This window comes from Lytechinus variegatus, chromosome 10, assembly GCF_018143015.1.
Source record: "Lytechinus variegatus isolate NC3 chromosome 10, Lvar_3.0, whole genome shotgun sequence".
NCBI classification, from domain to species: Eukaryota; Metazoa; Echinodermata; class Echinoidea; order Temnopleuroida; family Toxopneustidae; genus Lytechinus; species Lytechinus variegatus.
This window is the reverse complement of record NC_054749.1, coordinates 32,707,855-32,779,943: the sequence shown is the minus strand read 5'-3', so window position 1 is coordinate 32,779,943 and position 72,089 is coordinate 32,707,855. Positions and strand designations below refer to the sequence as shown.

General features: G+C 34.9%; 1 protein-coding gene and 1 long non-coding RNA gene across 2 annotated transcripts; both read left to right on the top strand.

Moving 5' to 3' along the window:
* The first annotated feature begins 47,556 nt into the window (after positions 1-47,556).
* Positions 47,557-51,552, top strand: LOC121422228. The gene is made up of 3 exons (XR_005971134.1): positions 47,557-47,702; positions 50,699-50,776; positions 51,468-51,552. It is a non-coding gene; the product is annotated as an uncharacterized LOC121422228 (long non-coding RNA).
* A 160-nt stretch (positions 51,553-51,712) lies between these two features.
* On the top strand, positions 51,713-61,097 carry LOC121423209. The gene is made up of 6 exons (XM_041618529.1): positions 51,713-51,722; positions 52,028-52,273; positions 52,694-52,978; positions 56,163-56,341; positions 60,309-60,402; positions 60,717-61,097. The coding sequence occupies exons 1-6, from the start codon at positions 51,713-51,715 to the stop codon at positions 61,031-61,033; spliced, it is 1,131 nt and encodes a 376-aa protein (XP_041474463.1). The 3' UTR covers positions 61,034-61,097.
* Positions 61,098-72,089: the final 10,992 nt, after the last annotated feature.

The window sequence follows — 72,089 nt, the reverse complement described above, 5'->3', positions numbered from 1 at the left end:
ATTTTGATAGACTTCAAATCTGTCCCGTTTTTTGTTGTTGTTGATACGCACTGTACAGCTCGATTGTCTGCCTTACCCTATTCAGAAATAACAAAATTCCTTGGCCTTTATATAGGCAGAGGCCTGCATAACAAAAGCTTTTACAAAGACATTCTGGAATGGTCTGTATCATTCTATGCTATGAATATCCTTAAAGAGAAAATAACTATATAAATGAATGTAATTGCTCTTACAATTCTACCTATACAGTGCGTATCAAAAAAGTTTACACTTTGAAAAAGCTCTGGGAATTAAAAAATATACAACATGTGGGTAATTTTTTGACATATAATCTTGGGTTTGGGTCTCATCTATCAAATGAAAGTAAAAGTTTTGACAGAATGTTACACTTGAGTGAGCACTGTCCATTTTTGTAAAGCTCGCAGAAATCTGTTTGCGCAGAAATGCTCGTTTTCACGCTGTGTCAAGGGGAAAGGGCGAAATCAAACTTACCCTGCGAAACATTTCTCATACATTTCCCTTGCACTTTCAGTCAATTGAAATAAAACGGATACATTCAAGCATTTTGTAACAATTTTCCACCCAAATTGAAATTTTAACACTTAGTAAGCACAACCTTCACAATTTTTGTGCCAGCTGGATCTGAGAACATAACTGAATCTGAACAAAAGTTTATATCATACATCTCCATCACTTTTTCACTAAGTTTTTATCATTTAAAGTGGGTTTACATTTCATTTTTCATTTAATACTTTTTTCTCCACACTTTTCCCAAGCTTGAAAATGATTAACACAATGAAAATCAAGCCGAAATTATTTCATGTAATTCATAGCTCAGTGTAAAGCAAATATCGTCACAATGGCCTCGGTGTGTGGGGAGTGGGGTGGGGAGGAATGGACTCTTCGAAGGGTTTTGGGAAAGGAAAAAACTTTAAAAAAGTTAAAGAGATCTTCAAATAAATTTTACTAGTTAAATTCCACGTGTTCTTCATGATTAAGGTCTACTTTATTTTGCATAACTATTTCAAAGTTCTGCGCAAATCATTTTTCACCAGCTTTTCAAAAGTAAGTAATGCTCACTCAAGCGGAAATATTTTTCGACAGTTATGTCGTCATTTGATTAAATAGATCTGTACCAATGTTGAAATGTGGAAAAATCTTCAGGATATTACAAATGTATAATTTTACAGGATTTTTTTCTAAGTGTAAATTTTTTTTGATACGCACTGTATAATCAATACTGCTAATGTTAGTTTAACCTATAAACGTGAGACAATTAAAAGAAACATATTGCCAGATATATTCCAGCCCCGGGGGCCACTTATATTGACGAGTGGATACCATGCGCGACCAAAAAGACACGTAAAAGGTGTCAAAAACCCAAAGATAATGAAAAAAGGAAAATGACGTGTTTAGGGTCGAATTTGCGGGGATGATAAAACAAAATTAATTTTTTTTTTATAAAGGATGTCCTTTTTGCCCCTATACTTCGTGTTTAGTGTCCGATTTGCGCGAGGTTTAGAAGGGGGGGGGGTCGTACTAAACCAAATAAGGTAAATCCGACGACCGAAACAATAAACATTCCTGTACTTGTTTAGGGGTTCATTTCAGGTAACATTTGCCAAGAGTATCGTTTTATTTCCAATACTTGTTAAGGGTAGGGTTTCACACGCCAATACTTGTTAAGGGGTGCATTTTCAGAATATGGAAATTACGTGTTTGGTGCTTTTCGAGACCCCATGGTCGCGCATGGTAGTGGCCCCCCGGATTCCAGCCATTTGTGAAATAACTTTAAACCAGATCTGAGTAACCCTAACAGACCAAAAATATTTATGTCAAGGGTAAAAACCTCACTTCTTTGATCGATATTCGTTCCTGCTTGGTAGACCATTGTCAGCTGACCAAATAATGCCACTCGATAAAACAGGTAGTATAAGCCAAGAATATGATCTTGATATGCGTTCGACAGTGATAGCCTTTTGAATTGTAATAACCCACGATTTGTAATGTCTCAACTATGGCAGATTCTCTTGGGACCATTGAATATCGACATAGAGCTAATACACTTCAAGAACATCCCCATCCGGAAGCACAAAAGTTTGGTATGTAAAAATTCAGTGGCAAAACTTACGCCACATAATGGGCGGAAATCACAAGGGGACGTGTCCCCCTTCCCAAAATAGTAGGGGGGACAAACAACATTAAATGTCCCTCTACTATTTCCGGTCTTTTAAGATGGAAAGAAAGAAATTGAAATAAAACATGTATTTTGGACGAGATTGGGTGATTACCATTTTTTTTTGCTTGTCAAATTTTCACACCCCTTGGTCCCTATACCTTTGGAGACAGATTTCCGCCCTTGCATATAGGACGATGCATTCGAAAGGTATAAATCTAGCAATCATAATGGAATCACGTTGAGAAGAAAGTAAAAATGAGTAATCTTGAATTCCTTTTCGTAGTCTATAAACTTCCCTTCTTCCTCCACCACCACCTTCCTTCTTAATTTCTTGCGTATATAAACTCCCGTCTACACATGACCAAGGTATGAAACGTTACTGTGCTCCTCGTTGTATTGAACAAATGAAAAGTGTAAAATAATTGTATGAATTTATTCACTAGTAGTTTATTTTCAATTTTATTGATTTTTTTTTAGATACTTGGCATATCGGATGAGGTTTATATGCTACATGCTATATGATAATGAATAAGAATATCATTATGAGTGTAGGACTTCTAAATGTAGTGATCGAAAATCATTGCTAACCTTTCTTTCTTACTAGATCATGAGAGTCTGTTTGATGATGATATAGTTCAATTAGCGAAATATGTCAAATATCTTCCGCGGGGGAAAATAATGGAGTTTTGTCGAAGAATTAAATGTGATTACAATGAGGGTGGATCCTATGACAAGAGCTGTTTAGTGGAGAAACTAAAGGAATTCAGAGACACCATCTTGAAAACTAGGACAAAGAACGAGGCACTTCAAGAATTTATCTCTCTTCGGCAGGAAATTATTAACAGCACGATGTACAGTGGTAAGTACTCACAACTGAGTCCAGTATTTTGCTATTGATATGAAACATTAAAGAGAGACCACCCCTTCAATGAAATAAAAAAAGTAACAAACCTTTTAGATTTCCGATATTCACCATAAATCCATGTAGTATATATTTTGTCTTTTCGCAATGTGCACAAAGCCCACGACAATGCAAATACATTTTTGTTTAAATGTAGAGATTGATTAAACATTCATAAAAATGCATTGGTGAGCTCTTATATATCCCTTAAACAGTACAAGAAAGACCATTCCCTAAACAAAAATAAAAGGAGATAAATATTTGGAATATCTTCTTTATCTGTTTCTGTACAACCTGATCATAAATATCACACATAATTATGTTGATCATTAGACTTTTCAATAGAATTAGTGTTTATTTGTGGATTAATTTTATTTACAGAGAATTTTGTGACGGATGAGGAAACAGAGGATATTATCAAACTCGTTAGTGCGACAGCCAATGTCAAAGAATTCCTCCACAAGCTAGACTCTGGGATCGATGTTAGGCAAGAACAGGTTAATCGATTGCTGAAAGCCTGGAGGAATACTAACACCATGAATATCACATTCTCTGGCTTGATGAAGAATGATGTTCGTGATACGCTACGAAATGCCCTCAAAGAAATTTCCTTTGGTGGTAAGCTGATTTTTTTAGGGGGGCAGGTAGGGTTGTATCTGGCAAAATTTTGTAAGAATTTACAGACTAGCGAAGTGAGCAAGGGTGATTCCATACGTGTCGTACGGGACATTTAGAGAACATTTGACAGTTTTTGACAAGAAAAAACAAAAAATATTCCAGTAACTATAGGTGATCATCAAGTACTAGCAGAGTGTTAGAAAAAACCAAGACTTAACATGACTTGAATTTGATTTGATTTGATTTGATTCATTTATTTATTGACGGTAAAAGCCCTGTTCAGCTACTAGGCTGGTTTACAAAGGGGCCGTGCAAAATAACAAATACATAAAACATGCATGACAATAGAGATACATATTATACAGAACTCAATGAAAATAGGAATTACCGATGACACAATGATAAAGGAAAAATGAAAAGTAAAATCAAATTGTGTATATGTAAAATGAAAACGTACAATTATAAATTTCGTTAAGCTACAAAATTGCAACGTATTTAAGATTATCTAAGGAAATATGAATAAATAAAAAGCATAGAACTATAATTTATGTCATGAATAAAATAAATATATAAAGCTTACTTAAATATGCCTAATACCATGATAACATGTAAGTTATAAAAACAAATTAATGCAGTAAAGTGAGATGCACAAACTTATTAAATTATTAAAATAGAGGAGGTATAATACGGACTAAAATGTATGAAAAACTCAAAAATAATATAACACAAAATTGCAAGTAATGTAAAACAGAATAAAAGAATTCTTATAAAAAATAACAAAAACAGACGGTTTGACTGATGAACGTATATATGAGATGAATAAATAATACGAATAAATAGAAAGTAATGTTAAATAGAATAAAATAAATCTTTATGAAATAACAAAAACAAAAGATTCGACTGGTGAAAATATATATGAGAGGAAAAATATAATATTATAAGGATATTAAATATTTTTAATGAATAGTAAATAGTAAATAGTAAAAAGTTAGTGCACATATTCCATCCCATTCTCACAATACACAGAGTTGTTGTTTTCATCTGAATTACAATCAATAGAATGTTCAATGTTATCTGAAAGGCCATTCAAATGATTTTACTGCAACAAAATGCCACCATATCATTTTTATTTAAACAGTTTCATAAACTTTCTTTGACATGATTCAGTTCAAAACATATTCTATATTACTAATTAGCTAATTTAGACTTGAAAATACCAATGCTTGAAGACTTCTGAGTATCCTCAGTAAGTGAATTCCATATCTGAGCACCTCTATACAAAAACCTACGTTTACCAGATTCAGTTTTGGGGCGAGGCACATCAACACACATGTTACTTTGTCTCGTGTTGTAAATAGTTGTTCGAAATTTAAACTTTTCACTGATGTACGGAGGCACTTGTTTTGTCATAACTTTATACATAATTATTGCAGTATCATTTTCTAACTTTTTAACAATAGGTTCCCAGTTAAGTAGGTCAAGGTTCTCCTTTCCTGATGAAAACCAAGGAGTGTTGTTTATTAAGCGGGCACCTCGGTTTTGAATTCTTTGTAAGATGTTTAACAGCGTTTTTCCACAGTTTGCCCATATTACGTTACAGTAGTTTAGGTGAGAAAATACCAATGCATTGTAAACCATTTTTAGTGACTCTTTGTCTACTATATTTCTTATACTTCTTAACATATGTAATCCTGAATTAGTTTTTTTCTGCAATAGTTCAATATGACCTCGCCATGTGAGATTTTCGTCAATTATAACTCCGAGATGTTTACATGATTGCACTCGTTTCAAAGAATTTCCACTTATATTGATATCAATATTCTCATCTTCAATTTTTTGTAATCTTTGTCTTGTACCGAGTACAATATATTCGGTTTTGTTTACATTTAAACTTAATTTATTAAGGACGAGCCATTGCCTTACATATTCCAGATCTTTATTAATTTGATTTATCATGACAGAAACATTACTACCAGACAGATACAAGACGGTATCGTCAGCATACATGCTCACCTTACAATATCTGAGTCCTTCGGGTAGGCTGTTAATATAAAGTACAAACATTAGGGGGCCTAGTATTGACCCTTGAGGGATACCGCATTTTAAAGCTGAAAACTCAGATACTTTGCCATTTATACACGTTGCTTGTGATCTATTTTCCAGATAACTGGCAAACCATCGTAGAGGGCGATCTTGAATGCCATAGTTTTTCAGTTTTTGAAGGAGGAGATCGTGATCTACTGTGTCGAAAGCTTTTCTAAAATCTAGCATTACAGCAATCACGATATGTCCATCTTCGATGCTTTTAAGCCAGTCATCAGTTACATTTAAAAGTGCCGTGGTTGTAGAGTGAAGAGGCCTAAAGCCTGATTGATACTTGTTAATTATTCCATTACTATTTAGATATTCATAAAGTTGATTAAATACTATTTTTTCTAAAACCTTTGATAGAATTGGAAGGATTGAGATTGGCCTATAATTACATGCTTCCTTCGTTCCACCTTTATGCAATGCCACCACCCGAGCAACTTTCCAATTTTCTGGAACGATCCCAGAAGTTGTGGACAAGTTTATTATATGCGTAAGTGGTTCTTTTATGTATGGCATTGCTAGTTTTATCAATCTAATCGGTAGAAAGTCGTTTCCCATGGCCTTGTCGTTAGACAAATTACCTATCTGCTTTGAAATAGTATTAGTTGCGACAGGAGTAAAATCAAAGGAGCAACTGAACACGGGTTTGTCTATGTACAAGCATGAGTGAATATCAAAATCCCGTATAATCTGATTCGCTAAGTTTGGTCCTATACTGACGAAATATTCGTTTAGTTCATGAGCGATTAGTTGAGCATCATTGATTTCTCCCGAGTCTGTCATTAAAGATGTAATCTTATTACCCTTCTTTTTACGAGGGATTAAAAGATTAAGATTTTTCCACGTTTGGCCTACATTGCCACATGAAGTTTTTATTTTTTCTTGAAACTTTTGTCTTTTTTTAGATCTTATTCTTGTATTTACATAATTTTTCATTTTCTTGAAAGTTTCCCAGTCTTCTTTCTTTTTCGTTTTTATGGCACATTTTTTAAGATAATCTCGCTCATGGATTAAATTCAATATTTCGACATCAATCCAGGGTGACTTGTTATTTCGTACTCTATTTGTTCTGACAGGCGCATGCACATTGCACACAAAAGAAAACAAACATTCAAATGCAAGTAGTGACAGGTTTACATCTTGTGGGTAATAAACTGTATTCCAGTCAATCTCACTCAATGCATAGCAGAAATCATTTTCATCAAAATTCTTATAACTTCTGTAGGTTCTGTAAACGTGTTTGGCTATCGAATGTCTGGTTTTCCCCCAGACGATATAAACTAATGAATGGTCACTAGTACCGATATGCATAACATCACTTTCAACAATTTTTGCTTCATTACTCGTGAAAATTAGGTCGATCATCGTAGATGTATCAGAAGTGATTCTTGTAGGTTTTTCAACGACCTGTGTTAAAGGAAAATAGTCACATATTACTCTTAATCTATTCGTGTAACAATTATTAGAGTCTGTTGCAAGGTAATCGCAGTTGAAATCTCCTAAGAATATTATGTCTTTATTTTCGTCATCAGCTTTCATTAAGATCACTTCAATAGAGTCAAATAACCTAATATTAGAACCAGGCGGTCTGTACCAGGCAATTACTAATTCACATCCTGTATAATACAGATTTAAAATAGTAATGTGTCGTACGGACGCAGAAAAGGTGGCTCTTTTTAGAAACCTCAAGTTTGTACCCAAAAGTCTGTGAGTTGGGCAGATAAATTTCATAGAAACTGAACTCAAATTGACAATTACCCAAGAACAAACACATTTATTAAAGAAACCAAAATAAACATTCATGAATAAATAAAGCAAATTATAATTTTCGAGAACATTGTGGCGTACGGGATATTCAAAATGTGTCGTACGGGACATCTCTAAATTGAAGCCAAACTTTCTTACTTTATGTCACTTTGACTTCTTCAATCACATTATTTGGCTGATGATAATGATAATCCTATCAAACTAAGACATTCATTAGGTTAGAAACCGATATTAGCTGAATATTTATGTCAAAATTTCATAAATAAAATAATGTGTCGTACGGGACAATTGTGTGTCGTACAGGCAGGCGCGGATCCAGGATTTCGTAGGGAGGGGGGCCCAAATTCGACCTGATTTTGGCGCCCCTGTGTACTTTTCGGAAAAATGGCGGCCCCTCCCTCCCCCAGGCAATCATAAGTGCCTTAAATGCATGTTAAATTATCTTATTTCATAGGCACATGAATCAGGGGCGGATCCAGCCTTCTGAATTTTTTTCAGCCATATTTTCCCCGATCGGCCGCTCGAAGATGTTTTTTTTTCGTTTGTTTCTTTGAAGGGGGTAGTCCTATAAGTCACTTCTTAGCTTTATTCTTTAAATCAACATAAATGTATAATATCATAATCCTTATTTTATAATGCCTGCGCGAAGCGCGAGCAATTTTTTTTGAAATTGTATTTATTTTTTCTTAAAATTTGAACATTCTGAAAAAAGATGTGCCTGCAATAATTACTGCGAACGCGAAGCGCGAGTAGAAATTTTTGATAAACGTTTTGAACTGATCGGAAAGCTAGGCCTAACAGTCCTGTTAAAGATTGCATACAGTTAGCCATGAAGACGTTATATATTTCAACAATAAAATAATGCGAGCGCGAAGCGCGAGCTGAAAAATTTTGACATTTCTACATAAAGAATGGAAAACTTTAATCAGTTTTTGTAATCATGAACAGGATAGCTATACAGTATAACTAAACAATTTTATGCGAGCGCAAAGTGCGAGCGGAAAAATTCTAGATTTAGACCTAGAACGGGACACTCTATTCATGTTTCCTAAATCATGAAAAAGAGGGGATCTTCCCACATTAATAATGCGAGCGCAAAGCGCGAACAGAAAATGTTTGTATACGTTTTAACTGATCGAAAAGTGCCTTTTAAGGACTGCTTGCATTTAGCCATGAAGACATGACATATTTCATCAATCAAATAATGCGAGCGCGAAGCGCGAGCTGAAATTTTTTGACATTTCTACATAAAGAATGGAAAACTTTAATCAGTTTTTGTAATCATGAACAGGATAGCTATACAGTATAACTAAACAATTTTATGCGAGCGCAAAGTGCGAGCGGAAAAATTCTAGATTTAGACCTAGAACGGGACACTCTATTCATGTTTCCTAAATCATGAAAAAGAGGGGATCTTCCTACATTGATAATGCGAGCGCAAAGCGCGAGCAGAAAATGTTTGTATACGTTTTGAACTGATCGAAAAGTGCCTTTTAAGGACTGCTTGCATTTAGCCATGAAGACATTACATATTTCATCAATTAAATAATGCGAGCGCGAAGCGCGAGCTGAAAATTGAATGGAAAACTTGAATACAATTTACTTAATAACAAAAAAAAACCAATTCGAATTTGTACTGATTCCCAATATTTATCACACACAAATCCATTATTCCATAAACTAAATACTCTAACAGTATTTGACATAAATACACTTCAAAGTTTACTACTTATGTTTAAGTACGTAAATAACATGCTCCCACCTACCTTCATTCCACAATTTTTATTCTCTGAATACATCTATTCATTCATACCCTACCCGTAACTCTTCAAATTTCCATTTAATCAACCCAAAACTGCTTATTGCGTAGAGATCCATAAGACACCATGGTCCAGATTTGTGGAACTCTCTACCAGCAGAGTCTGTAAAACAATCTTCGTCTCTTCACTCATTTAAGGCAAACGTTAAATCTATGTTATTATCAGAATATTTGAAGTAAAATTTATGTGTCGTATCCTTTTTATCGTGAATTTATTCCTCCTTCGATTTAGTCATTACCAATATCTTCATCATGACCACCATCATCTCCATGGCCTTCATCATCATCATAATCATCATCATCAACATCATCATATCACCGTCACCCTCAGCTTTATCATCTTCATCTTCATACTATAATATTGCATGAATTCATGTTTCGTATTTGAAAATATATGCCAATTCTGCTTTATAAATGTATTAATTCAATTAGTATAAGTTTGGGATTGTCATTTTTCAAGCAATCTGCTTATAATGACAATCCTCCTGCAAATTGTGAATATCATATAGTTAATTATTTTTGTCTGGAATTATTTTTTTAGTACTCTTTATTTATGATTCATGCCAAAAATGCTAACATATTATGTTTATTATGTTGTGAAAAATGTATTATGCGAATGTTATGGATGCAGTCATGCAGAAGAAAACAATAAATCAAATCAAATCAAATCAATTGATGCGAGCGCGAAAGTGCGAGCGGAAAAATTCTAGATTTAGAGCAAGAACGGGACACTCTATTTATGTTTCCTAAATCATGAAAAAGATGAGTAAGAGGGGATCTTCCTACATTAATAATGCGAGCGCAAAGCGCGAGCAGAAAATGTTTGTACACGTTTTGAACTGATCGAAAAGTGCCTTTTAAGGACTGCTTACATTTAGCCATGAAGACATTACATATTTCACAATCAAATAATACGAGCGCGAAGCGAGAGCTGAAAATTTTTGACATTTCTACATAAAGAATGGAAAACGATAATCAGTTTTTTGTAATCATGAAGAAGATAGCTATATAACTAAACAATTGATGCGAGCGCGAAGTGCGAGCGGAAAAATTCTAATTTTAGACCTAGAACGGGACACTCTATTCATGTTTCCTAAATCATGAAAAAGAGGGGATCTTCCTACATTGATAATGCGAGCGCAAAGCGCGAGCAGAAAATGTTTATATACGTTTTGAACTGATCGAAAAGTGCCTTTTAAGGACTGCTTGCATTTAGCCATGAAGACATTACATATTTCACAATCAAATTATGCGAGCGCGAAGCGCGAGCGTAAAAAAAATCGAGATTTCGACCTTGAACGGGATACTCTATTCATGTTTTGTAAATCATGAAAGGGATGAGAAAGGGGATCTTCCTACATTAATAATACGAGCACAAAGGGCGAGCAGAATTTTTTGATATTGTGATCTGAAACTGGATAACTGAATGAAAATGCGCGCGCGTGTTTCAGATTTAGACCTAGAATCTAGGCATTCTAAACAATCTTTTATCATGAAAATAAAAGCGAGCGCGAAGCGCGAGCTTAAAATATTTGATATTCCGATCTGATATTTCAAACACTTTGTAGGAAACTTGTAAGGTGGATATAAATCGCACTTGATAAAGAGCTGATATGTTTCATTATTACTTTAATTTTGAGACATAAGACCTTGACATCCTTAGGACATCATGTTATCATATGAATATGATGACTATTATCTTCCTATTCATCTTGCTAAGCGCGAGATAAAACAAAAGTGACAATTTAATTATTAAATTAATATATAAGTATTAATGCATAATGAGGGAATCTGATGATATTGTGGCCTGAACATTGAACATTTCAAGCACCTTTTTATTTATGAATAGGATGCATCATTAATTAGTTGATATATTTTTAACCATTAATGCGAGCGCAAATCGCGAGCCGAAATTTTTGATAAACTGTCATGAAAAGGGGATTTTAAGTAGTTTGTTATACAATCAATATTGAGACATACATAACCCGCCAATCAAAAATGCAAGCATAGCAGCGCTAGCTGATGCGTTTTGACAATCAGACCTGAAAAGGGATATTTTGAAAACTTTATGGAATACATGAAAATAATAGGTACCTGATACATCACAATTCGCGAACGCGCAGCGCAATTGGAAAATGTTAATATTCAGACCATAAAACTGACATTTTTACAGAGCACTTTTTAAAAATCAATATATAAATCACAAAAATTAATGAAAGTTCGATTTCCAAGGAGAAATATGTTTTGTATACTGACTTCCAAACTTGATATTTAAGCTCCGTGTTGAACAAGATATGTGGATCACTTAACAGGCAATGCGAGCGCTAAGCGCGAGCGAAAATTTTATATAGTGACATAAAATATTTTGTCCAAGTCTTCCTCTCATCTTATTTTATTAATTCGTCTTCCTCATTTCCTTTTTTTCTCTTTACTTTTCCTTCCTTTTTCTTTCGTTCCCACCTTTTTTTTGCTCTACCCATAGGGGGGTCCGGGCCCCTCGGGTCCCCACCTGAATCCGCCTATGCATGAAGAAGAGGCAATTGAATAATGGTTTTAAAATGATGTGTTCATGAATAAATGTAATATCACTTTAAAAAATAATCAATGCGAGCGGGAACTCGATCGATTTCTATTTTAGCCATCTGATGCTTTCAATTTCGTTTAAATTCTCATCAGAGTACGCCCTGCTAGAATTATGTTTAAAAATTGAACACTGCAGTTGGGGTTCAAAACTGTACCCCTAAATTTCAAATTTAACTCCTAGGGGTGCAATTTTGAACCCGCTGGGTGCAAAAATGAACCCCAACAGCAGGGTTCAACTTTTGAACCCCAAATCATGGGTTCAATTTTTGAACCCATAGGGTGCTGATTTTGCATCAACCTTTCGGGGTTCAATTCTGAACATTTATTTCTAAGTGTGTGCAAGTAAACTTCAAAATTTCTGTAAATAATATCTGTCAATATATCCATCAGTGTTGTAAGTCAAGGCTCTAACCTCCAAGGCCAAGGCTTTAATACCGAAGACCAAGGCTTTAATCCCCAAGGCCAAGGCCAAGGCATGGAAACCCAAGGCCTAAAAACCTCAAGGCCAAGGCATTTCAAACTTTCAATATTTGGAACAATAAGCAACAACAAGGCGGCAGTTCGAATATCAGTTCGGCGTCCCTACATGTAGGTTGATCATCAATTTGCCCCCCCCCCCCCCCTCCCGTTCGAACATCAATTCGGCCCCAGTTCGAACATCAGTTTAGCATCCCTTCGAACTCAATTTGCCTTCCCTTGTTCGAATATCATTTCGCCTCCCTAGCTCCAGTATCAATTTTTCGCCCCCAAGTTTGAACATCGATTCGGCGCCCCCTAGTTTGAGTATCAATTTGGCACCCCCTACCCCGAAAATCGGTTCGGCCCCCCTCCCTATAGTTCGAGTATCATTGTAGCGCCCCCACTTCGAACATCATTTCGGCGCCCTCCTAGTTCGAATATCAGTTTTGCGCCCCTACATGTAGGTCGATCATCAATTTGCCCCCCCCCCCCCCCCCGTTCGAACAATATTCGGCCACCAGATTGAACATCATTTTGGCATTCCTTCGAACTCAATTTGCCTTTCCTAGTTCGAATATTATTTCGCCCCCCCCCCTAGCTCGAGTATCAATTTTGCGCCCCCTAGTTTGAACATCAATTCGGCGCCCCCCTACCTCGAACATCGATTCGGCCCCCCTCCCTAGTTCGAGTATGAATTGGGCGCCCCCACTTCGAACATCATTTCGGCGCCCTCCTAGTTCGAATATGAATTCGGCGCCCCTACATGTAGGTCCAACATCAATTTGGCGCCCCTACATGTAGGTTGATCATCAATTGCCCCCCCCCCCCCGTTCGAACATAAATTCGGCCCCCAGTTCGAACATCATTTTGGCATCCCTTCGAACTCAATTTGCCTTCCCTAGTTCGAATATCATCCCCCCTAGCTCGAGTATCAATTTTGCGCCCCCCTAGCTGGGAACATCAATTCGCCCCCCCTAGTTTGAGTATCAAGTGGCGCCCCCTCCCCAGTTCTAGTATTAATTTGGCGCCCCCAGTTCGAACATCATTTCGGCGCCCTCCTAGTTCGAATATCAATTCGGCGCCCCTACATGTAGGTCTAACATAAATTTGGCGCCCCTAGTTCGAATATCAATTCGGCGCCCCTACATGTAGGTCGATCATCACTTCGCCCCCCCCCCCCCCCGTTCGAACATCAATTCGGCCCCCAGTTCAAACATCATTTTAACATCCCTTCGAACATCATTTCGGCGCCCTCCTAGTTCGAATATCAATTCGGCGCCCCTACATGTAGGTCTAACATAAATTTGGCGCCCCTAGTTCGAATATCAATTCGGCGCCCCTACATGTAGATCCAACATCAATTTGGCGCCCCTAGTTCGAATACCATTTGGCCCCCTCCCCCCTAGCTCGAGTATCAATTTGGCGCCCCTAGTTCCAACATCAATTTGGCGCCCCTACGTCGAACATCAGTTCGCCCCCCCCCCGTTCAAACATCAATTCTGCCCCCAGTTCGAACAGCATTTTGACATTCCTTCGAACATCATTTCAGCGCCCTTTTGGTTCAAACATCATTTCCATTCCTCCTCTTCCTCTTTTTTTTCTCGTCCTTCCCCTCTTCCTCTCACCTTTTCTTCTCTACTTTCCCCTTTCTCTCTTTCTTTTTTCTTCTCTTCTTTCTTCCCTCTTCCTCTTTCTCCTTTTCCCCTCTTCCTCTCTCTTTTCACCCTCTTCCTCTTTTTTTTCTCCCCCTCCCCTCCCTTTTCTTCTCTTCCTTCCCTAATTCCTCTTTTTCTCTTTCTTTCCCCTCTTCTTTTCCTCTTTTCTTTCCCCTCTCTTTTCCCCCTCTTCCTCTCTTTCCCTTTTTCTCCTTTTCCTCTCTCTTCCTCTTTTTTTCTTCTCCCCCTCCCTTTTTTTTCTCTTCCTTCCCCCTCTTCCTTTTTTCTCTTTCTTTCCCTCTTCTTCTCTCTTTTTTCTTTCCTTTCTTCTTTTCTTTCCCCTCTCTTTTTTCTTTTTTTTTCCTCCCTCTCCCTCCCCCTTTCTTTTCTTCTCTTCCTCCTTTTCTTTCCTCTTTTTCCTCTCTCTCTTTTTTCTTCTCTTCCTTTCCCCTCTTCCCCTCTCTCTCTTTTTTTCCTTTTCCTTTCCCTCTCTTTTTCCTTCTCTTTCTTTCCCCTTTTCCTCTCTCTTTTCCTTCCCTTCCTTCCCCCTCTTCCCTTTTTCTTCTTTTCTTTCCCCCTCTCCTCTCTCTTTTTCCCTCTTCCTTCCCCCTCTTCCTCTCTCTTTTCCCTCTTCTTTTCCCCCTCTCCTATCTCTCTTTTTCTTTTTTCTTTCTCCCTTTTCCTCTTTTTTTTCTACCCTTCTTCTTTTTCTTCTTTTCTTTCCCCTCTTCCCCTTTTTTCTCTTTCTTTCCCTCTCTCTTTTTTTAGCCGAAGGGGGGGGGCCAAGGCCCCCTCCATGGATCCGCGCCTGCGTACAGGACACTTGTGTGTCGTACGGGACACTTGTGTGTTGTACAGGCACTTGCGTGTTGTACTGGGCAGCCTGAATAAAAAAAGAACTTTTTATCAATCAGAAGGAGCATTGCCCTCAATTCTTCCTTTTTTATGAAAAATCTTTTAATAATTAGTCATTCAGGACAATATAATTAAGTAACCTCAATATATACATTTGGGAGCAATATGTTATAATTTTTTCATGATGGGAAATGTACAAGTGTTCACAGCATTTTACGAGCTGAAAAACTTGAGGTTTTGTGTGAAGTTATATTTTAGGGAATTAATTGATGATTTCCAAACACTATTTAAACAATGAATGAATGAAACTTTGTGTAAATTATGGGGCTAAAATGTTATAATTTTTTATATAAAATGTATATCTACATGATATATGTCACAACTGTCACTTGTAATTCCACAATTTTTTTTCTAACGAAATGCGGTTCTACCGGTTTTTCAAACCCATCTGCATTTCATGAAACCATATGGTTTGTCTTATTTTCCAGATTTTTTTTACAACTTGAAAAAAGTAAGGAGTTTCAATACTGTATATAAAAAATAGTGATCATCAAGGGAAGTCCAAATAGATGACCATGATGATTGATATGTATTTTTTGTTACATCTTATAATAATTCCACATTAGCATGCAAGAGGAAGTCATCTTCCAGGCTAGGTTGAAATAATTATAAAAGTTTTCTTTTCATGCTCAATGAAAAGAAATTAACCTGCTCTGATCAGTGAAAATCACCAGTTTAGCTGAAGGGATTCACAAAAGAATAAGCCTACATGAAATCAATTAAAATGTTTAGAATCACCTATTTCATGTTCTATGGAGATAAACAAAATTCTTTTTCAGTTCACTTTATGTTAAATCAATTAAATGAATTTAAATATGACTACTATTTATGGTTTCTGAATCCAAATCCTGCAATTAAATGCATTATTATATTGTGTGTCGTACGGGACAACTTTTAATAGGACAATAATTGAAAAATGAAGGGCAGTAATTAGATCCTTATGGGATAAATCGATCACCCATGGGTCAAACAAAGAGAAACTGATTTTATGAAATTGCATCATCAAAAATAAAATTGTAGGAAAAACTTTTGCATTGTCATGTGTCGTACGGGACATTGCCAAAAATAGGTTCGGAAAAGTCAGGGCTGCCCCTATTATGGATCATGAAAATGTTGTAGATATTATTTGGAACCATCAATGATATATTATTCTATTGACCTGCAATATTTTCAATCTTCTCTTGCTTTGCAAATAATTGTTTCAGGCTGTGTTTGTACTTGACTATTCAATTAGCAAAATTATTGAAAATTTAAAATTCCATTGTTCCCCCGAATTAAAACTATATCTGTCTTCACTTTTGGTTGAAACTCATAATTTTCATAAAATTTAGGTATCGTAGTAAAATATTGCACTACTTATGACTTATTGAAAGCATGTTGAAATTTATGATATTTTTGAAGTTCTAGTGTGGAATCGCCCGCAAGCGAAAATCTCGACATTTTCATTTCATTATAAAAATCAAATTTTTATATAGATTATGACATTCCGAAAATGATACCATATTTCACCATTCTACCTTTTCTCCTTTTTTCTTGGTGTTATTTATTTATTTATTGTTTTTGGGGGGAGGGGGCAATTAAGAGCCCACCTTCCCCAATCTGTAAGCCACTGATTCACCAAATTGCAATCCTTGCACTGATGTATCATATTTAGGGCCCGAAAGCTTTAAAAGTAAAAAAAAATCAAAGAAATGGAAAGAGTAATGATACATAGCTAATACTCGTTATAAAACTCTAATCCTTCATCTTGCAACCATCTTTATTTCAGAATGTATCGTAGGCAAGGCAGCTCAGAAATCTGTGTATCAAGTAGAATTGGCTGACGTAGCTTTCAACTTAGTAATGAAAGATGTTCTTCCTCTGATCAAAGATTTGTCGCTGAAACAAGAGAAAGTACGGAAGTACGTTAACCCGAAGCCGGCAGAAAATAAAGGAATCTTGTGTTTGGTTCTTTCGTTTGCGAAGCACCAATGTACTGGAATGGAACGGAATCGCATGTGTGAAGTACTGAAGAATGTAGGTTTAATTGATGTCGCCCGTTCACTACACTTAGGTGAGACACATGTTCATGTTGAAAATTTGTGTATATCGTAACTTAACACTTGATTTCTATTTTGTAATCAATTTGGAGTGTTCTATAACATCATAATTTGTCAAAATCTTGTTATACAATTTTTACATATTAGGTTATAACTTTTTAACAAAGGTTCTAGAAAAATATCCATACGATAACCACCATATAGCATAGGCCCCTGGAATGACCACCTATACTGTAGTATTTAAGGGGCGGATCCAGCTTTTGCCAATATTTTGCAATGACGAGCGTATGTCATCGCTTGTTTGTTCGAGTATTTTAATACTCCTGTGTGGTTAAAACTTTAAAACTAAAACAAAAATAACTTTTAAGCTAACTATTCTCCCATTATTTACATTTTTAGAAATGAACCCATAGAAAATGTAAATATTTAGATACTTAATGACTCTGACATGGAGAGAACATGTATCTAGTTTCATTGTTAAAATATCTCGTACGATAACGATAGGTCGTACAAAGAGAATAAAAAAATCCTTCCGCCTAGGACTATTGATAATGTGTATTTTCCCCATGATTTTACCTTACATTGATTATTGTTGTGCATCTTGGGGAAGCTGTGCGAAAACCAACAAAATTAAGATACAAAAGTTGCAGAATGATTTTGAATAAGGACTTAATACCCAACATGAATTATTGTTTACATTAATGACCAACAGTGGATGAACGTATCAAATATCAATATTGTGTTCTTGCTTTCAAAATACAAAGCGATTTAGCCCCAGCCTATCTGGGACCACTTATCTGCAAACGTAATCATGGTAATGTAACTTGTAAAACAAGATACTCTGAACAATGTCCCCTTCAAATACCCTGGCCAAGGACGTATTGTTACGATACTACAACAAATAACAATGAAATGTTTTTTAATTTGATTTATTTTTCTTTTATTACAGGAAATTGATTAGACATAAACAAATAAAAAATAATAATAGTCTTGCGTCTCTTGAAATTGTGATAATAATCCAAAGTAAAATCAAAGCTGGCTGGCGAAGATTCCTTAAATTAAAGTTCACAATGGTGGCGATGATGAAACTGATGTTGAAGCAAGATGAATAACAAGAGTCACTGTAATGAGTTGAAATGTCCGTGAATACGATGTTGATGATGATTAACAGTCAATATCAGCAATCCATGGGTTGAAGAGTGTTCATTAAAACAGGTTGATGATCTCGATGAGATCTGAGAATTCCTCTCTCAAAGTAACTGCAAACAGTTCACTGATGTCGTGCCAATAATTCCACAGAAGATAAATATTCCAGGTGGAAATAAAGTCTGCTCTGACATAAAGTCTGGCGTGAAACTCTGAGTTCTGGTCTGATATCATGATATCCTTGAAGAAACTGCCAGCTTATATACAAATTATTCACTATTCTGGAAGCTTCTAGCATTGTCTAAAAAAGAATATTCTGCCCATTTCTAGAGCAGTCTACATTAAGAAGACTTTTAAATGACCTCACTGAAATTAACATGTCAACAACATAGCTAAGCTATTGTTCTTTGCACTGCTAATGGGAGCTCGATTGTCTGCCTTACCCTATTCAGAAATAACAAAATTTCTTGGCCTTTAAATAGGCGAGAGACCTGCATAACAAAAGCTTTAACAAAGACATTCTGGAATGTTCTATATCATTCTATGCTATGAATATCCTTAAAGAGAAAATTACTATATAAATGAATGTAATTGCTCTTACAATTCTACCTATATATAACAGTATTATAAAAGAAAATATTTTCACGTTGCTGCCGTCTTATTCAATTCCCTTGTGATATATAAATATTCACGTACATCCATGCACATAAAAACACTGCAGATCATTCAAAATTCTGACAGTCATACATGTAATTCCAATGAATAATTTGGGGTAATGATTCCATGATCATGATGATACTTGCAGATTCACTATATATGTATATAATATATTTTGTTTTTACTTTCATACATTGAATTGCTATGATGTTGAGTTATTTGTCGACCCAAACTGCAGGGCGCCTTAGCAGCAGTTTTGCATAACTGAACAGGCCTACCCTGCGTTGTGAAATAAAGAAAACAAACAAATAAATAAGTAAATAAATGATTTTTTATATTCTATTAACTCAAATAGATAATTTTGTTGGATTTGAGTCTTCTTATTCTTATCGGAACCATTGTTCTTTTAACATTGTATAATATTATTTAGATTACGAACTCACCTTGACTGAATTAATCTACATCGTATCACAAATCGCGGATGACAAAATTGATTGCTTTCTGAAACATCTTGGGTTCATGGAGGAAGACTTGAAAGGATGTCTTGATGATAAAGGCGATATAGACCGTGTTAAGACCATGGTACTTTGGAAGCAGCATATCTACCCTGTTCCTTATCCTTACCGAAACAAACTTGCTGCTGCTCTGAGGGCTGCTGAACAAGAAGAACTCGTAAATGAAGTATTATCAGGTAATTATAAGCAAATGTAATAATTTACCAAAAATGTTGAAGACAAACTGAAATATAGCCCCGATGGATATTGGACACTGTGGTTAACAAACAAAATGATAAAAGACGAAATGATCATGAATCTTTGAGTGCTAATTCCGTCAACGCATCATTGCACCAAGACGTTAATGAAGTCGTTTTGGTTGAATTGCATTTAAGGAGTAAAGATAAGCTGTTAGTTTGTTGTTTTTATAGAAGTGACAGTGGAAGTAAAGCAAATAACATGGCATTGTTAAGCACAATAGCGAGTATTTCGAGGACGAAATATAGTCATATTCTATTAATGGGGGATTTCAATTACCCAGATATCAACTGGGATTCATGGACGACTTCCAAAAATGAAAATAGTGAAGAATTTCACTTTGTTGAATGTGTACGTGATGCCTTTTTGTATCAACATGTAACACACCCTACCCGATTCAGACATGGGTTCAAACCGAACATCCTTGACTTAATTTTCACAAATAGAGATGATCTTATTTCAACAGTTCAACACTGCAGTCCCTTGGGTTCTAGTGACCATGCTATATTGCTGTTCAATCTGAACTGTTATTATGACCAGTCCAGTAACATGAAAAAAGTATTTCTTTACGACAAAGCTAATTTTGTTGATATGAGGGAAGCCTTGGCTTCATTAGACTGGCGTACTCTCCTTGCATCTGCAGGTAATGATGTCGAAAGGCAATGGTGCATTTTCAAAGGTAAATTGAAAGCTGCTCAGGACAAGTACATTCCAGCAAGAACAATATCTAGAACACAATCGTGGGGCAAGAAAGGTGATTTCCCCATAGATAAAGATACTCTTTTACTAATAAAGAAAAAACATAGGAGTTGGGAGCGTTATCTTAGAGATAAAACAGAAAGCAAGAAGAAGACTTATAACAGGCTTCGTAATAGGGTCAAAACAGCTACTAGACGACTCCAGAAAAACTATGAAAAAAATATCGCTAAGGCAGTTAAATTGAATCCAAAGAAATTTTGGCAATATGCGCATTTCAAAACAAAAATTAGAACTGGAGTGGCATCTCTTAGGAATCCACAAACAGCTGAACTTGTTGAGGGAGATCGCGATAAAGCAGACATTTTACTAAATTATTTTTCTACAGTTTATACCACTGAGCCTCCTGGTGATATTCCTACACCTTCTCAGCATAATATAGTTGAAGATTTTGGTGAAATTGTGGTAAATGAAGATAGTGTTCTTTCTTTGCTTTCCAAACTTGATGTTTCTAAGTCTCCAGGGCCAGATGGGTTCCATCCTAGGACTTTACGTGAAGTAGCTCCAGCAATTGCTCTACCTTTGAGTATCATTTATAAGACCTCTTTACAGAAAGGTGTTGTTCCCTGTGACTGGAAATCTGCCAATGTGAGTGCTGTTTTTAAAAAAGGTGATAGATCGCTTCCATCAAATTATAGGCCCATAAGCCTCACATGTATAGCTTGTAAACTTTTGGAATCCATTTTACGCAATGAGATCCTTGATCATATGAATTCAAATGGATTTTTTAGTGATAGGCAGTATGGGTTTTGCCTGGTCGTTCTACTATGCTGCAGTTGCTTAATGTCGTTGATAAGTGGTCTAAAGCTCTTGAAGAAAGGGGTACAATTGATGTAATTTATTTAGATTTTATGAAGGCCTTTGACAAGGTACCTCACCGTCGACTGCTTGAAAAGGTCCGTAGTTTTGGTATAAATGAACATGTGGTTAGTTGGATCGAGGCATTCCTTGTTGGAAGGAGACAGAGGGTGTGTGTGAATGGCGAGTTCTCAAGTTGGGGTCATGTAGAAAGCGGAATTTCGCAAGGGAGTGTCCTTGGCCCTGTGTTATTTTTGTTATACATCAATGATCTTCCAGATGTTGTTACTGAAAGTAATGTTTATCTTTTTGCTGATGATACCAAGCTATTCAAGTTTATAAGAGATCAGAATGATTGCAATTCACTCCAGAGAGATCTTGACCATCTGAAATGCTGGTAAGAAAAATGGCTGCTGAAATTCAACCCCAAGAAATGTAGTGTACTCTCTATTGGTAACACGCAAGGCCAGCAGGAAGCTTTTCCATACACTTTAATGAATGATGCGCTTGAACATGTCACCTCCGAAAGGGACTTGGGTGTTGTAATTGATGATAAACTCAGCTTTGAAGAACACATGCAATCAAAAATAAACAAGGCCAACAGGCTTATATGGGCTTGATCAGACGAACTTTTGTTTATCTTGACAAAAATAACTTTGCTCTGTTATATAAGTCGCTTGTCCGACCACAAGTTGAGTATGCCCATGCTGTGTGGGACCCTATACTGAAGAAACATATACATGCATTAGAGAACGTACAAAGAAGGGCAACAAAATTAGTCCCTGAATTAAGGAAGCTTTCCTATCCACAACGACTTAAACGGTTAAAAATCCCAACTCTGGCGTATCGAAGAGTTAGGGTTGATATGATTGAAACATATAAACACTTTAATAGTTATGATCAATGTACAAAACTTAATATAGAAGAAAAATATAGTGAACATACCAAGGGTCACAGTAAGAAATTGTTCATATCAAGGACAAAGACCCAAAAATATAGGAATTCTTTTTATGTTAGAATACGTAAGACATGGAACAGCCTAAATAATGATGTTGTCACTGCCCCAAGTGTGCACAGTTTTGAAGCTGCCCTGGATAGATGCTGGATAAATGAGCCAATAAGATATGACTACGAAAGCCCTGTTCCCGGAAGTGAGCCAGCCATCTTGAGGAGGAAAAACCTAGAACTGAATACAGAGGCATAACATGCCTACATTCAGAAACTTCCCTAGGTATCCCTAGGTATGATAGACGAATCGGATATGAGACAAAATGGGTATAACCTACATGTGAATTAGACGAAAAATGATAATCAGACTAATGCAGTTACAGACCCAAAGGTTTAGACGAACTGTTAGAAGACAAACTTGGATTAGACCATATACGGGATGAGATCAAACGGGCAGAAGACAAAGTAATTCGATCTAGACTAATTGGCAATATACCGCAATCACATGATTTTCTTTCCATCGTGCACAGGTCGTCGTCAAAGAAAGAAACCACATCCAGTCGCTCTTTACAATATTTTTGGCAGATTGAATGATGAAATGATTTCCAAGTTAGCTGGTCTTCTTCAGGTAAGTACACCTGGAAAGCGTGACATCGATCGTTTGGTATTATTATTGATCGACTGGGTGACAGAATGGATGGACAAGTTTGATCCAAATGATACCGGATTCTTGTCAAATCCTATGAAAGAGCGTAAGAAGGTGAATGACATGCTTTTCACCAACGGATTCTACGAGCTCGCCAAGGAAATCATGTTACTAGAGAGATGCCATCAACATTCTTCTTAGTCTTATCTCTAATTCTTAGTGATGTCAAAGATTGCAGACAGACTCTAAAATCGAAATGTTAAGTTGTCTACACTTATATGTATAGTCAGACGGACTACTTCCTGTTGACGATGGCACCGTTTGTTAAGGCCCTAAACCGCAAATTGCACCTAAACCGCAAATCGCCGCCTAAGCTTGTAGAAAAAAGTTTAGTCTTGTTTGCTCAATAGCAATGCACTCTTTGTAAACTGTTACATTATCATCTTCTCCAGAACGGCTGGTCCAATCTTGACCAAACTTGGTAGGAATCATCCCTATGCGTAGGGGATGCAAAGTTGTTCAAGGGATACCTGTAGCCCCCATGGGGGTCCTGGGGGAGGGCCCCCAAGGGAGAAAACACTGTAAATTTCAAAAATCTGCTTCTCCAGATCCAGAAGTAGAACAGTCAAGTTGTTTTGTGTGTAGATACCTTAATAGGCGAAGAATAAAGTTGTTCATGCCAGTTCCTGGGGTGCCCCCCTTGGGGCCCTGTTGGGGCTTAAAAGTCGTGGGTGGGGCTCTTCAGGGAAAAAACATATGTTTTTTCTTGTTTCAAAATGGATGGTCAGATATCATTCAAACCTGGTAGGAATTATGCTTAGGTGTAGGGGACACAAAGTTGTTCAAGGGACACCTGTAGCCCTGTTACACCCACAAATGTAATAATCGCCCACAAATGTAATAACACTTTACCCACAAATGTAATAATTTCACCCACAAATGTAATAATGCACTTTACCCACAAATGTAATAATTTTTGATCGCCCACAAATGTAATAATGACTTTACCCACAAATGTAATAAATTTGAAGGGATTTTTGGCAAATCCGTTCTAAGCTAAAATCGTATAGTAATGCGTTCATTTAGCACAAAAGTGCAAAGTCTCATTTCCTGACCCGGTTAATTAACAAATTATAATATAAGTCCAAAGTCTTTATTCCAGACCCGGTTGTTTCGAAAATAATAATATGAACCCAAAGTCTTTATTCCAGACCCGGTTGTTTAAAAAATAATAATATGAGCCCAAAGTCTTTATTCCAGACCCGGTTGTTTAAAAAATTATAATATAAATCCAAAGTCTTTATTCCAGACCCGGTTGTTTCGAAAATAATAATATGAGCCCAAAGTCTTTATTCCAGACCCGGTTGTTTAAAAAATAATAATATGAGCCCAAAGTCTTTATTCCAGACCCGGTTGTTTCGAAAATAATAATATGAACCCAAAGTCTTTATTCCAGACCCGGTTGTTTTAAAAAATAATAATATGAGCCCAAAGTCTTTATTCCAGACCCGGTTGTTTCAAAAATCATAATATAAATCCAAAGTCTTTATTCCAGACCCGGTTGTTTCAAAAATAATAATATGAGCCCAAAGTCTTTATTCCAGACCCGGTTGTTTCAAAAATAATAATATGAGCCCAAAGTCTTTATTCCAGACCCGGTTGTTTCAAAACTTATAATATAAATCCAAAGTCTTTTTCCAGACCCGGTTGTTTAGAAAATAATAATATAAGTCCAAAGTCTTTATTCCAGACCCGGTTGTTTAAAAAATAATCATATGATCCAAAAGTCTTTATTCCAGACCCGATTGTTTCAAAAATGATAATATAAGTCCAAAGTCTTTTCTCCATACCCGGTTGTTTCAAAAATTATAATATAAATCCAAAGTCTTTATTCCAGACCCGGTTGTTTCAAAAATTATAATATAAATCCAAAGTCTTTATTCCAGACCCGGTTGTTTAAAAAATAATAATATAAGTCCAAAGTCTTTATTCCAGACCCGATTGTTTCAAAAATAATGATATGAATCCAAAATCTTTTTTCCAGACCCGGTTGTTTAAAAAAATCATGATATAAATCCAAAGTCTTTTCTCCATAGCTGGTTGTTTCAAAAATTATAATATAAATCCAAAGTCTTTTTCCAGACCCTGTTGTTTCAAAAATTATAATATAAATCAAAAGTCTTTATTCCAGACCCGGTTGTTTAAAAAATAATAATATAAGTCCAAAGTCTTTATTCCAGACCCTGTTGTTTCAAAAATCATGATATGAATCCAAAATCTTTTTTCCAGACCCGGTTGTTTAAAAAAATCATGATATAAATCCAAAGTCTTTTTTCCAGACCCGGTTATTTCAAAAATTATAATTTTAGTCCCAAATGAGATACATTAATGATATTCCAGTGGAATAAAAATGAGAATCGAGCTTAGTCTTTTCTCCAGACGCTAATGGTAAATTGAAAATCAAGCATAGTGTTTGCTCCAGACCCGGTAACTAAAAGCTGAAACTTTATAGTAATGTGTTTATATAGCACAAAAATGCGAAATCTTTTTTTCAGACCCGGTTAATTAAAAAATTATAATATAAGTCCAAAGTCTTTTTTCCAGACCCATTTATTTAAAAAATTATAATAATTATAAAAAAACAAAGACCCACGATCCTATTTATGTTGAATAACATGGAAATGTAGCGTAGTCTTTCTGTCAGACCCAGTTATAAAAGTCATTAAAAACACAACAACAACAACAAAACAAAGACCCAGCAACCATTAAAGGTCAAGTCCTCTTCAATAAAATGTTGATTTGAATCAATAGAGAAAAATCAGACAAGCACAATGCTGAAAATTTCATCAAAATCGGATGTAAAATAAGAAAGTTATGACATTTCAAAGTTTTGCTTATTTTTAACAAAATAGTTATATGAATGAGCCAGCTACATCCAAATAAGAGAGTCGATGATGTCACTCACTCACTATTTCTTTTGGTTTTCATTGTTTGAATTATACATTATTTCAATTTTTACGAATTTGACGATTAGGACCTCCTTGCCTAAAGCACAAAATGTTAAAATAATAAATTTCCACGTGTTGCAGGGAGGAATGAAACTTCATTTCACATGACAATGACGAGAAAATAAAAATATTTCATATTTCATTTAAGAAAATACAAAAGAAATAGTGAGTGAGTGATGTCATCAGTTCCTCATTTCATACCGACCGAGATGTGCATATAACTGTTTTGTGAAATGAAGCGAAACATTAAAATGCCATAACTTTCTTATTTTACATCCGATTTTGATGAAATTTTCAGTGTTATGCTTGTTGAATTTTTCTCTTTTTATTCAAATCAAGTTTTTGTTGGGGTGGACTTGTCCTTAAAAAAAAATGATTTCTTGTATACTTCTTTTTTTTTCTATGAAAAAACCTAAATAACAAAACATTAAAATACATATGAAAAAACCCCTGAGAAATAAGATATCAGTAAACAATAGGGGGATTACTTCCCGAAAACGATAAAGTTGTTGATTGACGATCTATGATATATTATATAAAAGAAAAACATTCTAACAAGAAGGGATAACCATTCCATTCCATGTTTTTATTTGGCAATAAGTCATGATTGACTATTTTGCCACCCGCACTGTATGAGAAGTAGGGTAACAATTTTATTTAGTTTTATTACTTCTTTTTGTCTCACATGCATAGCAGAGTGAGACTATAGGCGCCGCTTTTCCGACGGCGGCGGCGTCAACATCAAATCTTAACCTAAGGTTAAGTTTTTGAAATGACATCATAACTTAGAAAGTATAAGAACCTAGTTCATGAAACTTGGCCATAAGGTTAATCAAGTATTACTCAACATCCTATTAGAGTTTCATGTCACATGACCAAGGTCAAAGGTCATTTAGGGTCAATGAACTTAGACCATGTTGGGGGAATCAACATCAAAATCTTAACCTGAGGTTAAGATTTTGAAATATCATCATAACTTAGAAAATATATAGACCTAGTTCATTAAACTTGAACATAAGGTTAATCAAGTATCACCAAACATCCTGCATGAGTTTTACGTCACATGACCAAGGTCAAGGGTCATTTAGGGTCAATGAACTTTGGCCGATTTGGGGGTATCTGATGAATTACAATCAAAACTTAAAAAGGTTTTGGATCTGATTCATGAAACGTGGACATAATAGTAATCAAGTATCACTAAACATCATGGGCAAGTTTCATGTCACATGGTCAAGGTCAAAGGTCATAGGTCATTTAGGGTCAATGAACTTTGGCCGAATTGTTTTTTTTGTTGAATTACCATCATAACTTTGAAAGTATGTTGGTCTAGTTCATAAAACTTGGACATAAGAGTAATCAAGTATCACTGAACATCCTGTGTGCATTTTAGGTCACATGACCAAGGTCAAAGGTCAATGAACTTTGGCCATAATGGGGGTATCTGTTGAATTACCATCATAACTTTGCAAGTTTATTGATCTGACTTTTGAAACTTGGACATAAGAGTAATAAAGTATCACTGAATATCCTGTGCAAGGTTCAGGTCACATGATCAAGGTCAAAGATCATGTGAGGTCAATGAATTTTGGCCACATTGGGGGTATTTGTTGAATTACCATCCTATCTCTGTAAGTGTATTGGTCTAGTTCATAAAACGTGGAAATAAGAGTAACCAAGTATCACTTAACATCTTGTGCGAGTTATAGTAGTTTTCAAAGTCAGCACTGCTGCTATGTTGAATCGCGTGATGCAGGTGAGACGGTCAGAGGCATTCCACTTGTTTATTATTATTATTTCTTGTATATTCATTCCCTTTTTTATAAAAAAAACACAAAACCTTTAAATACATATAAAACAAAAAACTGAGGAATAAGATATCAGCACACAATATGGGGATTACTTCCCGTAAACGATAAGGTTGTTGATCGACGATCTATGAGATGTTATATAAAAGAAAATCATTCTAGCAAGAGGGGATAACGTTTTAACAAGTTCTTCGGTACTTTAAATTTTCAGTGTACCAAGCACCATTTGTAATATATTCAGCATTTTTTTATTAGTTACAATTCCAATAATCTCAGTGGCCTAAGATATATTTTCTGGGGTTATATTGACCCGTTAAGTAAAGAGAGAGAGAGAGAGGATTTATGTGATCAAGAAGTGATAAGATAGGAAGAAAACTGATTTGAAATGACTGAAAGAGAGACAGGCAAAGAAAGAAGAGCCCCCTCCCACACCCGTACCAGAGTTACGGAGTTAGGCTGTCCCGTCGGTGGATTCAGGTCCATCAACATCTTGAGGTTTAATCTTTCCAGGGGGCAAACGTGTGTGTGTGTGTTTGAGTTTTGTCAGACGTGTCTCAATCAGATATGATTATTTACGTCTGGGACCGACCTTTAACGTCACCATCCGAAAGACGTGACCAGGGCTCGAACCTCGAACCTCTGCATCAATTTGTAACTTCCCCACATAGCTTGGATTACAGGCGCACGCCACAACGCCCAGTCTTTAAATATGGTGTAGTCTTTGCTCTAGACCCATGCAGTTATTTCAAAATAGGAAATTATTAGAAACGATAAAAACAGACAAACAATATTAACAAAGACGCCACAATATCATTGATGTAGAATAACGTTGTTGTTGTTATTTTGGGTTTTTAAGGCGCGTACCATTCAGATCTGAATATTTACGCCTTTTATTAATTTGACGTTTTTGTGGTATTCAATTCAATTCAATTCAATTTTATTTTTTTCACTTCCATCAAACAAAAACAAGTTGTATACCAACTTACGGTATGCCTTATCACAGGGTTTTATAGTTTGGGAGATGCTGGTGTCTAAGTTTTTAGATTAATCTTTTGCTTAATTTGTATTTTAAGAGAACTGGATGTGGGGTAAAGACAACTCTCTAAACCCAAGCATTTTAACTGGGTTTAATTTTAAAGATTGGTCTTAGCTTTGATTTTTTTCAATATTTGTTTATCTTATAAATAGCTGGGTCTAGACGAAGGTCTAAGCATAATAATAATGTTATTCAACAGGAATAAGAATATGACAAAGTCTTATGTTTTTAAGATTGTTTGAATTAATTTCTAAATGACTGGGTCTGGAATAGAGACAACGCTCTAAACATGTGCTTTTGTACTTGGTCTTAATTTGGAGGATTGTTGGTTCTTAGATTCGTTGTTGGGGGTTGGGTTTTATTGTTTTTTTTTAATTCTTGAAATATTTGTGTCTGGAGGAAAGTCTACAATCTATCTCCATGTTATTCCACAGTCGTTAGATTATTGGGTATTTGTTTCAGATAATTTTATTTTTAAATAATAACCAAGTCTGGAAAATGGACGTTTTCTTTGCAAATGCATAATTACAATGTTTTGTAGGGGTCTTAGTATTATTATACAAAAGAATCTGGGTGTGGGGTACAGACATATTTTTTACTGGGTGTAACTTTTGAAAACTGGTTTTAGATTTGATTTTCTTTTTTAATTCATTTCTTAGATAACCTGGTCTGGAGGAAAGAGTACGTTTTACAACTCATGTTATTCCAAGAGAATATGATAGGGTCTTATGTTAGAAGATTTTTTTTTCGTAATTTTTGTAATGATTAGGTCTGGAATAAAGACAACATTCTAAACCTCTTTTTAAAAACATGTTCTTAGGTTCAAGGATTGCTTGGTATTAGATTTGGAGTTATTTATATTTTTACTCTTAGCCTTATTTTGAAAAACAAATGACTGGGTCTGGCTGAAAGACTACGCTATATGTCCATGTTATCCAGCATTAATAAGATTATGGGGTCTTTATACGGTTTTTGTTGTTGTTGTATTGTTATTTACAATTTTTGAATAACAGGGTTTGGAGAAAAGGCTAAGCTCGATTTTCTTTTTTTTTCCACTGGAATATCATTATGGTATCTTAGTTTGGACTTATATTATAATTTTTGAAATAACTGGGTCTGGAAAAAAGACTTTGGACTTACATTATAATTTTTGAAACTACTGCGTCTGGAAAAAGACTTTGGACTTTTGTGCTATATGAAGGCATTACTATAGGGTTTTAGTTTTTAGTTTTAAATAACCGGGTCTGGAGAAAAGACTATGCTTGATTCTCAATTTACTCATAGCGCGTATATTCACAATACGTTCAGTATAATTTAAAACAACAACAAAGACTTTGATTCCACCAGTTTTAATTAACTGGGTCTGGAGAGAAGACTAGGCTCGATTCTCATTTTTATTCCACCGGAACATCATTATCGTATCTTAGTTTGGACTTATATCATAATATTTGAAACAATCGGGTCTGGAATAAAGACTTTGGACTTATATTATTTTTTTTTAAACAACCGGGTCTGGAATAAAGACTTTGGGCTCATATTATTTTTGAAACAACCGGGTCTGGAATAAAGACTTTGGATTTATATTATAATTTTTGAAACAACCGGGTCTGGAATAAAGACTTTGGATTTATATTATAATTTTTGAAACAACCGGGTCTGGAGAAAAGACTTTGGACTTATATTATCATTTTTTAAACAATCGGGTCTGGAATAAAGACTTTGGACTTATATCATTCTTTTTTAAACAACCGGGTCTGAAAAAAGACTTTAGACTTATATTATCATTTTTGAAACAATCGGGTCTGGAATAAAGACTTTAGGCTCATATGATTATTTTCTAAACAACCGGGTCTGGAATAAAGACTTTGTAATTATATTATAATTTTTTAAACAACCGGGTCTGGAATAAAGACACTGGGCTCACATTATTTTTGAAACAACCGGGTCTGGAATAAAGACTTTGCATTTATATTATAATTTTTTAAACAACCAGGTCTGGAAAAAGAATTTGGATTTATATTATAATTTTTGAAACAACCGGGTCTGGAGAAAAAAACTTTGGACTTATATTATCATTTTTTAATCAATCGGGTCTGGAATAAAGACTTTGGACTTAAATTATTATTTTTTAAACAACCGGGTCTGGAATAAAGACTTTGGATTTATATTATAATTTTTGAAACAACAGGGTCTGGAAAAAGACTTTGGATTTATATTATAATTTTTTAAACAACCAGGTCTGGAGAAAAGACTTTGGACTTATATTATCATTTTTTAAACAATCGGGTCTGGAATAAAGACTTTAGGCTCATATGATTATTTTTAAACAACTGGGTCTGGAATAAAGACTTTGTACTTATATTATAATTTTTGAAACAACCGGGTCTGGAATAAAGACTTTGGGCTCATATTATTATTTTTTAAACAACCGGGTCTGGAATAAAGACTTTGGATTTATATTATAATTTTTGAAACAACCGGGTCTGGAATAAAGACTTTGGATTTATACTATAATTTGTTAATTAACCGGGTCAGGAAAAGAGACTTTGCACTTTTGTGCTATATGAACGCATTACTATACGATTTTAGTTCAGAACGGATTTGCCAAAAATCCCTTCAAATTTATTACATTTGTGGGTAAAGTCATTATTACATTTGTGGGCGATCAAAAATTATTACATTTGTGGGTAAAGTGCATTATTACATTTGTGGGTGAAATTATTACATTTGTGGGTAAAGTGTTATTACATTTGTGGGCGTTATTACATTTGTGGGTAAAGTGTTATTACATTTGTGGGCGTTATTACATTTGTGGGTGCAACAAGCCCCCATGGGGGCCCAGGGGGAGGGCCCCAAGGGGGAAACCCTGTAAATTTCAGAAATCTTCTTCTTCAGATCCAGAAGTAGAACAGTCAAGTTGTTTGGTGTGTAGACACCTTAATAGGTGAAGAACAAAAGTTGTTCATGCCAGTTCCAGGGGTGGCCCCCTTGGGGCCCTGTGGGGGCTTAAAATTTGGGGGTGGGGCACTTTAAGGAAAATCCTATTTTTTTTTCTTCTTTTTCAAAATAGATGGTCAAATTTTATCCAAACCTGGCTGAAATCATGCTTAGGGGTAGGGGACGCACAGGTGTTTAAATGGTACCCCCTGGACCCTGTGGGGGGCATCCAGAGGCAAAACTGTAAATTTCTACTTCTCCTTCTCCAGTTCCAGAAATGGAAGTTGTGTCATGCATAGAATCTTATTGGGTGAAAAATTAAGAGTTCTTCATGACAGCTCCTAGGATGACCCCCTTGGGGCCCTGTGGGGGTTTCGAGTTGGGCTGGGGCATTTCAATTTCATCAATACCTATTCTTTTGCTACTTGCTTTTATTTCTCTGAACTTGAATACCATCAGCAAACTGTTCACATAAACGTAATTATATTAACAATATCACCACAGAATTTTTTTTTTTGGTATTCTCTCGCTAAAAAGAATTGAAATTTGACAACTGGGACTATAGTCGTGACTTTCATCATGGAATATAGCTTTGAAGTACGAATCACTTACATAGTCGATCACTTCGGATGACATGCCCTTATCGCTTTCAAAGGACAGTCACTCAATTATGAAAATATTGTTCTCTCAAGGTAGGCCACCGATTGCTGTCATTTCAACAGAATGCTAAATTTAACATGTTTTTCTTGAATGGTGATAAAGGAACTTTGGATTTCAAATTATTTAATTGCAATAATTTTTGGTTGTTGGAATCAGGGCTGCACAGAAGTTAAAAAAATGCACATGAATATAATAGTAAACCATGTTTTTGTATCTTGTTCAATACCAAAATCTCTTCAAAGAAATTAACTTTATATTGTTGGTTAATTGTAAATAAACTATAAATTACTACTACTTCTAATACTACTACTACTACTACTACTACTACTACTACTAGTACTACTACTACTACTACTACTACTACTACTACTACTAGTAGTAGTAGTAGTAGTACTACTACTACTACTAGAACTATACTACTACTGCTACTACTACTCTTGCTGCCAATAATGATAATTATTGTGACTATAATGATAATGATTATACCAATGATAACGAAGGACCTTGGATGAGTGGTTTCACTCCCCTGGTAACATTTAGTATTAAAGTTTGAATTTTTTTGAAAATAAGCTACTATTACTACTACTACTACCACTACTACTACCACTACTACTACTACCCCTACTCCTACTACTACTACTACTACTACTACTCCTACTCCTACTCCTACTACTACTACTCCTACTACTACTACTACTACTACTACTACTAAAACTACTACTACTACTACTCTTACTGCTACTACTACTTCTACTACTGCTACTCCTACTACTACTACTACTATTTCGTACTGATTATGACTATAATAATATGAGTACATGGCTTCATTACCCTCGTAACATTTTGTATTAAAGTTTTAAAAGATTATAATAAATATTTAAAAAATTATTTATAGCGATTCTTTCTTTATTTTCCCCCTTTCATTTCTTCCCTTTTCCTTTGCTTAAACCTACAGGCGTTAGATTATACTAGGGGAGAATTAGGGATACACAAAAAAAAACAAAAAAAAAACAAAAAAAAAACGGCACTATGTACAGCCCAAGTTGCCCAACTCCCGCCATAACCAAAAGTCCAAAACCAACAAACAAGAAGAATAATAATGATAGCCTTTTAGGGCCCCATGGGAGACCAACTTTATGTTGAATGAGCACCCTGGTAAAATATTTAAATAAATAAATAAACAAATAAATAAATAAATACGTGTATCAACAACAACATTTCTCATAAAAATGAGATCAGCGCCCTAGTTCTAATTCCTCACTCTTCAACCTCTATCCTTCTGCGATTTATGTTTGCCGCCCTCTGTGTTCACGCCTCTTACGCGCGCACGGTCCTTGTTAATATTCTACATGCTTAGGCGGCAATTTGCGGTTTAGGTGCAATTTGCGGTTTAGGGCCTTAACAACCGTTCGCTTATATGAGAAGACACAGCTTTTACCTAAATAATGAATAGTATGTCCATTTATATAGCGCATGTTGTTATGTGCATATACTCAACTGCGCTTTGATACTTGGTATCATTACCCTGGCAGTAGCTGAGCTACCATGTTAATACGCACTAAAGCGTTCAAGGAATGAATCCTACCGGGTAGCCATTCACCTCACCCGGGTCGAGTGCAGCACAATGAGGATGAATTTCTAGCCGAAGGAAATTACGCCATGACTGGTATTCGAATCCAAGACCCTCTGTTTCAAAATCCGGAGACTAATCCACTGCATATGCCACAACGCTCCTTGCTTAACATGAGTGATGTTGATGTATACCATACGTTTATACAGCTTTTCATTCCTCATGCAAAAACAGATGATTATAATAAAATAAATTATCGTAACGTCGATACCGTTGACAATGATGATCGCTGATAGTGATACAAACTATGATGGTAACATAAATTATGACACCGAATAAGTTATGACCATGATGAGAGTAATAAAATGATTGAGAGAAGAAAAATTAATGTGGTATATAGAAACACATTGACGTTTTCAAATCAGGAGAAGACAATACATACACAAATATACGATCATTACAGTGGTCTTTGTATTCGTTAAATTGGGCGCCTTCGATAGATCCATAAATACTCCTTTTTTAGAGAGAGAAAAAAATCGGAATAGTCAATGGTAAGATTGCGTAATCAGTTGAGTGATACTGTCTAAAACCATATATTGGTAAAGAATATGCAGCTTATTAGTATTAATAAGATATGATCGTTCATGTAGTGCGTATAATAACAAGTTTGCAATCTTATATATTACGGGCAACTGCAAAAAAATACAACATGGATAAAAATATATATTTTTTCTGATTATTTTTTCTGATATATTCTAGGGATTCGATCTCTTTCATGAGATGACAGTATGGTTATTGACATATTACGTTGAGTAAGCACTGCCGACTTTTGTAAAGCTTGCAGACGCAGTGAAATGTTTAATGTTGGGAAAAATCAATCAAGTGTCATTATTTCATAATTTGATACGTACTGTAGAGTTTTCCTTCCAATATCTTCGAAATGCTTGACAATAGTAAAATAGGTAAGTATGATAATTTTGCACGGATCATCAGTCTACAATTAGATTATATGAATGTGCATATACTTTTATACATTCAGGATGTAAGTGATGTAAGATGAATATGTGGTTAGTTGATAAATTTGCAAGTCTCGAACTTTAATTGGGAGCTAAATCAAAATAAGATATCTTAGTTTTGGGTTTGTTTGTATGTAACTACCATATCAATATTTTGTAAAGTAAGTTATCAGTATTGCAAAATAAGTTATCAAAACCGGTCATTTATAAATTCATTACCGAGATGGTGAGATAAAAAAATAATGATTGAAAAACAATCTCAGTGACCAAATACCACTACGAGTTTGTTAGATTGAAATGTTAGATATTATTCATTAAAAATCTTTAGACGTGCTTCAACAATTATTGTCCATATTTGTTTTCTTGATTTCTAGAAGTTTTTGCTGCGTTTCTATCGATTAATCACCAAAGTTGGTAAAAAATCCATACAAGATCAGTCATAAATTGTGACAGTGCTATGCATCTATATTTTTAAAGTTGCAAATATATATTACTCGGTCTGCATCTTTTCCCGAAAATTTGCAATTTTTTTGCACAGTTGCAGCCTATTTCTTAGTCGTAAGTGTGAAGTGCTTCCTTTATGTCCGATTTGGTGATCGAGGGCTCTTGATTCGATTCCGGGTGAATGATTTTAATATATCGCCCTTATTCTACCATCTTTCATGACAAATACGTGATATATTCATGTAAATCTGTATTAGTGTGCATCTGTGTTTTCTTTTTTATGTATGAACCTTTTGTAAACACAAATTGGCTGCCGTATGTGTATTGTTAACTAAATTATTGATATAATATTGCAAATTGTTATATATTTCTTAACGAACAAAGATTTTTAATCCAAGTTTTTGCATTCATGTATTCCATTCACATTTTATTTTGTCGGTTTCCCCCGATATATCAATATAATTATTTACCCGGAAGTGAGACAAACTATCTTCATAATCTTCGATGTCCTCTTGACAAACTCAGTTTAGTGTTGTAGTTATGGTATTTAGTTGTTTATGTTTTAAAAAAATTGTTATCTGCGAACAAAAGTGTATATTAATTATGATGTTGAATTTACTATATCATTCGTATGAATAAAGCATAACATGTGGCCGAAAATGGATCCTTGTGGTACTCCACATTACTTTTTTTTTTTTACTATAATACGAGATCATTGGGAGTGAAATAAGAAGAACCCGAGACAGTCCCACATATCTTATTTCACATATATGATGATACTGGGCGCCTCCGATAGATCCATAAAAATAAAGTATCCTTCTTAAAGAGAGAGAAAAATCAGTTAATTTGTCTTATAATGAGTACGAATGCATAATCGGTACGAACTGTTTGGCAACACTAATATGGGTAGGTAGCTAATATTTTTACATGGGCCATCTTTTTTTCATTAATAGAAATTAATTTGGCAAGTAAAAGTGGATAAAATAAAGATTGCTGTGCGAGAGAGAGAGTAAAAATGCATTATAGCGGAAAGGATATAAAGGGAATAATTTTTAAAAATATATACTCTCAGTCATCACAAGATGATATGATGGATCGTGAAGAAGAAGAGCACGCTCCCACAACCCACATGAAGTACTAATTTGAATAAAAAGAGAAAACCGAAACAAGGTCAACGCTGGAAATTCAATCGAAATGGGATACAAAAAAAGACACGACATACAGGTTTTTCGCTAGATTTCACAAGATAATTATATATCTATATAATGATTTGATTTTGATTTGATTTATTATTTTTCTTCTACATAACAATATGATATAACGTAAATGTAACAAATATATTTAACATAAAATCAGCAGAAGATGCATTGTCATTACTAAGCAAAAATATGATTGGCAATCAAAGCATCTTCATCAGCATTATTTTGTTACCTTACTGAAGCCAATTTTAAGAGATATATATATATATATATATATATATAATGAAATATACAAAGGTGATGATGATGAGGGTGGTGGTGATCGCGGTGGAAATAATAATGATGGTGTTGGAAAAGGAATAGGAAACGATTACGACACAGAAAGTTTACCTTGGATATTCCGATAATAACATGACCTTAACTTTTTAAATGAGTGTAGGAAGCAAGAGGATTTTAGTTGAGTCTGGAAGAGAATCGAAAGGTCAGGACCATGATGTTCATTATGCAAAGGAAGGAACCTATAATATCATCAACTCACTTTTTCTTTTTTAATTATGAAACATTCAATTTTTCCCTCATAAGGCCTTTATGAATCAAACCTTGCTTGGTTCTTCTTTGTAAATGTGAAATTGCCATTAACCCTATTTCGATTCGAATGAGAGATTTTATATTGCCAAATCTGAATATAACTGTCTCATGGAAAATAAGCGAAATTTTGAATTCCATAATTTTCTTATTTTATACCCGATATTTATGACATATTTATGATTTCCAAGATCTCGTGAATGATCGGTTGGAAAATAAAAGGCTTTCCAAGCAGATTAGGATATAGGAAGTACAACCTCAAAGCTATATTTCGCAACTCAAGTGTTATCCGTACAGGTGGATGGCTGGGAAAAAGTGAGGTCTTTGAAGCCGAGACTCAGTCCCCGAGGGGAGGGGGTCACCATTGAAGAGTGGACAGCATCCTCGACAAATTTCGCCGCTACGCGCCAACGTGCATTTTTTTTACCGCCGCCGTTCGCTGACTTTTTACTTTCAAGTCTTGCGCATCTTTTGAGATCAAATTTCATTAGCACAGTTCCCAAAATTGCTAAAATACGTGATTTCGTGTACAAAGTAAATGCAAATTGTGTTTTTCAACTCAAAATCATAAATGTATGATTATTTTTACTTTTTGTTTAGATGGATATATTTTGATCGCAAAAGGGTCCCCGACAAAGTTAATCGTAAAAACATAAAAAAAAAAGGTTTGAAAAATCAAAGAAACACATAATAATTGAAATAAAAACAATAAGATACATTATTTTTAAGCAATTTTTTTTAGCATTCTACTAGCTTTGTAAATTGAGTTAAACAAAAAAAAACACAAAAAACATAATTATGGAAAATTTAATATGCTTATTTGCATAATTAATTTAAGAAAATATAAGCATTTATTTTTTTTAAAAATTTTACTATAAAGCCTTGTAGTTTACAGCTGGCTCTACGCGCGAGCAAATTTTCGCGGCGATCGCGCGATCAATGGCCGAGATCGGGGGGGGGGGGGAGGGGGCTTATGTTGGTCTGAAATAGCCCAGTTATAAGATAGGGTTAAACTGCCGATTCGTCTATTCCCAATTCTTCCACTCATCCCATTGTCATTCATTTTATTTCATTTAGTTTAATATCATTCCATCCATCAACATTTCGTCTAACAGCTAGCCATTGCATGGGTCTAATCATCATTTTGTTTAATCACCAGTTCGTCTATGACCATTTCGTATCGTAACCAGTTGGTCCACTAGTAATACCCACTTTCTTTTAATCAAGTTAGCCCCTTAGTACAATGATAAAACGGTATATGGGCTGAATGCTATTGGACCAACTGGTCGTGAGACGAAATGGTGAGTGAATGAAATGGCAGACCATGTCATATGGACAAACTGTTGGTAGACCAAAAGATACTAGTCGAGTTGTTAATTGGACAAATTTGCATAAGACCAATCGGAAATAAACCGCTCGAACACTTTAAACACGGATTTTGTGCAGATATTCCAAATATGTGTATAATATCAGATTGTAAATTTCTTACCCTGTTAGATTGAGGACATCGTGATTTAGGGTACTTTTTCTAATTGTTGGCGTTTTTGACACTCTATTCGCTTTCCGCGCCTACCCGCATAAAAAAGCACCTTTCGGCGTTTTTTTTTTCTTTCTCTCTAGCAGATGCTGCACATACCCAGTGCATATGTCCCAGACTAAAAAAGAGTACTCTATTAGCTATTATGATTTGGGGTGTTATTTTTTGTTTAATGGTTTGGTGTTCCTTTGACACTTTATTCACGTTCCATGCACGCCTTCCCGCGAATACGCCCCCCTTTCAGCATCTTTTTTTTTCTCGCGGATGCTGTACTTTAATGGTGGTGACCCCCCCCCCCCCCGGTGAAACGACCAGTCTCTAACTCCTTTTGGATTGAAACCGTGAAATCTAGATCACCGCTTTATTTATTATTTTTCTGACGGGTGACACATTAATGGTGAATGCTTATACTCTAAGTAGGATGAGGTTTCACTATTCAAATTGTGGAGATTAAACGTGAGTTTGCTTTTTCTAGTATACATCAAGGTTCTATTAAGAATGTCAACTGAAAGTAGTTGTAGTGGTATAATGTTGTCTGCAATGTATTTGTAATGTAAATCCATGCTACTGTTGGGGGTGCAAGACTGTTATCATAGACTCAGTGGGGTAAAGCTATAACGATGAGGGGCAAATTTGAGGGCATTTTTATGGATGAGGTAAATTTCGTCAACCGACCGATTTAGGTATATCTCGCCGCAATGTTTTAGATTACTGGATTTTTTTATATCGATAATTTCATATGATTCAGCTTAGACTTTGTTCGCACGTAGTCTGCCTGTATCAAATATGATTTGCAAATATTTGTGTTGACGAATTTTATGATCATTGTCAAGTTTACTGTAAATAGTCACGTGAGTTTGACTCTTCAGCTCAGTACAAATGGAAATCACGGGGCCACTCAAAATGGCGTTTGTTTCTACATACGAGCAATTGTCCGTACTGGCAATTTGGGGATCTCTTATAGTGTGTTGTTTAATTTCAGGTGAAGTATACTTTATTTCAAATTTGTATTCATTCATAGCAGTCATTCAGAGCTGGCAGGTTTCGCGATAAGTGCTTCCACGCGAGGTGAAAATCAAAATTAGAATAAAATATTCGAATGTCACTGTGATAGTGGTTGTCTAGCTTCAATGTTTAAGTACACGGATACATATTCCTTGCTTATTTTTCAGTATGGTCAATAACATGAGTTCGAGATTTCCCGGGAGATTTGCATTTAAATTCATGGAATAATAGCCTCTTAGGTCACTAGCGTAGTGGTAAATTTGAAGCAGTGGTGGATATTAAGGGGGGGGGGGTTAAATTCCCCCTTCGGCTGCCGAGTTAAAAGAAAATATATTGATCTTCATTTTGGCGCCAATCTTAAATTATCTTCATTTTGTACTAAACCTCTCTTTTTAGCTTGTAAAAAAATTCTCGGTACCAAAATGACCATCAGTCGGTAGTGAACCTTCCCTTTTTGCTTGTCAAATCAAACCTAATTGGCAATACGCTAGCAATCCACCCCAAGGAGCTATTTAAATGTTATATCTAACAACAGTAGAACTTATATTCTTTTTCCTACATTTTCTTTTTTGATAAATTTCTTTGAAAACAAAAAATACAATGCATTCTTTCACGTTAATGGGTGTTGTCACATTTAAATAGAATCTTTTCGCAATGCTTTGAATTCTTTGGAACTCGAAGTAAATGGAGTATCAAACTTCATTTTGAGGTGAAGTTGCCTTTTAATTCAATAGTTAATTTAATATGCAAATGATAAACATTCACTCCATAGGTATCAATGGAGACGTGCCCGATGATGTGGTGTATACTGATTTACACAAAACCGTCCGACTAGGGGACAAAATAGTTTTGAAATGCGAGTTTTTTGGCACGCCATTAGCTGTCTACTGGAAAGGAGGACATGACCCGACAATAAGGCAAAATCTGATCTCGTGGTTTGGTGATGAGCCTTTAGAAGGATCATGCGTTCAGGACAACACCTGTGGCTTGGGTGCTAATTATTCTTTTATTATAAAGAATATCACCATAGCAGACCAGGGGCGATACATCTGTAGGGTTGCAAGTTACAAAGGAATACTTAAACACAATTTTACTGACATAAAAGTATACGGTAAGTAGAAATATATTTGTTTTGATTTAATTCATAAAAATAGACAGGGAGTATGAATGTATGTTAAGGCATTTTATATTTTTAATAATCCCTTCCTTCTACTTTAAACTCTTTCTTCACTTTATTCTTTATTATGTACCAGCCTGTCTAAATGAACTATTTTTGTATACGGGTTTACATATTATTCTATCAATTACTTTTTGTACTGTTACAGCCCTCCCGACAGAACCATATCCTGTTATTAATGAGTGCAAGACATATGAAGGAGGTGATCATGGCGATTGTGCGCTTCAGGCAACCGATGCCTTAAACATCACATGTACAGTTATGAATTACTTTCCAAACGTGGATCTCTTCTTCCTACATGGATCTCAGAAGTATGGGACTAATGATACAAAGGAATGGACAAATTCAGATGGAACAAAGAGCAAATCGATCTCAACTGAGGCCAAACCCAGTAGTATACCTTATACATGTGTGGCCTTCAATATTCCTGGATCTGAAGATCAAAGACCTGCAACCGTCTCTGTAATGAGTCCGAATGCACACACCAAATCGAGTTCAACAATCGTGAGAATTGGTAGGACATATACCCAATATATTTTTGTAGAGCTAAAAGTATAAATTATAGTGCCTATAATATAAATATACCTCATGCAAATAGTACTTTCAAATAGTGACGGGAGTTTAAACGATGCACAGCCGTATAATGATCTAAATGCCAAATTGACCCGTGCATGCACGAGAGAAAATATACGATTTGAGAGACTTAGTACAAGCTGTACAACACAGATCAGCAACATCCGGCATCGGAATTAGATTTTGGTAAAGGAAAGCATTATCCTTATGCAATTAGTGATAGCAATATTGTATCTCTGGCCGAAACAGAGTTTTCACCACCCGATTCAGAATTCCTCTCAAGAACATAGAAATGTATTTTCAACTTCTCTTCATGACGATGGGCAACCGAGAAGTCTTTGTCGATAATTGGTCGTCTTGGAGGAGGTAATTTGTAATTTTGTCGTCAGCTCCGAAACTTATAGGACGATCTGCTGTCCTGGTTAACCTACTTTCGACGAAGAACCCTCAGCTGTCCATTGTGATTTTGACGTGTATTTTCAATACATTACTGTGCTCGAGAATTAGTTCTGCATTGCGTTGCCATGGCACGTCTTTCGAGAAACCTTCATTGTCAGAAGATATCCAACAGATGTATGTACCTGATTGTTCAATTTTAAATTTTCATTTAGGTGCCTTACTTGCTAATGCGATCGTGTGGTATTTGATTAATTTGCATTTTCATGTTTATTCAATACCCAATAATTTCAATCCACTCCGATCATTATATTCTAATAAATCTCATCATATTGATTCCATTTCAGTGGGGTCAATTTTAGCTGCCGCCTGTTTTACAGCTGTAATTATGGTTGTCGTGCACAAAAGAAAACGCAGAGAAAGGACAGGGAATGCCGATTTGTCGCGTAAGTAGATTTATTCGTTATGAAAATTAATTTGTTTCTTCTTGTTTTTCAAAATACTACTTGCAGTCTTTCCTTTTCCTCTTCTCTTTTCTTTTCTTCTCCCTCTTCTTATTATTCGTCTTTTTCATTCTCTCCTTCATTTTTTTTATTCTCTTCTCATTAGTTATTTATTTATTGCTGCAACTTATTTAAGATAAGATAAGATATTTATTCGTCTTTCTGTCTGCACATACATTTATCTTACAAGTGTGATTTCACATTCTACAAATGAAAATCAATTAACCATAATCATTGTTACAATAGAGAAAAAAAAAAAGAAACACAGCAAATAACTAATTACGTATTGAGAGAAAGACAAGGAAAACCCCTGAAAAAGCAAGGCTTGTAAGGCTAGGGTCTCCTTTGTTTCAAGTACATGACTAAATAGTATTCAGTGTGTACATGTAATATCCTTAAAAATACAAAAAAAAACAAAACAACTAAAAAAAAAAGCAACAACAAAACACACACAAAAAAGAAAAACTAAAACTAATCAATGACAAAAACACACTAAAAAATAGAATACATTGCTTGAATGTACAATTATGAAGTCTAATAAACTAACAACAATATGATATAATTAAGGTATATATGATGGAACAAGGAATAAGTATGGATAACATGGCATGAAAAAAAGAGGAAGATCGTATGTAAAATAGTAAAGTAAAAAACAAAACATGACAAAGGTAAAAGATACACAAGAAAAAAAAAAAACATGGGCTGACCCTCTGCAGAAGAATCCAGTTAGACAAGATACAAAATAAATAAATATTGATATATCATAACATTCTCCAGTCTTATATACAGTTTTTTATAGGCTCCAAAATAAAAAAAAACGTAGTATATAAAAGCATATCTTAACCTAAAGCAACTCACAAATAACAATTAAGAAGATAACCTTTAAGTACACGCTGAAAAGTATAAATGCTTACAGATTTTTTAATATTTGAATTGAGAGAGTTCCAGAACCTGGGTCCTGTATTTACAACTGTCCTAAAAGCAAAACTTGTATGTAACTTTGGTAAGTGGAATGCAGAAGCATTTCGTGTATAATACTTATGTATGTCACTATTTTTCATGAACATTGCGACCAGAGCTGGTGGCATGATGCCTGCATTGTATGCATACATTAGAGTACCAAGTTGAAAATCATAGATATCTTGTAATTTAAGAATTCTATGCTCATAAAAAGTGGGGTAGTATGCGAGCGATAGTTATCATTACAAACAATTCTTAAAGCTCTTTTCTGAATCAAGTACACCCTTTCTAGATTGGTTTTAAGAGAATTACCCCATGCAAGAACACCGTAATTGAGATAAGGGAGAATTAGTGTTGAATACATCATACAAAGAATATCAGTAGAGAAAAAGGATTTCAATTTGTATATTACACCACAATTTTTTGATAATGTCTTACATAGATGATTTATATTGGTTTTCCAAATCAGTTTTTCATCTATATGCAACCCCAGAAATTTGGTCGTCTTTACTCTATCTATTAACACATCATTAAATATAACATCACCTGGAACTTCTCTAATCCTGTTGCTAAAAAGCATGTAATTTGTTTTCTGCAAATTTAAAGATAATTTATTTGCTTGAATCCACAAAGTGACTTTCCTCAGTTCACTATTAACTGTATTTAAAAGGGTCTCAGGATTTCTGTGGGAATAATACAAACTTGAATCATCTGCAAATAAAATGAATGATAAAATATCAGAGGAATAGTGAAAATCATTAATATACACAATAAATAATAACGGACCAAGGAGGGATCCCTGGGGAACACCACAAGTGACATTCTGTAAACCTGACTCAGCATCCTTTATCGAGACAAATTGTTTCCTGTCAGCTAAGTAACTCTTGAACCAGTCCAATGCTGTACCCCTAATACCATAATGGGATAACTTGCCAATCAAAATATCATGATCTCCATTGTATCTCTCTCTTTTCTTTTTCCTCCTCTTCCTCTTTAATGTCTCTTCTTTTTAGAATAATATTATTGTACAAAATGACTTGAGTTTGGCAATTCTATTGCAAAGATTGCCTCTTTAGGAAAATAAACATCGAAATCATTTTAATGAAAGTTTTCAAGATAATTTCCTTGATATAAAATGTGGGACTTGCCAGTCAGCATGCTCAGTTAACACGAAGTCCAATGCACAATATATAAAAGATGGGCGGAAAATCTTTATTGATTTTTCATGATATTTTCGCCAAATTCATTTTCAGAAAGCAACGGAGATCATGAGATGTCGCCGTTCGTCCCTCAACAATTACAACTAACAGGTATCTGCATTCAATCTTAATATACCGCCTGTATTCTGTGCTCTTAAACGTATCGAAAAATATGAGAATTTTATGTAGGTCTAATATATGTGACAATTATTCACAATCCCGCATTGTATTGAGCTTGTCCCCTTCCAGATCGGGTTTTGTCTCACCTGCATAGCAGAGTGAGACTATAGGCGCCGCTTTTCCGACGGCGACGGCGGCGGCGTCAACATCAAATCTTAACCTGAGGTTAAGTTTTTGAAATGACATCATAACTTAGAAAGTATATGGACCTAGTTCATGAAACTTGGCCATAAGGTTAATCAAGTATTACTGAACATCCTATTAGAGTTTCATGTCACATGACCAAGGTCAAAGGTCATTTAGGGTCAATGAACTTAGACCATGTTGGGGGAATCAACATCAAAATCTTAACCTGAGGTTAAGTTTTTGAAACGTCATCATAACTTAGGGAATATATGGACCTAGGTCATTAAACTTTTATTAATTTGGGTGTATCTATTGAATTACAATCAAAACTTTAAAAGTTTTTAGATCTGAATCATGAAACTTGGACATAATAGTAATCAAGTATCACTGAACATCCTGTGCAAGTTTCAGGTCACGTGATCAAGGTCAAAGGTCATGTGAGGTCAATGAATTTTGGCCACAATGGGAGTATTTGTTGAATTACCATCCTATCTCTGTATATGTATATAAATAAGGAAATAAGAGTAATCAAGTATCACTGAACATCTTGTGCGAGTTATAGTAGTTTTCAAAGTCAGCACTGCTGCTATGTTAAATCGCGTGATGCAGGTGAGACGGCCAGAGGCATTCCACTTGTTATTTAAATATATTGATATATTTATTTGTCATTTAAATCAATGAAATTAAGATATTTTGTAATTAACGTTTCCTATAGGTTTCATGGTACACCGTGTATCTTTCTTGGGCAAGTGTTGGTCCTGAAAACCTCCAAAAATCGCAAACAAACAAACATAACAATTTACTTGTATATCAGCTTAAGCCTTTTCCATTCATCTTTGCTGACCAATTCACATAAACATCTTGTAACTATAAAGCCGTCTAATACAGTGGACAGGTTATGGGTGGGAGTTAAGAAGATGTCAGTTGCATATTGATCATTCGTTAAGTGATATTCACCTTCAACATAAACAAAGGCATTTCAAGCGTTTCGCTTTCTATTCAAGGAAACAACCACATTAATCATTCATGCTTGCGTTTTAGGAAAGGTATCTTTCTACGAACTTTGGCATCTAATTCATGTTTTGGATAAAGCGGACGTAGTGAAGTTACTTGGGACATTGAATATTGACAGTACAAAAGGTTTGTCAAAACATGAAATGTACAGAAAGCTGTGTGCCTGGAAGGATAAGATTGATTCTTCAAATGAAGCTGAAAGCTTGGAAAACGCTCTTAAGAATGCATTCGACCCTGACATGAAAAAATACCAAGGAATTTGGAAATCTCTCTATGGTAACTATTTTATATATGCATGTATTTTCAATCATGAACTAATATTCAAAGCTTACTAACTAAAAATATGTAAAATGAATATCCAGGACATGGATTAGATTTATAATGTTAAAACGATGATCAGTTACTATGTAGATAATTCAATGGGGGTTTTGTCTTTCCCTAAGACTATACCACTTTCCTCCTAGACATGCTAAAATCACCAAATAATCAAATAACCCTGAAGTTATTTCAAGCAAAAAAGCTGAACCATATATTAAGATATGAGTCTATTCATAATTCCGCGAAGCTTCGTTTATTCCGAAGGTTCGGATATTCCGAAGGTTCGGATATTCCGAAGGTTCGTTATTCCGAAGGTTCGTATTTCCGAAGGTTCATAATTCCGAAGGTCCGTTAGTCCGAAAACGAAATGAGGTTCGTAATTCCGAAGGTTCGTTAGTCCGAAAACGAAGTGAGGTTCGTAATTCCGAAGGTTCGTTAATCCGAAAACAAAATAAAGTTCGTAATTCCGAGCGGTTCGTTAGTCCAAAAAACGAAGTGATTGACGAACCTTACTTCGTTTCCGGATTAACGAACCTTCGGAACATCGAATCTTATTTCGTTTTCGGATTATAGAACCTTCGGAATAACGCCACAAATTTTCGGATTAACGAACCCTTTTACGTTTTGGATTAACGAACATCGAGGTATAGGCAATTTACGTGTTTTGGAATAACGAACCTTCGGAATTACGAAGTGTAACCAATAATTTAACCCTTTTCTGCCAAGTACTTTTTCTCTTATTATGTAGTTCACGTATGTCACTTGACTGTTTATTTCATTTATCAGAAACTAAGAGAAAAGGTACCTTCAATTTGGTAGAAAAGGAACATTTTGAGCATATTCTGTGGCATATCAATGATCGCGGACGGGTTAAAGACTTTTTGGCTGAGCTGATTCCAGGTCACGTCTCATCGGCTTTAAGTGATGCATTGGAAATGGGAGATGTTATACAATCTGCAGTAAATGATCTCATGGAGTGGAGTAAGAGACCATTGGAAGCTAATCCTTTTGTTTTACTAAGTTTAGCCCTGGAGAAAACCAATTGTGGATCTGTAGACAGGACCTTCTTCTTAAGTATGACAGTTAATCAGGCTTTCATTGTATAAATCTTTCATTCGTTCAACAGTAAAAAAAAATCAAATAAAATAAGTTATATACTTTACACTAAAATAATTGATGTATGTTGAGCTAATCACGCATATGAATAAATAAGTTATCCCATCCAACGTTTTGATGCTCTGACAATCTTGTAATCTCTGTATTTTTTTCGGAAACAAAATGGATTTGTTTGAAAAGTCAAACAAAGTTAGAAAAATTTCTGCTCCAGCTTTTCCAAAACCCTTGACCATCTATTTTAATGCAAAGAGAACGCAAGTTTATTTCTATTTGTTGTTATCTAAAGACGTTTCATGCATATGACATCGAAGATGTATATCTATTATGTTTTAAATCCTTTCCAAACGCAAGTACCTGATTCACTCATTGAACCAGTGAAAGCAACTGTTGTGTACAATGTCGCCAAGAAGCTGATTCGTAGACACTGTATGAAAGTGGCCAAGGAGAACACTTATGAAATTGATGGCATCTTGGAAGAGACCGACGGTGTCAGTTTTGATATATTTACAATGATCATGGACTGGTTGAACGAACAGGAATGCAGTAATTACGAGAAGAAATGTAGACTGGACGATGCATTTATCAGAATTGGCCGATATGATATGCAAGGTTTGTTTATTATATTTAATACATCATGACACAAAGACACTGTTGGTTTAATTGGATTGTCCAATTTACAGAGCTGTTTGCTGAGCAGCTTGGTTCTTCCATAGGGTCAGAATATGATGATAATAAATAGGTATCTACATGAATAGTAACATAATGGGATGCCTTAATAAATACAGTACGTACAAAAAGTTTACACTTGGAAGTAATCCTGTAAAATTATATGTTTGTAATATCCTGTTGTAATATCATGTTTAAACACTGATACAGTCTTTTTAAAGGACAAATCCACCCCACAAAAGTTTATTTGAATAAAGAGAGAAAAATCCATCAAGCATAACCCTGAAAATATCATCAAAATCGAATATAAAATAGGAAAGTTATGACATTTTTAAGTTTCGCTTAATTTAACAAAACATGTTATGGACATCCTGACTGGTATGTGAATGAAGAGAATATGACGTCATCTACTCTCTATTTCGTTTGTATGAAATATGAATATTCCAATTTTCTCCTCATTGTCAAGTGATACAACGATTAATTCGTCCCTGAACATGTGGAATTAGCATTGTTGTATTATGGTTCAGCCAGTTGGTCCTTATTGTCAAATCTATTTAAAAATGAAATATTGTATTATTCAAACAATAAAAAACAAAAGAAATAGTGAATGATGGACATTACCGACCGACTCACCAAGTTGTGCATATCACAATTTTGATTAAATTTTCAGCACTATGCTAGTTTGATTTTTCTCTACTATTGATTCAAGTCAGAATTTTCCCATAGGGTGGAATTGACCTTTAAGCAAATGGCGATATAACTGTCGAAAAACATTTCTGTTTAAGTACAGTGAGCACCACTTGCTTTCGAAAAGTTCATGAAAAATGATTTGCGCAGAACTTGGAAATATCACTAAAAGTAAATGTTAATCATGAATAATACATGGACTTTAGCTGGGAAAATTGATTTAAGATATCTTTTACCTTTTGATCTTGTCTCCTTGACCAAAATACTTTATAGAGCGTCATGCGCCCTCCCCTCCTCACACATCTGCCATTTTGATGATATCTGCTTTACACGGAGCTTTGTGATTCACATGTCACTTGATTTTCATATTGTTTATCATTACCAAGCTTGGGAAAGTGTGGAGAAACAATTATAAATAAGATATGAAATGTGTACCCACTTTGTACAGTAGAAACGTGGTGAAAGATTGCTGGTGATGTCTGAAATAAACTTTTGTTTATATTTATTTATGTCCTCAGATCCAGCCATGGATCCAGCAAACAAAATAAAGGTTATGCTTACCTAGGGTTAAAATGTTAGTTTCAGTGGCAAAGTTGTAAAAATAACTTATCTGTTTAATTACATTTTGCTAAAAAAAAGAAAAGAAAAGAAATGTTGGAGATGTGTTACCGAACGTTCAGTTTGTTTTCGCCTTTTTCCTTCCGACACAGCGTAAAAATGAGCATTTCTGCTCAACCAATGTGAGCTTTCCAAAAATGGATTTTAAATTTTATTTGATATATGAAACCCAAACCATATGAAAAATCATCCCCATTGTAATTTTTTCAATTCCCATGACTTTGTATAAACTTTCTACACATATGTACTGTACATGTATCATACTGAATCTAACTGTAGAATTATGATCTTAAAATAAAAATCCCCTCCATGAACCTCCGTCGTTTTCACCCATCGATTCACTATTTAAAAAACAACAACAGAACAATTCGAGTAAATCAACAGATTTAAAAAAAAGAACAGAATTCGAAAATTTGGGCAAAGATAATGAAAAGATTAAAAGGAGGTTTGATGATTAGATTCAGATTTATTTCCAACAGAATATAAAGAATAATCAATGAGCAAGAAGTCTGATGTTCAATATTTTATTCCATTTGGCGCAAGTCCATTTTTTGAACACCTGACAAAAACGTTTCATGTTCACTCAAGCATGAACGAAACTCAATTTTTAGAATGGCATTTGAAAGATAAGACATCAGAGCATCTTTTAACATCAAAATATAGACATCATAATATGAAACAAGATTTTGATAGACTTTTCAAATCTGTTCCGTTTTTTGTTGTTGTTGATACGCACTGTATAATCAATACTGCTGATGTCAATTTAACCTATAAACATGATAAACGTGAGATAATTAAAAGAAACATATTGCCAGATATTTTCCAGCCCCGGGGGGCCACTTACATTGACGATTGGATACCATGCGCGATCAAAAAAACACGTAAAAAGGATGTCTTTTTCACGATAGGGCACGTTACGTACGTAACGTGATAAGGGTGTCTAAAACACAAAAATTATGAAAAAATGGTATTTATTTTGCTAGGAAAATTACGTGTTTAGGGTCGAATTTGCGGGGATGATAAAACAAAATTAAAATGTTTCATAAAGGATGTCCTTTTTGCCCCAATACTTCGTGTTTAGAGTCCGATTTGCGCGAGGTGTAGAAGGTGGGGTCGTACTAAACCAAATAAGGTAAAGCCGACGACCGAAGGACCCGTAACAATAAAACATTCCTGTCCTTGTTTAGGGGTTCATTTCAGGTAACATTTGCAAAGAGTATCGTTTTATTTCCAATACTTGTTAAGGGTAGGGTTTCACACGCCAATACTTGTTAAGGGGTGCATTTTCACAATATGGAAATTACATGTTTAGGGTGCTTTTCGAGACCCCATGGTCGCGCATGGTATCCACTTGTGAATGGAAGTGGCCCCCCGGGATTCCAGCCATTTGTGAAATAACTTTAAACCAGATCTGAGTAAACCTAACAGACCAAAAATATTTATATCAAGGGTAAAAACCCCACTTCTTTGATCGATATTCGTTCCTGCTTGGTAGACCATTGTCAGCTGACCAAATAATGCCATTCGATAAAAACAGGTAGTATAAGCCAAGAATATGATCTTGATATGCGTTCGACAGTGATAGCCTTTTGAATTGTAATAACCCACGATTTGTAATGTCTCAACTATGGCAGATTCTCTTGGGACCATTGAATATCGACATAGAGCTAATACACTTCAAGAACATCCCCATCCGAAAGCACAACAGTTTGGTATGTAAAAAGTCAGCGGCAAAACTTTACGCCACATAATGGGCGGAAATCCCAGGGGACAGGCGGACGTGTCACCCTTCCCAAAATAGTAGGGGGACACAACATTAAATGTCCCCCTACTATTTCCGGTCTTTTAAGATGGAAAGAAAGAAATTGAAATAAAACATGTATTTTGGACGAGATTGGGTGATTACCATTTTTTTTTGCTTGTCAAATTTTCACACCCCTTGGTCCCTATACCTTTGGAGACAGATTTCCGCCCTTGCATATAGGACGATGCATTCGAAAGGTATAAATCTAGCAATCATAATGGAATCACGTTGAGAAGAAAGTAAAAATGAGTAATCTTGAATTCCTTTTCGTAGTCTATAAACTTCCCTTCTTCCTCCACCACCATCTTCATTCTTAATTTCATGCGTATATAAACTCCCGTCTACGCATGATCAAGGTATGAAACGTTACTGTGCTCCTCGTTATATTGAACAAATATGTCAACTGAAAAGTGCAAAATAACTGTATCAATTTATTCACTAGTAGTTTATTTTCAATTTTATTGATATTTTTTAGATACTTGGCATATCGGATGAGGTTATGCTACATGCTATATGATAACTGATAAGAATATCATTATGAGTGTAGGACTTATAAATGTAGTGATCGAAAATCATTGCTAACCTTTCTTTCTTACTAGATCATGAGAGTCTGTTTGATGATGATATAGTTCAATTAGCGAAATATGTCAAATATCTTCCGCGGGGGAAAATAATGGAGTTTTGTCGAAGAATTAAATGTGATAACAATGAGGATGGATCCAATGTCAAGAGCTGTTTAAGGGAGAAACTAAAGGAATTCAGAGACACCATCTTGAAAAATAGGACAAAGAACGAGGCACTTCAAGAATTTATCTCTCTTCGGCAGGAAATTATTAACAGCACGATGTACAGTGGTAAGTACTCACAACTGAGTCCAGTATTTTGCTATTGATATGAAACATTAAAGAGAGACCACCCCTTCAATGAAATAAAATTGATTAAATATTCATAAAAATGCATTGGTGAGCTCTTATATATCCCTTAAACATTACAAAAAAGACCATTCCCTAAACAAAAATAAAAGGAGATAAATATTTGGAATATCCTCTTTATTTATTTCTGTACAACCTGATCATAAATATCACACATAAAATTATGTTTATCATTAGACTTTTTTCAATAGAATTAGTGTTTATTTGTGGATTAATTTTAATTACAGAGAATTTTGTGACGGATGAGGAAACAGATGATATTATCAAGCTCGTTAGTGCGACAACCAATGTCGAAGAATTAATCCACAAGCTAGGGTCTGGGATTGATGTTGGGCAAGATCAACAGGTTAATCAATTTCTGAAAACGTGGAGGAATACTAACACCATGGATATATCAATCACATTCTCTGGCAAAATAAAGAATGATGTTCGTGATACGCTACGAAATGCCCTCAGAGAAATTTCCTTTGGTGGTAAGCTGATTTTTTTAGGGGGCCAGGTAGGGTGTATCTGGAAAAATTTGGTAAGAATTTACTGACGAGCGAAGTGAGCGAGCAAAAATCTCGACATTTTCATTTCATTTTAAGAATCAAATTTTTATATAGATTATGACATTCCGAAGATCATATTTCACCATTCTACCTTTTCTCCTTTTTTTCTTGTTGTTATTTATTTATTTATTTTTTTTTGGGGGGGGGGCAATTAAGAGCCCACCTTCCCCAATCTGTAAGCCACTGATTCACCAAATTGCAATCCTGGACTGATGTATCATATTTAGGGCCCCGAAAGCTTTAAAAGTAAAAAAAAATCAAAGAAATGGAAAGCGTAATGATACATAGCTAATACTCGTTATAAAACTCTAATCCTTCGTCGTGCAACCATCTTTATTTCAGAATGTATCGTAGGCAAGGCAGCTCAGAAATCTGTGTATCAAGTAGAATTGGCTGACGTAGCTTTCAACTTAGTAATGAAAGATGTTCTTCCTCTGATCAAAGATTTGTCGCTGAAACAAGAGAAAGTACGGAAGTACGTTAACCCGAAGCCGGCAGAAAATAAAGGAATCCTGTGTTTGGTTCTTTCGTTTGCGAAGGACCAATATACTGGAATGGAACGGAATCGCATGTGTGAAGTACTGAAGAATGTAGGTTTAATTGATGTCGCTCGTTCACTACACTTAGGTGAGACACATGTTCATGTTGAAAATTTGTGTATATCGTAACTTAACACTTGATTTCTATTTTGTAATCAATTTGGAGTGTTGTACAGTGCGTATCAAAAAAAGTTTACACTTTGAAAAAGCCCTGGGAATTAAAAAATATACAACATGTGGGTATTTTTTTCACATATAATCTTAGGTTTGGGTCTCATCTATCTAATGCAAGTAAAAGTTTTGACAGAATGTTACACTTGAGTGAGCACTGTCCATTTTTGTAAAGCTCGCAGAAAGCTGTTTGCGCAGATATGCTTGTTTTCACGCTGTGTCAATGGGAAAGGGCAAAATCAATCTTACCCTGCGAAACATTTGTCATCCATTTCCCTTGCACTTTTAGTTAATTGAAATTAAATGGATACATTCAAGCATTCTGTAACAATTTTGCCACCCAAATTGAAATATCAACACTTAGTAAGCACAACCCTTACCCTTTTTGTGCCAGCTGGATCTGCATGAGGACATAACTGAATCTAAACAAAAGTTTATATCAGACATCTCCCGCATTTTTTTTTTTTACTAAGTTTGTATCATTTAAAGTGGGCTTACATTAATTTTCATTTAATACTTGTTTCTCCACACTTTTCCCGAGCTTGAAAATGAATACAAAATAAAAATCAAGCCTAAACCATTTCATGTAAATCACAGCTAAGTGTAAAGCAAATATCGTCACGATGGCCTGGGTGTGTGGGGGAATGGGGCGGGGCGCAATGCACTCTTCGAAGTGTTTTGGCAAGGAAACAAGTTGAAGAAGGTTAAATATATCATCAAATCAATTTTACTAGCTAAATTCCTTGTGTTCTTCATGATTAAGGTCTACTTTTATTCGCATAACCATTTCAGAGTTCTGCGCAAATCATTTTTCACTAACTTTTTAAATGTACGTGTTGCTCACTCAAGCGAAAATATTTTTCGACAGTTATATCGTCATTTGCTTAAGTGGATCTGTACCAATGTTAAAAAGTGGAAAAAATTTTCAGGATATTACAAATATATAATTTTACAGGATTTTGTTAAAGTGTAAACTTTTTTTTGATACGCACTGTATAACATCATAGTTTGTCAAAATCTTGTTATACAATTTTTACATATTAGGTTATAACTTTTTAACAAAGGTTCTAGAAAAATATCCATAGGATAACCACCGTATAGCATAGACCCCCGGAAAATGACCACCTACTGTAGTATTTAAGGGGCGGATCCAGCTTTTGCCAATAGAGGGGGATTAAGAGGTATTTCTTGGTTTAATAGAAGGAATGTGTGGTTAAAACTTAAACATTAAAATAAAAATAACTTTTAAGCTAACTATTCTCCCATTATTTACATTCTTAGAAATGAACCCATAGAAATTTAAATATTATACTCTGACATGGAGAGAACATGTATCTAGTTTCATTGTTAAAATATCTCGTACGATAACGATAGGTTGTACAAAGAGAATAAAAAAAATCCTTCCGCCTATTTTGCCATGATTTTACCTTACATTGATTTTTGTTGTACATCTTGGGGAAGCTGTGCAAAAACAAACAAAATTAAGATACAAAAGTTGCAGAATAATTTTGAATAAGGACTATATTAATACCCAACATGAATTATTGTCTACATTAATGACCAACAGTGGATGAACGTATCAAATATCAATATTGTGTTTTTGCTTTCAAAATACAAAACGATTTAGCCCCAGCCTATTTGGGACCACTTATCTGAAAACGTAATCATGGTAATATAACTTGTAAAACAAGATATTCTGAACAATGTCCCCTTCAAATACCCTGCCCAAGGACGTATTGTTACTATACTACAACAAATAACAATGAAATGTTTTTTAATTTGATTTTTTTTCTTTTATTACTTGAAATCGATTATACATAAACAAATAAAAAAATAATAGTATTGCGTCTCTTGAAATTGTGATAATAATCCAAAGTAAAATCCAAGTTGGCTGGCGAAGATTCCTTAAATTAAAGTTCACAACGATGGCGATGATGAAACTGATGTTGAAGCAAGATGAATAACAATAGTCACTATAATGATTTGAAATGTCCTTGAATACGATGTTGATGATGAATAACAGTCAATTTCAGCAATTCATGGGTTGAAGAGTGTTCGTTAAAACAGGTTGATGATCTCGATGAGAACTGAGAATTCCTCTCTCAAATTAATGCAAACAGTTCATTGATGACGTGCAAATAATTCCACAGAAGATAAATATTCCAGGTGGAAATAAAGTCTGCTCTGACATAAACTCTGGCGTGAAATTCTGAGTTCTGGTCTGATATCATGATATCCTTGAAGAAACTGCCAGCTTATGTAATTATTCACTATTCTGGAAGCTTCTAGCATTGTCTAAAAAAAGAATATTTTGCCCATTTCTAGAGCAGTCTACATTTAGAAGACTCTTAAATGACCTCAGTGAAATTAACATGTCAACAACATAGCTAAGCTATTGTTCTTTACACTACTAATGGGAGCTCGATTGTCTGCCTTATACCCTATTCAGAAATAACAAAATTCCTTGGGCTTTAAATATGCGAGAGGCCTGCATAACAAAAGCTTTTACAAAGACATTCTGGAATGTTTTTATCATTCTATGCTATGAATATCCTTAAAGAGAAAATAACTATATAAATGAATGTAATTGCTCTTAAAATAAATTCTACCTATATATAACAGTATTATAAAAGAAAATATTTCACGTTGCTGCCGTCTTATTCAATTCGCTCCCTTGTGATATAGAAATATGCACGTCCATCCATGCACATAAAAACACTGCAGATCATTAAAAATTCTGACAGTCATACATGTAATTCCAATGAATAATTTGGGGGTAATGATTCCATGATCATGATGATACTTGCAGATTCACTCTATTTATATGTATATAATATATTTTGTTTTTATTTTCATACATTGAATTGCTATGATGTTGAGTTATTTGTCAACCTAAACTGCAGGGCGCCTTAGCAGCAGTTTTGCATAACTGAACAGGCCTACCCTGCGTTGTGAAATAAAGAAAACAAACAAATAAATAAGGAAATAAATAAATTTTTACTTCGATATTCTATTAACTCAAATAGATAATTTTGTTGGACTTGAGTTTTCTTATTCTTATCGGAACCATTGTTCTTTTAACATTGTATAATATTATTTAGATTACGAACTCACCTTGACTGAATTAATCAACATCGCATCACACATCACGAATGACAAAATGGATTGCTTTCTGAAACATCTTGGGTTCATGGAGGAAGAGTTGAAAGGATGTCTTGATGAAAAAGGCGATATAGACCGTGTTAAGACCATGGTACTTTGGAAGCAGCATATCTACCCTGTTCCTTATAGTAGACCGGCCAAAACGATTTTTTATACTTTGGACGGCAAAATTTGTTAATGCTTGCTAATGCTTGGCATGCCAGCTAAAAGTTTTGCAAAAATACCCAGGAATAGCGTACGGGCGGATGCCAAGCGCAATTTTGCGTGAAAGTGTCATTTTTAGCGTAAAATCTGAAAGACTGTCGAAAATCACGCATTTTGATATTTTGACGAATTATCATCATATTTTTGATTATCTTTGATATGAAATTATTTTTATTCAGAATTTCAAATTATAAGTCTACTATATATGCATTTCAAATTTGAATATTACACACACACATATGGCACAGGGAAACATAAAACCGCGATTTCCTCGAAATAAAAGTTTGTGAAAACTATCAATAGTTTGAAGGTTTTTTACGCAACATAAATTCTTCGATTTAAATGCGTTTATCCATCGAATGTATAGTAAATGTCCTAGTGCCACAAATATTAAAAGAATTTTCAAGTAAGATGGTAGATATCTCATTTTATGTTATCCGAAAGGAGACAATGTGCATTTTACCAGGTGCGCTTTTGAAAGAAAAATTGAAAATACCGTACATTATGTACATAATTACAAGTATAAGTACATACTAAAGCGAGTTTTTATTTACATGTATAAGTCCATATTAAAGCGAGTTTTTAATTGGATAGCACAATTTGTCAATTCCTTGCATCCCAGCTAAAAGTCTTGCGGAAATACTGAGGAATAGCGTACGGGCGGATGCCATGTGCACTTTTGCGTGAAAGTATCATTTTTAGCGTAAAATCTGAAAGACTGTCGAAAATCACGCATTTTGATATTTTGACGAATTATCATCATATTTTTGATTATCTTTGATATGAAATTATTTTTATTCAGAATTTCAAATTATAAGTCTACTATATATGCATTTCAAATTTGAATATTACACACACACATATGGCACAGGGAAACATAAAACCGCGATTTACTCAAAATAAAGGTTTGTAAAAATTATTTATGGTATAATGTTTGTGTTCCGCATCTCAATTTCGTCAAGATTTCGTGCTAACCGAATAAATACTTAATAATTGTTGTCATGTCACATATAGTGAAAACAAATACTGAAATAAGATGCAAGATATATATCATTTTATGTTATATATGCGAAATATAACAATGCACATTATTTTATCAGATGCGCATTTTTGATGAAAAAATAAACAGCGCACAATATTACATCGATATTGCACATATCTCATATCAGTGCGATACTTGGCATGATATTATATAGGATTATGTTTGCTTTTGTAGAGTTCGATCTTCTTGCTATTTCCACGAATGAATTGGTGCTGAACTTAAATCTACCTGTGGCGATATTCAGAAATAGGTCTGATATTTAATTTGCCGTTACCATGGTAGCATTAATTTTACAGGAATATCTATATCCAAAATCATAGAAAACATACATGTATGAATAAAGCGATTGAACTAGCATTTTTAAACCACTCTGTCAATTTTCAGTGTAATGCTTATTGGATTTTTTTTCTCTTTTCAATCAAATCAATTTTATGTTGTGGTTGACTTGTCCTTTAAAGTTCACATTTCAAATCTTAAAGCTCATTTCATCACAGTGTATTGCCATTTTGGGAAATGCCGTCGCACGACCATTATGACAAACAAATCTAAAGGCTAATGACCAGCGCCCAGCGCAGATATTGTAATATAGATGGTCGTACAACTGCATTTCCCAAAAGGGCATTGGTATGTCCAGGGCTGCCCAGGGTCGGGTTGTCCGGCCCCCGTCTTAGACCAGGATATATAACGACATGGACCTGTGATAATAGCAAATGCAAAAACTTTGATGAAGTAAAATGAATTGAATGAAAATTATAATTTGCAATGCAAAAGACCAAATAACATTTATTATTCATATTTTAACATAATTATAGCAGCAGGACATTGGAAACAAGTGAAATTAATAAATAAAAAAAAACGCCATCCATAGCTCATCGAACCAAAATAACGTATGACCTTGATCATGTGAACTGAAATATGTGCAAAATGATCGATGATACTTAAATACCCTTATGTTCAAGTGTAATCTTTAACTGGATCAATAAAAATAAAAAGTTATGATGACATTTAAAAAAAATACACCCATATGGCCAAAGTTCAGTGACTCTAAATGACTTTTGAACTTAATCATGTGATCTAAAACTTGTGCAAGACGATCAGTAATACATGAATATTAAAGTGTCATTAAAATTAAAGTGTCATTATTTTTTCCTATACGTTCAAAGTTATAATGAAATTTTGAAAAATGTAACTTTGGTTAAGATTACAAGGTTGATATGACGCTGTTATTTCAAAACTACCGTCACCTCCACCGGAGAAGTGGCTCCTTCAGTCCCCCCTGCTATGCCGGCGAGACAAAAAATAGGTACTGCCGTGCAACGGCCATTTTTTTAAATGTACTTTGATAATCAAATAACTGAAGTAAAATGTAGATTGACAGAGTGGTTTAAAAATGCTAATTCAATCGCTTTATTTTTACATGTATGTTTTCTATGATTTTGGATATAGATATTCCTGTAAAATTAATGCTACCATGGTAACGGCAAATTAAATAGACCTATTTCTGAATATCGCCACAGGTAGATTTAAGTTCAGCACCAATTCATTCGTGGAAATAGCAAGAAGATCGAACTCTACAAAAGCAAACATAATCCTATATAATATCATGACGAGTATCGCACTGATATAAGATATGTGCAATATTGATGTAATATTGTGCGCTGTTTATTTTTTATCAGAAATGCGCATCTGATAAAATAATGTGCATTGTTATATTTCGCATATTATGATATATATCTTGCATCTTATTTCAGTATTTGTTTTCACTATATGTGACATGACAACAATTATTAAGTATTTATTCGGTTAGCACTAAATCTTGACGAAATTGAGATGCGGAACACAAACATTATACCATTAATAATTTTTACAAACCTTTATTTTGAGTAAATCACGATTTTATATTTCATAGTGCCATATATGTGTGTGTAATATTCAAATTTGAAATGCATATTTAGTAGACTTATGATTTGAAACTCTGAATAAAAACAGTTCCATATCAAAGATAATCAAAAATATGATGATAATCCGTCAAAATATCGAAAAGCGTGATTTTCGACAGTCTTTCAGATTTTACGCTAAAAATGATACTTTCACGCAAAAGTGCACTTGGCATCCGCCCGTACGCTATTCCTCAGTATTTCCGCAAGACTTTTGGCTGGGATGCAAGGAATTGAAAAATTGTGCTATTCAATTAAAAACTCGCTTTATTATGGACTTATACATGTAAATAAAAACTCGCTTTAGTATACACTTATACATGTAATTATGTACATAATGTACGGTATTTTCAATTTTTCTTTCAAAATGCGCACCTGGTAAAATGCACATTGTCTCCTTTCGGATAACATAAAATGAGATATCTACCATCTTACTTGAAAATTCTTTTAATATTTGTGGCACTAGGACATTTACTATACATTCGATGGATAAACGCATTTAAATCGAAGAATTTATGTTGCGTAAAAAAACTTCAAACTATTGATAGTTTTCACAAACTTTTATTTCGAGGAAATCGCGGTTTTATGTTTCCCTGTGCCATATAAGTGTGTGTAATATTCAAATTTGAAATGCATATTAAGTAGACTTATAATTTGAAATTCTGAATAAAAATAATTTCATATCAAAGATAATCAAAAATATGATGATAATCCGTCAAAATATCAAAATGCGTGATTTTCGACAGTCTTTCAGATTTTACGCTAAAAATGACACTTTCACGCAAAATTGCGCTTGGCATCCGGCCGTACGCTATTCCTGGGTATTTTTGCAAGACTATTAGCTGGGATGCCAAGCATTAACAAATTTTGCCGTCGAATCCTTATCTAGAGCACTTTTTGAGGTTTGGCCGGTCTACTATTATCCTTACCGAAACAAACTTGCTGCTGCTCTGAGGGCTGCTGAACAAGAAGAACTCGTAAATGAAGTATTATCAGGTAATTATAAGACAAATTGAAATATAGCCCCGATGGTTATTGGACACTGTGGTTAACAAACAAAATGATAAAAGACAAAATGATGATAGACGAATAGGATATGAGACAAAATGGGTATAACCTACATGTGAATTAGACGAAATATGGTAATCAGACTAATGCAGTTATAGACCCATAGGTTTAGACGAACTGTTAGAAGACAAAATTGGATTAGATCATATACGGGATGAGATCAAACGGCAGAAGACAAAGTTATTCGATCTAGACTAATCGGCAATATACCGCAATCACAATGTTCTTTCCATCGTGCACAGGTCGTCATCAAAGCAAGAAACCACATCCAGTCGCTCTTCACAATATTTTTAGCAGATTGAATGATGAAATGATTTCCAAGTTAGCTGGTCTTCTTCAGGCAGGTACACCTGGAAACCGTGACATCGATAATACCGTATCACGATTGACCAACTGGGTGACAGAATGGATGGACAAGTTTGATCCAAATGATACCGGATTCTTGTCAAATCCTATGAAGGAGCGTAAGAAGATGAATGACATGCTTTTCACCAACGGATTCTACGAGCTCGCCAAGGAAATCATGTTACTAGAGAGATGCCATCAACATTCTTCTTAGTCCTATCTCTAATTCTTAGTGCTGTCAAAGATTGCAGACAGACTCTCAAATCGAAACGTTAAGTTGTCTAGACCCCTGTTACATCTGAAAGTTTCCTACCCGAGACCCGACCGAGTCCACTTGCAACCTTGACTGGATTATTGGTTGATTAGCTTCGCGAACGGACCGAGTCCGAAATGTGGTCTGTTTACATCACAGTGTTCATTCCCTCCCCTATCGCCCTATCTGTACTGTTTCGGGCGGCATCCGATTGCTGACACCTTTAAAAGGCGCTCTCGATCTAGGCTCCGAATAATTCGCGCGCGCTAATTGAAGTTACCCGAGATTCTGAAAGAATGCTGATGATTCCAGCAGTCGTTGAAGATATGATCGACTTGAAAAGGATACGTTTAAAATGCTTCTTTTCATTCAAATCAAAGACTTTATCAACGATTCACATGTCGCATGCCGCAAAAACATTCGAAGAACGACGGGGCTGGGGAGGGGATAGCACGCACTATATGACGTAATTTGACAGCTGGCGAACGGACCGAGATAGGTTCGAAAGCTTGTGTGTGTTTATATCTACGAATCGGTGGACCGGGGCCGGCCCGATACCTACCCGAGACTACCTCTGGATGTGGTCTCGGGTAGGTTCGCTAGAAGGTGGCCCGAGGTAGGTTTGGGATGTTTACATCTGATTTCTTTCCGACCCGAGGTAGGCCCCGGGCCGGCCCGAGGTAGGGAATCTCTCAGATGTAACAGGGGTCTACCCTGTTATATGTATAGTCAGACGGACTACTTCCTGTTTACGATGGCACCGTTCGCTTATATGAGAAGACACAGCTTTTACCTAAATAATGAATAGTATGTCCATTTACATAGCGCATGTTGTTATGTGCATATACTCAACTGCGCTTTGATACTTGGTATCATTACCCTGGCAGTAGCTGAGCCACCATGTTAATACGCACTAAAGCGTTCAAGGAATGAATCCTACCGGGTACACATTCACCTCACCTGGGTCGAGTGCAGCACAATGAGGATGAATTTCTTGCCGAAGGAAATTACGCCATGACTTGTATTCGAATCCAAGACCCTCTGTTTTAAAATCAGGAGACTAATCCACTGCATGGGCCACAACGCTCCTTGCTTAACATGAGTGATGTTGATGTATACCTTACGTTTATACAGCTTTTCATTCCTCATGCAAAAACAGATGATTATAATAAAATAAATCATCGTAACGTCGATATACCGTTGACAATGATGATCGCTAATAGTGATACAAACTATGATGGTAACATAAATTATGACACCGAATAAGTTATGACCATGATGAGAGTAATAAAATGATTGAGAGAAGAAAAATTAATGTGGTATATAGAAACACATTGACGTTTTCAAATCAGGAGAAGACAATACATACACAAATATACGATCATGACGGTGGTCTTTGTATTCGTTAAATTGGGCGCCTTCGATAGATCCATAAATACTCTTTTTTTAGAGAGAGAATGAAATCGGAATAGTGATTGGTAAGATTGCGTAATCAGTTGAGTGACTCTGTCTAAAACCATATATTGATGAAGAATATGCATGTTATTAGTATTAATACGGTATGAGCGTTTGTATAGTGCGTATAATAATAATTTACAATTTTAAATGTTCCGGGCAACTGCAAAAAAAGAATACAACATGAATAAAAGATATAATTTTTCTGATATATTCTAGAGATTCGATCTCTTTCATGAGATGACAGTATGATTGTTGACATAATATTACGTTGAGAGAGCACTGCCGACTTTTGTAAAGTTTGCAGAAGCAGTGAAATGTTTGATGTTGGGAAAAATCAATTAAGTGTCATTATTTCATAATTTGATACGTACTGTAGAGTTTTCCTTCCAATGTCTTCGAAATGCTTGACAATAGTAAAATAGGTATAATGTTGCACGGATCATCAGTACCAGATTATATGAATGTGCATATACTTTTATACATTCAGGATGTAAGTGATGTAAGATGAATATGTGGTTAGTTGATAAATTTGCAAGTCTCGAACTTTAATTGGGAGCTAAATCAAAATAATATATCTTAGTTTTGGGTTTGTTTGTATGTAACTTCATACCATATCACTACATTTTGTAAAGTAAGTTATCAATGTTGCAAAATAAGTTATCAAAACCGATCATTTATAAATTCATTACTGAGATGGTGTTACATGCCTAATGATAGAAATTTGAGATAAAAAGAATAATGGTTGAAAAACAATCTCAGTGACCAAATACACTACGAGTTTGTTAGATTGAAATGTTAGATATTATTCATTAAAAATCTTTAGACGAGCTTCAAGAATTATTGTCCATATTTGTTTTCTTGATTTCTAGAATTTTTTGCCTGCGTTTCTATCGATTAATCACCAAAGTTGGTAAAAAAATCCATACAAGATCAGTCATAAATTGTGACAGTGCTATGCATCTATATTTTTAAAGTTGCAAATATATATTACTCGGTCTGCATCTTTTCTCGGAAATTTGCAATTTTTTTTGCACAGTTGCAGCCTATTTCTTAGTCGTAAGTGTGAAGTGCTTCCTTTATGTCCGATTTGGTGATCGAGGGCTCTTGATTCGATTCCGGGTGAAGGATTTTAATATATCGCCCTTGTTCTACCGTCTTTCATGACATACGTGATATATTAATGTAAATCTGTATTAGTGTGCATCTGTGTTTTTTTTATGTATGAACCTTTTGTAAACACTAATTGGCTGCCGTATGTGTATTGTTAACTAAATTATGGATATAATATTGTAAATTGTTATATATTTCTTAATGGAGAAAGATTTTTGCATTCATATATTCTATTCACATTTTATTTTGTCGGTTTCCTCCGATATATCATTATAATTATTTACCCGGAAGTGAGACAAACTATCTTCATAATCTTTGATGTCCTCTTGACAAACTCAGTTAAGTGTTGTAGTTATGGTATTTAGTTGTTTATGTTTAAAAAATTGCTATCTGCGAACAAAAGTGTATATTAATTATGATATTGAATTTACTATATCATTCGTATGAATAAAACATAACATGTGGCCGAAAATGGATCCTTGTGGTACTCCACATTACTTTTTTTTTACTATTATAAGAGATCATTAGGAGTGAAATAAGAAGAACCCGAGACAGTCCCACATATCTTATTTCACATTATGATGATACTGGGCGCCTCCGATAGATCCATAAAAATAAAGTATCCTTAAAGGAGAATGAAACCATTGGAACAAGATAGCTTGTGTGAAAACAGAAAAATCAAAGAAACAGATCAACAAAAGTTTGAGAAAAATCGGACAAATAATGAGAAAGTTATGAGCATTTGAATATTGCGATCACTATTGCTATGGAGATAGCAAATTGGCAATGCGACAAAGATGTCTGATGTCACTTGTGAACAACTCTCCCCATTACTTCTGAGTATACATTTCACTTGAATGCCTCTTTTATCACATCTAACCATAGATCATGTGTTCTTTTTACATGAGGGCATGTAATACATATTTTTTAAGAATACATCATGGATAAAGAGTTTGTATCATCATAAGAAAAAGCAAAGAGAGACATTTTGAGGGTATTTTATAGTCCACCAAAGGGAAAGTTGTTCATCAGTGACATCACACATCCTTGTCGCATTGCCAATGGGAGGATCTCCATAGCATTAGTGATTGCAATATTCAAATGCTCATAACTTTCTCATTATTTGTCCGATTTTTCCCAAACTTTCTTTATTCTTATTCTTTGATTTTTCTGTTTCAACACAAGCCTATTTGTTCCAAAGGTTTCATTCCCCTTTAAAGAGAGAGAAAAATCAGTTAATTTGTCGTATAATGAGTACGAATGCATAATCGGTAGGAACTGTTTGGCAACACTAAAATGGGTAGGTAGCTAATTTACATGGACCATCTTTTTTCATTAATAGAAATTAATTTGGCTAGTAAAAGTGGATAAAATAAAGATTGCTGTGCGAGAGAGAGAGAGTAAAAATGCATAATAGCGGAGAGGATATAAAGGGAATAATTAAAAAATATATATATATACTCTCAGTCATCACAAGATTATATGATGGATCGTAAAGAAGAAGAGCACGCTCCCACAACCCATAAATAGTAGTAATGTGAATAAAAAGAGAAAACCCAACAAAGTCAACTCTGGAAATTCCATCGAAATGGGATACACTGAAGACAAAACATCTAGGTTTTTCGCTAGATTTCACAAGATAGTTTTATATCATATAATGATTTGATTCTGATTTGATTTATTATTTTTCTTCTACATAACAATATAATATAACATAAATATAACAAATATATTTTGACGATAAAATAGGCATGTATCATTTAACATAAAATCAGCAGAAGATGGATTGTCATTGTAAGAAAAAATATGATTGGCAATCAAAGCATTAGCATATATTATTTTGTTACCATGATTACTGAAGCCAATTTCAAGATATATATATATACATATATATATATATATATATATATATATATATATATATATATATATATATATATATATATATATATAATCAAAATAAATGAAGAATAGTCAAAGAATGCTGAAATATATATATATATATATATTGATAGGCATCTTGGTTTTCCACATATTGGCAATATTAAGACATCAGGAATGCGAAACAAATTCACGAGTAATGCAGTTTTTGTAATGCCAACAATTAAGTTCTTTTATTCACTCTCCAAATTTTCGGTAGACCTCTACCTTCTTCAGGGAAGATTCGTGAATTGCAATTCACGAATCTTCCCTGAAGAAGGCAATGAACTTGTAGCTAGATGAACAATCCCCATAGACCAAACACAGCTGGGTTACATGCAGCAACAAATATGCAGTCACTGATTAATATATTTGTACATGTAGATCTAGCACCATTACTGCTATTGAGGACATAGACCAAAGCACTTTGTGTCATCATTCCTTCTGTTTGTATTAACTAGAATCTAGATTGATTCATCTGCTGTCTTGAAAGGTAGATCTAAGCTCTTTTATTGGATTTTAGCCTCTAAATATCGATTAGTTAGAATCAATCTTGGCCTAGACTAGGTCTACATCTACTGTAGATATTCACCAACATTAGACCCTAGTCCAGATCGAGTAAATAGACTTGAGTACTGTCTGCAGTTCAGTCAGTTGTTAGATTTAATCTAGGAACTGCACTGCATGCAGTGCTCAAGTCTTATTACTAACCTGACTACTTAGGCCTAACGTTGGATCTATGTTTGCTATAAAAAAAATCTAGGCCTAATTCAAAAATTGTTAACAATAACACATTTGCCTTATATTATGAAATAATATAACAAAAACAGAGTCTACAGAATAATATAGGGATACTTTCCTCTCTGATGAGATATTTCCATCTATATATTAGTAGATTAAAGATTAACAACTAGCAACTTAGAACTAGACCTAGGCTATACTAAAGTCTAAAGTTAAAAAGTGCCTCCAACCATTGGTGGCGCCATCCCTGCAATTAACCGCCCACGGCCTATAGGGTGGGCTAAGGTTTCCGCCGCCGAAACTTGAAGCTCCGGCGGCGCAGCTCCTTATCTTTGGCTAGGGTCTTATGATGGGTAGTCCCATATGCTAAATTTTGTGAACTGTTTTGGTAGAAATTAAATGGATTTCCCCAAAAAATAACATGAAATAAGTTGTTAAAAGATCATTCAACCTTGACAGTCATAGTAAAACACTATTTTCAACTCGTTGAGGTAATTTGTGCAAAACATGATTACACAAAACTTGGGAAAATGCAATTTTTCTCTCTTATCAAACACTTTTTCGACATTATTTTGGAAGCCGATTTATGCAAAATAACACCAGATGTATCTACAAAAAGGCAATCTTATATGTTAAAATACTCACATTGGCGTCTAGAAAATATATCCACGAGTGGAAAGTGTCGAGGTTTTTAATCACTAAATGTGAGAAAACGTGTAGTTTATTGATATTTCCAGGGGTATGCACCCAGCAGAAGATCACTATAGCGCAGAATATATGCCAGAGGGAACTAATTGGAGCTCCATGAAATATCGGACCAATCAGAGCAAACTTCCGGTTTCGCCACTCTGTCTATTGATAACTCTGACGCTTGTGTGTTGCTGCCCTCTACGTTCGTTGGCATAGACAAATACGCATGTTGCAATGACGTAACAACCAACAGACCGAACTCACACTGCATGAGCATGTTTTGCATCGAAATTCATAAATTTCACATGAAAAAAAAATCAATTTTAATGTGTCATATAAACCAAATAATGAATGTTTTTTCATTCGTGCAATGGACAGAGTACTTCATTCGGTAAAAGATGAATCATTTCATCTTTCAACTCATGAAGTATTCTGTCCTTTGCACTCATTAACATTCATTATTTGTTTAATGTTTTAGATTACATAGATTATGGGATTTTTTATATCGATACTTTTATATGATTCAGCTTAGACTTTGTTTTTTTTAATTCGCACGTAGTCTGTCTGTATCAAATATGATTGATGCAAATATTTGTGTTGACGAATTTTATGATAATTGCCAAGTTTACTATATATAGTCACATGAGTTTGTCTCTTCAGCTCAGTACAAATGGAAATCACGGAGCCACTCGAAATGGCGTTTGTTTCTACATACAAGCAATTGTACGAACTGGCAATTTGGGGATCTCTTATAGTGTGTTGTTTAATTTCAGGTGAAGTATACTTTATTTCAAATTTGTATTCATTCATAGCAGTCATTCAGAGCTGGCAGGTTTCGCGATAAGTGCTTCCACGCGAGGTGAAAATCAAAATTAGAATAAAATATTCGAATGTCACTGTGATAGTGGTTGTCTAGCTTCAATGTTTAAGTACACGGATACATATTCCTTGCTTATTTTTCAGTATGGTCAATAACATCAGTTCGAGATTTCCCGGGAGATTTGCATTTAAATTCATGAAATAATCTTATGAAATATAATGATTAGCCTCTTAGGTCACTATAGCGTAGTGGTAAATTTGAAGTAGTGGTGGATATTAAGGGGGGGGGGGGTTAAATTCCCCCTTCGGCTGCCAAGTTAGAAGAAAATATATTGACCTTCATTTTGGCGCCAATTTAAATTATCTTAATTTTGTAGTAAACTTCCCTTTTTAGCTTGTAAAAAATTATCGGTACCAAAATGATCATCATTCGGTGGTGAACCTAATTCCCTTTTTGCTGGTCAAATCAAACCTCCTAATTGGCAATAAGCTAGAAATCCACCCCAAGGAGCTATTTAAATGTTATATCTAACACAGTAGAATTTATATTCTTTTTCCTACATTTTCTTTTTTGATAAATTTCTTTGAAAACAAAAAATACAATGCATTCTTTCACGTTAATGGGTGTTGTCACATTTAAATTGAATCTTTTCGCAATGTTCTGAATTCTTCGGAACTCAAAGTAACTAGAGTATCAAACTTCATTTCGAGGTGAAGTTTCCTTTTATAATTCCATACTAAATTTAGTGTACAAATGATAAACGTTCACTCCATATAGGTATCAATGGAGACGTGCCCGATGATGTGGTGTATACTGATTTACACAAAACCGTCCGACTAGGGGACAAAGTAGTTTTGAAATGCGAGTTTTTTGGCACGCCATTAGCTGTCTACTGGAAAGGAGGACATGACCCGACAATAAGGCAAAATCTGATCTCGTGGTTTGGTGATGAGCCTTTAGAAGGATCATGCGTTCAGGACAACACCTGTGGCTTGGGTGCTAATTATTCTTTTATCATAAAGAATATCACCATAGCAGACCAGGGGCGATACATCTGCAGGGTTGCAAGTTACAAAGGAATACTTATACACAATTTTACTGACATAAAAGTATACGGTAAGTAGAAATATATTTGTTTTGATTTTAACTCATAAAAAATAGACAGGGCATTTTATATTTTTAATAATCCCTTCCCTCTACTTAACCTCTTTCTTCACTTTATTCTTTATCTGTACCAACTTGTCTAATTAACTGTTTTTGTATACGGGTTTACATATTATTCTATCAATTATTTTTTGTACTGTTACAGCCCTCCCGACAGAACCATATCCTGCCATTAATGAGTGCAAGACATATGAAGGAGGCGAATGTGCGCTTCAGGCAACCGATGCCTTAAACATCACATGTACAGTTATGAACTACTTTCCGAGCGTGGATCTCTTCTTCCTACATGGATCTCAGAAGTATGGGACTAATGATACAAAGGAATGGACAAATTCAGATGGAACAAAGAGCAAATCGATCTCAACTGAAGCCAAACCCAGTAGTACACCTTATACATGTGTAGCCTTTAATATTCCTGGATCTCAGGATCAAAGAACTGCAACAGCTATAGTGGATCTGAATGATATCATTCTGTCCAACACTGAAGCACCAGGGGCACCAGGGACACAAAAAGAAGGAATCATTCTCGTAGCGATCGGTAAGCTTCGTAAATATCTCTTTATCATTTACAATTTATAGCAGTATACATGTACACAGCATCTCTCTAGATCGAAAAGGGATTATCTTTCCCCCAACATTTATAAAAACATGGGCTATCTATCGATAGTTACACATTTTCTCATGAGAAAAAAAATCCGAGTAGATGATGATGTTAATATTGATACATGACCCATGTTTTCAAATCCTTGAAATAATACTATTTGTAGTTTGACGGTATTTCTTCTTTTTATTTTACACTCGATGACAGTACCTGCGATAGCATGTGTCATAGCTGGAATTATATTACTGTATGTTTATCAACGGAGGAAGGGCAGAAGAGATGAAAGTAAGTACCTGTTTGCTAAGTCCAGTATGATTTATTTTTACATTTCCTTTGGCAGTGTTCATTTAGATAACGTGTAAGATAATTTTATTGTCAGTAATTCATACGATATTTCACTATAATTACTTAAAAGCCAGAACTATTTTTTTCTCCGAATTTTAAACAAATTCTTGTTCTTGCCTATTTTTTCCCCACAGGCATCCAGGATCAAGAAGCCATAAAAATGATCCCCCAATTGAAACTAGAAGGTAATAAATGCTTTTGTCAAAAATGGAAAAGCCAGAAAAGCCAACGGTTTACTTTTGAACGGTAACCAGGAATATGCCAGATGAAATACTTGGCCTCAAATTCGAAGATGGGTTTTGCCGATTTTGTCTATTATGAGTTAAGTAGTAAATAATTAGATAATTACAGGGGCGGCAGAGAGAAGGAGGCGACCCTCTATTTTTTTTCAAGTAATGAACAAAGATGGAAAATAAGAGACACACTCTAAAAATGAAGTGCTAATTCAGCTCTTAAAGAGCGTATATAATAATAATAATAATTAACATTTATTTCGGAGTGCTGATTTTTCTCGTTCAAATTTGAACTAGACAAATCAGCACTCCGAAGTGCAGTCACTATACACGCTCTTTAGGAGCTGAATTATAGCTCAATTATAGCACAAGGAAATAGTATGTAAAAAGAGAATGTTTTACTCTATAATATCCATGTTTTCTAATAAAAGAAATGACGTCACGTTTAGGCCGCGTTATAATCCCTTAACAAATCATCCTGGCGTCTCCCTTTTCTATCACGGCCGTACTATGAATATGCTAATCCCTGCAGACGGACATGCTTCAAACCAAAGGGTCATTTCTATTTCTTCTTTAGTTAATCTTTATAACATTGTGACCGTACAACTCCATTCAAGGAAAGCTTTATTATCTGAACATTAAATTTTGTTGGAATATTTGACAAGCCCGACCCGGTTAAAATAAACAGCCAAACGTTCTCGCGCGAGCGCGCACACTCACACCCTCACACACAAACCCACCCTTACACGATGTTTTGCATAAGGAATACTGTAGATCTGTATCTTTTCAGGAAAACTTTCGTTCTATGAACTGTGGATACTGGTCTCGACCTTGCACGATATCAATTCCACCCAAAAGTTGCTTTCTACATTTCGTGCATTGAATGTCACTGATATCAAAGAGGGATTTACCAGACGAGAAGCTTATGAGGCACTTTGTAAATGGAGAATGGAAAATCAAACAGAGAAAGGATCTTATGCGTTAAAGGAGGCTTTAGGACGTGCATATGCTGAAGGAGGATGGGAAGTCATTTGTGGTAATTACAACTCTAATGTAAATTCTTTGTTCGGTGGAGGTGGTCCTACATGATAATTTTTTTGTTCACAATGCTGTGTGTCCAGTTAATTTGGAAAATAATGTTCTAAAAATCATTATAGCGAGTTTTCGAATCACGACGGAGACGGATTCTACAACATAATAAATCTTTTGAAAAAGCCCGTCAAATCACAATGAACAACTGAGAGGTCTTTGTCGAAAATTAGTGAACCGGGACTGCAGATCGTCGTAAGATTCTGAGCTGACGAAAATTTTGATTCATCGATTTTCGACAATACTGCTTTGTCAGTGAGGTCTTTTGACAAAATAGATTTTCTATGTTGAAGAATACGTCCCTGTCGCGATTGGGAAAACGCCCTATTTTGTCGCGAAGAAAATTACCTGTTCCATGCTTGGTGAATAACGTGATTCAGAAATGGAATAATAGAGTCCTTGCTTAATGACTGGCTGTATGCAACGTGTTGTCAATAATTGAAAGCGATTTAGCAAATATGGTCAGGAATCAATGGATATATAAAATATAAAACACATAGTGCAACGTATAGAATAATACAGTATGAATAAGTTTTACATTAGTGTACATAGTAAAACATTATATAGTTATTCTCCAGACTATAGAACATTTTGGTGATATGAAATTATATAGGATCGATTGTCCTTTATAAATGTAAAAGTGAAAAATATATTACATGGTATACCTCTGCAAACTTATAAAGAACACAACACAAACAAGGCAAAAAATTAATAAACGTGAAGTTGTTTGAATTCCGCTGCTAGAAGTGAACGAATTTCACATGAATTGTCTGCTCGTGTTAACTACTCTTGTTTTGTTCAGACATTAGGAGGGATACATCGGAGAAAGTTTCTCCACAAATTCTT

What these genes read in the sequence shown, in the direction of transcription:
- LOC121423209 (XM_041618529.1), top strand. An exon ending in CGCTCGTTCACTACACTTAG is followed by an intron (nt 52,979 to 56,162) that starts GTGAGACACATG and finishes AATATTATTTAG; the next exon opens with ATTACGAACTCACCTTGACT. An exon ending in GGAAGCAGCATATCTACCCT is followed by an intron (nt 56,342 to 60,308) that starts GTTCCTTATAGT and finishes GCACTTTTTGAG; the next exon opens with GTTTGGCCGGTCTACTATTA.